The 72,089-nt window shown below is 44.7% G+C and overlaps 1 protein-coding gene across 2 annotated transcripts; it reads left to right on the plus strand.

The window, feature by feature from the left end:
- The first annotated feature begins 13,309 nt into the window (after window positions 1-13,309).
- Window positions 13,310-41,353, plus strand: PDPN (podoplanin). 2 transcript variants are annotated; one of them, XM_044913884.1, is made up of 6 exons: window positions 13,310-13,459; window positions 32,179-32,309; window positions 34,205-34,334; window positions 39,602-39,640; window positions 40,215-40,320; window positions 41,321-41,353. In XM_044913884.1, exons 1-6 carry the CDS (start codon window positions 13,396-13,398, stop codon window positions 41,325-41,327), a joined length of 477 nt encoding a protein of 158 aa, XP_044769819.1. In that variant the 5' UTR covers window positions 13,310-13,395; the 3' UTR covers window positions 41,328-41,353. The 2 variants fall into 2 exon arrangements, with proteins under 2 accessions (XP_044769819.1, XP_044769818.1); XM_044913883.1 differs by lacking the exon at window positions 41,321-41,353 and having other exon boundaries at window positions 40,215-40,330.
- Window positions 41,354-72,089: the final 30,736 nt, after the last annotated feature.

Below are 72,089 nucleotides of genomic sequence, written 5' to 3' on the forward strand. Positions count from 1 at the left end.
ACAATACAAAAATATCAGTTCTCTCCAAATTGATCTATAGAGTCAATGTAATTTCAATCGTAATCTCAACAGTTTTGTTGGTTGGCATTTGTTTGCTTGTTTGTTGACAAATTTGAGAAGCTGATTCCAAAATGTATATGAAAGAAGGGCAATGGGCTCAAAATAATCTACAGCCTTTCTCAATGGAGTTACTCCTTTAACACAGAAAATTGGTTTAGTAATTATGTTCTCAATCCTCCCAAGGATGGGGTAACCAGTTTCATCCTAGAGACCTAGGGAAGAAGTTACTTTACATACAATGAGTGTTTTAAGGCATTAGGTGAAGAAAGGCTGGCTGAAAGGTGAGGGTGGAGGAATTTGCTTAATCCGTATCAAGATGTATTATGAAATTAAAGTAATTAAGATAGTGTGATATTTATGCAATTACAGATATACTAGTCAATGCAGCAGAACAGATCCTCAATTATTTGCAAACCTGATAAAGAGGAGATATAGCAGTTCTGTGAGTCAAGGATGGATTAGGCAACAAATCCTGAGACAATTGATTATCCCTCTGGTGTGGGGGTGGGGATCCCCAACCTCACACCACCTACAAAATCAATTCCATGCGGAATGCCTGGGTGGCTCAGTCGGTTAAGCATCTGACTCTTGATTTCAGCTCAGGTCATGATCTCAGGGTCATGAGATCAAGCCCTGCATTGGGCTCTATGCTCAGTGCAGAGTCTGCTTGAGATTCTCTTTCTCCCTCTGCCCCTCCCCCACTTGCACTCTCTAAATACATACATACATACATAAATAAAATCTTTAAAAATCAATTCCACATGGATCAACAACATAAATAACATAAATGTGAAAGGCAAAAATTTGAAACTTCAGAAGAAAATATCAAAGAGTTTTTTTATGACCTTGGAATAAGGAAAAAAAATTTTTATATAAGATTTAAAAGAAAAACTTGACACAGTGAGCTATGTTAACATTATTCCTTTCTGTTCACCAAAAGACATCATAAAGAAAAAGCAAGCAGGGAGCCTGGGTGGCTCAGTCGTTAAGCGTCTGCCTTCAGCTCAGGTCATGATCCCAGGGTCCTGGGATCGAGTCCCGCATCGGGCTCCCTGCTCAGTGAGCCTGCTTCTCCCTCTCCTTCTGCTGCTTCCCCTGCTTGTGCGCTCTCTCTCTCTCTGTCAAATAAATAAATAAAATCTTAAAAAAAAATGGGCTAAAGATACAAACAGGACTTTTACAGAAGAGAAAATGTATATGGTGGATAAACATAATCAGCCTCATTAGTAATCAGGTACTAATTTGCATATAAAACCCCAATGAACTGTGTTATTTTACACCATCTAGATCTGCATTGTGCAAGAGTTAAAAGAGCACAGACTCTGGGCCAGGCTCGCTGGGCATCAGTCTGGCTCCTCCAAGCCTTGAGAAGAAAAGAACTTCTCCGTGCCTCAGTTTCCTCTATGTAAAATGGAACATTAACCCAGTAAAGCCTTATTGAAAATTGGCTCCCATCATCTACCGAGCCCTTGTTCCCATTCCACCAACCTCACAAAAATGCCATCTAATATCTTAAACAATTGTGTTTTTTGGACCTCATTTGTAGGATTATGGCAGGCTTTTACTGTAGTACCCGATACATAAGACTGTGAAAATTGCATAAATACAGAATAGTGCCTGACACATGGTATTATACAAGAATTAGGTATAGTATTGAAACATCTGACATTAACAAGTGATGGGGGGGTTGGAAACTGGCAGGATTGCTGAGGGGGGTCCAGTATCAATTAGAACATATGTATGTATATCTAAACACCAATGAATTACTTTGGAAAACAACGTGGCATTATCTTACAAAGTTAATGCCTTAGCCCTTTCTGGTTGCTATAACAAAACACCACGCACCAGGTGGCTTATAAACAATGGAAGTTTATTCCTCACAGTTCTAGAGGCTAGGAGGTCCAAGGTCAAGGCACGGGCAGGTTCGGTGTCCAGTGAGAGCCCACATCTTGGTTCATCAGTGGCTTTCTTTTCACTGTGTTCTCTCATTTTAGAAGGACAAAGCAACCCTCTGGGGTCTCTTTTATTCATGACCTATTCACCTCCCAAAGGCCCCACTACAAACACCATCACATTGGGGGAATAGGTTTCAATGTATGAATTTGGGGGACACAGAAACATTAAGTCTCTGGCCGTTAGACATGCATATGAACATGCACATTCCTTATAATCTAGCAATTTCACTCTTAGATTTATGCTAGTGGTTCTCAAATTTTAGTGGGCATGAGAATTACCTGGTTGGGGGGGTAGCTTGTTAAAACGCATATTGGTAGGTCCTACTCTCAGGTTTCCTGCTTCAATAGGTATGGAGTGGGGCCCCAAAATTTGCAGTTCTAACAGGTTCCCAGATGAATGTGATACTAGTCCAGAGCCAACGCTTTGAGAATAATTGGTTTAGAGAAATTCTCCAAAGTGGGCTCCAAGAGACTTGTACAAGAATGTTCATAGTAGCTCCGTTCACAACAGCAAAAACCCAAAAACCCAACCCAAAAGTCCATCAACAGGAAATAAAAAATAAACAATGATATTGCCATACGGTGGAATATTACATAGCACTGAAAAACAGATGACCTGTGTTATACACAACAATGGAGATGAATAGTAGCAACCTAATTTTGAATGAAAAAAGCAAGCTGCAGAAAAATACATACCTTTGGAAAACTTTTGTTTTTTGGTTCAAAAACAAACAAATTAACTAATTGTGTTTAGATTTATGTACATATGTGGTAAATCTATTTTAAGAAAATCAAGGGAAGGATAAGTACCGAATATGTGATGGTGTTAGCTCTGGAGGTTGACAGAGAGGCTTGGGGGGGAAATCCTATAGCACTGGTGGTGTTTTTGTTCTTAAATTATGCAGTTCATTTTATTATGGTGCTTTATAATTTATGTTTCTGTTATCTATTTTTGGCACATGTTAGTTATTCAATTTTTTTAAAGATTTTATTTATTTATTTGACAGAGAGAGACACAGCGAGAGAGGGAACACAAGCAGGGGGAGTGGGAGAGGGAGAAGCAGGCTTCCCGCCGAGCAGGGAGCCCGATGCGGGGCTCGATCCCAGGACCCTGGGATCATGACCTGAGGTGAAGGCAGTCACTTAACCAACTGAGCCACCCAGGTGCCCCTCAATAATTTTTATAAAGGAGAATGGAAAAGAGAATAACTTTTTCACTGCGATTCATTATTATTTAATGGAATGGAAAACACTTTATGTGAGAATAAAAAATTACACACTTCTTTTTGGGGATGTGGAGAATGAGGTATTGTTTTTTAGATGTTTTCATAGATGTCCTCACTTCGATCCCGATATTGGGTATTAGAGGAACTTAAACCCTCTCAGTATCACTCACTTGATCTCCTCTAGTTTAGAACAGTCCCCTAACATCAATTCCAAAAACAGAAATGTTTAGGGCGCCTGGGTAGCTCTGTTGGTTAAGTGTCTGACTTCTGCTTGGGTCATGGTCTCGGGGTCTTAGGATCAGCCCTCATCCAGCTCCCCACTCAGGCGGCAGTCTGCTTGTCCCTCTCCCTCCACTCGTGCGCTCTGTCTCTTTCTAGCTCAATAAATAAATAAAATCTTTAAAAAAGAGAGAGAGAGAGAAATAGAAATTCTTGGTTTTTCAGTACTTCTCTTCCTAAACGATATCTGTGTGCAGGGGAGATTTTCTCATGGGGGCAGTGGTGAAAGGCTGTAGTTATTAAATATAGTGTGACAACTCTGGCTTTGTCCTTGGGCATCTACCTTGTTTTTGGGATTGACCTCCATCCTTGCTGAATTGGCTGGTGATGTCATTGGTCCTGCCTGCTCTTAAGCCATGAGCTGGCATCTGCTATCGTTGCTGATTCTCGGCTCTGCTGTTTGCTCTGGTCTAAGGTCATTGCTGTCTGAGGTCTCCCTGTCAGGCTTCTATCAGGACCTCTGGTCCTCTTAGCATCTCTCTTTCCCCTGGAGAGGCATAAAGGACTTCCCACTGTGGGGAGCCAACTGTGCCATTTCAGGGTCACCTCTCTGGAACCTGTCTGGACACCTCCCTCCACTGTGCCACACTTCTTCCTTCTTGCCATGTTGGATAGTTCTGGAAGCAGAACATTGGTCCATGTGTTCTTGGGATGTGCCCTCAACTTGTCTGGGGTTTCTGTCTTCTTGCCATCACCCCCGACCTTGGGCAGGCAGCATCTTCTCTCCCTTTTTCCTCCTTCTGAGTGTCTTGACTCTTCCCCCCACGTCAGAAACACCCATCATGTCCTCCTAGCCTCCACTGTTTCTTTTTGTCCTCTCTTTTCATGGCTCTCCCAGAGTTCTCCCTCAGAGCCATGCATCTAGGTCAAGAGCCAAGGTACGGAAGAGGCCAGGTCATACAATCAAATTGTCATCACTCTCAATAACTGAATTCAGAATAACCCAACCTGGGTCCAAATACCCCAATTCCAAAGCTAGATTTCACATTTCACAGAAATATCCGTATGACAAAAAAGACATAAAGCTCTCCTGTGGGTTTATGGTGCTTTGCTTAAAGGAGGCTGTGCATACATCACTGTTTCGAGGCGTCACCTCTTCGCCCTTAGAGGGGCTCTACAGCCTATAGATAGTGCGCCATTGTGCAATTAAGGGTGATCAAGAGATCTGTCTTTATATAGCAAAGTGGAAGGAAAACGACGAACAGGGCAGTTGAGCCACGTTAGCCAAGAGAACACAAATGAGCTGAAAATTTGAAAATTGACGTTCTTTAAATTTTGGTGCCTGTATGTGTCACCTGAGGGTCAGCACCACTCCAGTGGTGTGCAACCTCACTCGCAAGATCGGTGCTCTGTTCCACTGACTTCTTTTACTGTTTTTTATAACCCTTCCCACAACCTCTACATACCTCATTTACTTCTGTACCTATCATCCGTCTCCCCCACAGAATGTAAGAGGCTCAGAAACGACCACCTGGTTGCCTTGGACCCTGCCATGTCCCTGGAGCCCAGGACAATGCCTGGCACACAGTCGGATGTCCCATAGACAGTTGTTGAACGAAAGAATCCATCATCTGTATTGTAACTGCCTGCTGTTGGTGCCAGTAATAAAAAGGTGATCAGGTTCCCTAGCTCTGCTAAGGAAAGCAGTTAAATCCCTCTAATAACATCTCCCAGAAACTGTCTTGTGCCTCTCACCCACCTCGGGATGCCCGGTAATATGCTACACCAATACAAGGAGAGTCCTGGCTCCGTCGGAAGGCAGTTCAGGACAGGGTGGGGGGGGCAGGGGCTCTGGATATTGGACTGCTAACATTAAAGCTGTTTTCTTCCCACTTTATTAAGTTTTAAGCCTTTTCCTGTTTTCCTATCATGGCCAAACCCACCTCTTGGCAGACACTAATGTCTGAATTTTTTGAATTAGATTCCTGAACGGTGATTAAGACACATTTGGGACCTCAACAAAAGATTTCAAAATACCGACGAAATCCAGGCTCTGCCATAGGGATGGTACCCATTGGAGGGAGGCGGTGGGGGAGGGGGAGGCTCGTCTTCTGGGCCTCTTGGTCTCATCTTTGGGCAGGGCATTAACGGTTCTGGCCAGGGAATTCCAGGTTGGGACAGTACAAGGTCTGTGGTTAGGGGTTTGCTGTCATTGCCCTTAGCATGCAAGCAGGAGCTGGTGGGACGCAGGAGGGGGTTGCTCAAGGCTTTAGCACACAATGCCTCACAGGTCAGTGATCTCACTGACACCCAGGGACCTCATCACCAACATTTGCACAAGCCCAGCTTCGGTTTCCACTCAGGGACACTGAGGGAGAGAAAGCAGGAGCTGAATGTCTTCAAGGCCACCAGCGTTCAAGAGAGCAGTAAGATAAACACCAGCCTCCCAGTCCTGTCCCTACTCGACTTCACAGCCTCCCACACTGAGACGCATTCATTCAGATTGTTTTCCAAGCAGTGCTGAGTCTCCATAATGAAGGGCTCTCTGAACACACCAGTGAAAGGAGCTTTCTGTGTGTATCGGTCAGAATTGTAAAAAACTTCGCCCTCCCTCCTCCCCGATGGTTGTCTGTCCATTAAAAACTCAGTGTTGATTAAAAAAAAAAAAAAAGACCAAATAAAACAAAACAAAACACAAAACAAACAAAAAAGCAACTATGCTCCCAACCCATAAAAGTCATCGGTGACCCTCTCCTCCCAACCATCCCAAACACCAGAATTCAAATTGACTGGTGGATTCAACCATTCTTTTCTTTGTTTGGGGCGTGGGGGGTGGGTAGTATGTAAATAAGCAATTTGTTGTGGGAAAAAAAAATTACCAGTGGCCTGAGTGAGTTCTTTCTGCATGTCTTTGGTGCCGTGGGGAAGCAGCATCAGATTTAGTCTATGAAATGGGGTGTTTCACCTCCCCGGGGAAAGGGATGTTCACACCCTTGGCCAGGGTAGAGCTCTGAGTTCTCCCAGCATCTGTGGACCTCACCCTGCAGCCAGGAGGGAAGCCCAAGGCTTCCCCAGGACGACAAAGAGCACAGAAACTTGTTGATCCACAGAGTTGAATGTTTGCCTTATTGCTTCTAGCACACGCCTGATGCTTTTAATAGACCAGTGAGAAACGGAACAACACACCTGGTTCCTTGTCCCCAGAAAGCAAAGGGTCCCACCTCAGCAGTGAAGAATCAATGCTCCCATACCAAAATGAGGGGTGAACGTGGACCTTTGGTCCTGGGGGTGCTGATGGCATGTGGTGTCTGTCGGCCAGAGGATGGCCAGCTCCAGCCAAACCCAGGAGATGTTGCAGGCGTGCCGCACCCCGTGGGTAACAACGGCAGCGCTGGGCAGGCCGTGCGCACCAGTAAGTGTTTCCTGAGTGAGTCAATGAGTTGTGTGATATGACAGCATGAGCGACAGCATGAATCCCGAGTACTGCTTGACCAAATAAAATGATGAAATGGGTAAAACGTGTCTTTAGCATCCCAAGGCTTTTTCCTTCCTGGCAAATTCCAAGAAGCCAGTCCCCTGGACGCCCAAAATCTGCTCTTGGTTTTGTCTTTGCATAGCCGGGCTGGCCTGTGGTCTATCATGTGCCATTGACTCAGTCTCTGGGCTGGGCTGGGTCGGCAGGGTGTGTGTGTGTCCTGGATGGTGAGGATCTTCCAACAGGCCAGATAAAATCTCTCCTTTTGCAACAATTTATGAAGCACAAACCAGAGGCGAGGGCTACAAAGATGAATGGATCAGTAAGCGCCTGGCTTCGGGGAGCTCAAGATAGCCTCAAAGTGGGTAGGGGGGGCACCATCGCTTAGAAGACATTGGGCTCAATCCTTTACAGCAGGATGGGTTGGGGTGGTCCTAATGCTGGGAGGAGGTCCAGCCAGGCAGAGGGACAGGGCAGGGTCTTCAAACTGGGGACACACACAGATTTCCCCAGGAGCATGCCAGCAAGGGAGGGATTTCTCAAATCCTCAACATCCATAAATGCTCCCCTAAAACTGCAAGGACAGATGAATCAGCTTCTTCACAAATAACCCCCCTCCTGTTTACAAAAGAAAGGCAGGTCCTTATGCAATCTCAAGTTTTATTATGGAGCATTTTCTGGGGTGAAAAGAAATCCACTTTAGCCCAGGGGTGGGGGGTGGGGGGTAGGGGGGCCAGGGTATACACTGGTTTTCCCTGTTTTTGCATACATCCTGTTAAGGGTGGAGCATGGGTCAGGTTGGCTTGTCCTAAACTCAGGATCAGAATGCCCTATGCGGGGTGGGGAGGGGGTGGGATCAAAGTTAACACTCGCCTGCGTTGGGAACTGCCATTCTGGGCCTCTTCCGTGAAGCTCTGAATAAACACAGGTCATTTCTGCCGTCCTCCATCCAAAATGCATCCCTAAATCTAATCACGAGGCAAGATCAGACAAACCCAGACTGAAGGACGTTCTACAAAATAACTAGCCTGTCGTCTTCAGAAAGCATCAAGCTCAAGAAAGACAAAGAAAGGCAGTGTTCCCACGTCTTCTGGGGACATGACAGCCAAGTGCAATGTGTGGCCTTGGATTTGATTCTGGAAAAAAAAGTCTGTAAAGGATACAATTGGGGCAGCTGTCAAAATTTGAATATGGACTGTGGATTGGATAATCGTGTTGTATTCATATTAAACTGTGTGCCTTGGCTAATCATACTGCAGCTACAAAAGACAAAGTCTTTGTCTTTAGGGAATTCACACCCAAGTGTTTAGGGCTAGAGGGCATAATCTCCATTACTCTCAAGTGATTCAGATCAAAACCAATATGCAAACGTCTTAGATACAGAGATAACAAAGAAGCAAATTGGGCAAAACAGAAACGAAGTGGTAATCTAGATAAATCTGAAATTATGTCAAAAGAAAAGTTGCAAACACACAAGGAAATCTGGACATACAATAAATTTTCTATTTTCCTGGTTTCCACATTTTTTTAATGAATATATATTTTTATAATGAAAAATTGATAAATGCACACCATTTAAAAAAAAAGAATATCTGGGGGTGCCTGGTTGGCTCAGTCGATAGAGCATGAGACTCTTGATCTTGGGGTTGTAAGTTCAAACCCCATGTTGGGTGTAGAGTTCACATTAAAAAAAATTTTAATAAATAAATAAAAATAATAAAAAAATAAAAAAAGAATATCTGTTAGTGATGCTGACTCTTTTAAGTGTAACTGGAAAGTTTTCCAGATCTTTTATCAAAAAATGTCAAAATGTGTGGATTAAAATTCATAGACAAAATTTCATATAATTTTTTCATGGTCAGCACTTATTCAATGTTATAGAGGTTTTTTTCCCCCATTTCAGTCAGTCTTCACCTTATTTCTTTTTATAAAGTATTTAATATGTTCTACCTCCTGCTAAGCATATACTTATTTAACTCTGTGATTAAAAGTGACTGGTACCTAGTTTCTCAAAATTCTCTTTGGGGGTCCGCAAGCAAAATTGTGTGCACCCCACTGAAATAGGGCATGGGTTTGATTCTGACCATTGGAAGGGGCAGTCAGCATTGGGGAGGCCCCTGGGAGAGCTTTGGCAAATAGAAATCCAAGCCAGCTCCCCATCATTTTAGGAATGGCAGAATCAAGCCTCCAGGTAGGGTCCTGGTGCTGAACACTAGTTCCCGGATGGAACTGGGACATAACCCGGCTTCCCAGAGGGGTCCTCATGGGACCCTGGACAGGGATCCTGGAGGGCTCTTAGAATAAGGCCCAAGGTGAGGGCTGGACCTAACAGAGGACAAGCTGATGCCAAGTCCTCACATACTGGTCCAGCTGGGTGTCCTAAGGCAGAAAGGAACCAGTTCCATTGGGCCCATGTCAAGAACCTTAGACGGAGGGGCTGGCTGAGTGTTCCAGTGGGCACAGGGGGGCACAGGTGGGCCCTGGAGGATTCAAGAGGCTGAGAACCGGGCAGGGCCTGGCCGAAACAACCATCATAGCAATCATAGCAGTTATGCTGCTGGTTCTACATAGAGCCCTCCAAAGTAGTAGTATGCCCATTTTAAAGAAGCAGAAACTGAGACTTGTATTGCCCAAGGCCACCATGGAGCTGAATTTTGATTCTAAAACACTGAAGCTCCTTCCAGCAAACCAAGCTGCTGTGAGTTCACAGTCCCACACCACTCCCCACCTGCCTTCCCCACCCCCATCCCTCATCCCCTCATTCCTGCTAAATACATTTTGGACCCAGCTTGTACACCTAAGTGCATGACTTATTCCTGAGTCGCAGAGGTGCCTTTGACATCAGATGCCATCTGAGGTGGTATCCCAGCTCTGGAGCAGTGTGTGTTGAGAAGCAAGAGAAGATGCTTGAGAAGCCTTCCCGGGCAGCGTGGGGAAGCTCTCGGACTGTGCAGGAGCCACAGAGCAGGCAGGGGGAATGAGAGATCCCGACATCCACTCTCCAGCATCCCTCAGGATGAAGGGTCTCAGGTTGGGTGTTCTGGCTCTGCATCTTCTCCTTCTGCAGCCTGGTCCCCCACCCTCAAGGGGCTTCCTGCTCCCCAAAAGCAACTTACAGACCTCTCCCTCTAGATCCTTAAGCAAGACACAGCCCTATCAACAGGCTCCAATTGTGCAATAGAGGGACAGTGGTCCCGCCACTTGCTTCAGAAGACCCTGGACTATTTGCGTTATCTCTAAACCAGTGGTTCTCCAAGGGGGACCCCGGGGCCAGCGTGTCACCTGGGAACTTGTTAGAAATGCAAATTATCGGGCCCTACTCTTGACCTACAATCAGAAGCTCAAGAGGGGGGCCCAGATCAGTGTCGTAATTAATTAATTAATTTATTTATTTATTTATTTGACAGAGAGAGAGAGAGAGAGTGCACAAGTAGGTAGAGAAGCAGGCTCCCTGGTGAGCAGAGAGCCAGATGCGGGATCCCAGAACCCGGGATCATGACCCGAGCCGAAGGCAGACGCTCAAGCGACTGAGCCAGCCAGGCGCCCCAGTGTCGTAATTTAAAAAAAAAAAAAATTTTTTTTCTTTAAGAAGCTCTATGCCCACTGTAGGACTCGAACTCAGGACCCTGAGATCAAGAGTCTCATGCTCCACTGAATGAACCAGCCAGGAGCCCCCCGGGGTCTTAATTCTAACCAGCCAGTCCTCCACAAATTTGGTACACACTTGCTTTGGAAACCACTTAGGGAACCTGTTTCCTTAATATACAAAATGGGTTTTATCAGTGTTCTTACCCCAAGGATTATTTTGAAGTTTCAATGAGATAGTGCTAGAGTTACCGGTGAACAGGATAGATGTCATTATTACCTTACCAGTCACTGTTTTGGGGGCCCAAACTATTTCAAAGAATGGAGGAATCTTCTGGCATGTACTCTACTTGTTTCCTTCTTCCCCTCATGTGGGCTGGTCTCAGGCTTCCAAATCCATTACGCTTTACCGAATCGTCTTTAGCCTAACCTTGAGTCACTCAGATGCACCCCGGCTCCTACCCCTATGCCCAAGACCAGCATCACCTCTCTCTCCTCTGCTGTTTGCATTGCTGAGGAAGGTCCCTCCACTGGGTTCCCCCAGCCACTCTCCCATTACTTGAACCAACAGCATCTGGACCATGTCCATAGATTCCCTTGGTCCTGACGCTCTCCCCTTCCCCAGGATGGTCTCCAACAGGATGCAACTCCCTATTCCCTCCCCCTCCTCGATCCTCTACCAGAAAGGTCAAGTAATCAACCTTGTGGAATCTAGACTCATCCCTTGGCGGGTGCATGGCTATGGGGATGGGGAGAAGGGCATATCCTTGAGTAACAACCTAGCCCCAAGCACCACTCCAAATTAGCTGATTGTAACCTGTTCTCTCCCACTCAAGCTTCATTTCATCCCTGTTTCCAAATGAAGATGGTCTTTTTCTTTCTTTTATTCAATCTTTTGTTTTGTTTTTTTACTTTAGGGTGGATTTGCATCTTTTCTCCATCTAACAGGCTGGGCAGATGACATGTATCATTCAGTCTATAAACAAACATTCCTGATAAATGCAGTAATAATAAGCTACTAAAATATGGGGGAGGCAGTCTGATTATCTTCTCTATCTCTCTTATCTTTACACTTTCAACCCTTTAACCCTAGGTTCCCTTTCCTCTCTCTAGGTCAGGTATCAACTCCTACCTTGTAGCCCCAGGATAAGACATTGTCCAGCTCTTTAGAAATGAGGAATCTCCCCACCCCAGACCCACAGAAGCCCACCTGCATTTAACTACACTGCAGTGTTTCACACACTGTTTGAGAAGCGAGGCCGGAGGACGTGGTTTATTAAATACCCCTGTGGACAAGTTCTCCTGCAACAGTGGCTTAATATGTAAATTTCCACAGGGCCTGATTTAAGGAGTTGGGGGTGGAGCCCAGTAATCTGAGCTTTTAAAGCAACCAATCCCTTGTGATTCTAATGACAAAATCGATTCGGAATCAGGGTCTGGGATGAGGATCTGAAAATAACCAGTTTTCATGCCAGTCAGGAGCTTTGGGGCATCTGCAGTTTCTTTCTGTTGAACGGAATTTGTGGCATCTTGGAAGAGGCAGAGGCCATGTCCCCATCTCCTCTTCTTAAAAAATTTTCTCTTTGGGGCCCCTGGGTTAAGTGTCTGCCTTCGGTTCAGGTTATGATCCGGAGCTCCTGGAATCAAGCACCCCACCATCGGGCTCCCTGCTCAGCGGGGAGCCTTCTTCTCCCTCTCCCTCTGCCGCTCCCCCAGCTTGTGCGCTCTCGTTCTCTGTCAAAGAAATAAGTAAAATCTTTAAAAAAATGTTTCTTTTTAAGAAAATCCCAACAGTTCAGAAGGAAAGTAAAAAACCCGCAAGTTTGCCTGTTGCTAACACCCAGTACCTGAGATCAGGGCAAGATTGCTTAAACCAGTAAAGTGGGGATTATGGGCCACATTCCAGGATTAAAAGAGATGAGAGCCCTTGGAAGTGAACATAGGTTTGGTGACGGTGGGGGGGGGTGTCCTTGGACATTCTTGGGCTGCAGCACCTCACTGGGCGCGGCCATCCGTCTGTTTGTCCGTCCAGCACTACAGCGCTGCATCCAAAGTGAGGAGAAGCAGATCTCCAACAGCCTTTTTTTCTAAAACTGCCAGAACCAGGGAGTCCTCCAGACTACCCGCCCCCCAGCTCTCTAGGCAACACCCCCTCCAGAGCCTGCCTGCTCGGGTCCTCCAGACAAGGGAACAATTTACCAGCCAGATCCGCCCCTGGCCCACCCAGATGAGGACGGCCACTTTTTTAAAAAAAAGACATCAAATTCAATATTTACAAGAATAATCCCACGCTCCGTTCTAAAATTACTGGCTACAGAAGGAAGAGTTTACTTCTAACAAATAAATAAATAAAATAAAATAAAATAAAATAGGCTTGTGCCTTACTCTTTAAGAAACCCAGAATCATAAAGTAAAATACTTTAAAAAATAATAAATTGCTCACTGCATGCTCCCCCTTCCCCTCCTGTTGGGGCTCAGGGCTCTCCAGACGTCCCGGGGGCAGCCCTGCAGCTGTGGCCCTGTAACTTTAAACCTGGCCTGAGGTCATCATTTTAGCGCTAGCCAAACAGAGGCAGAGGGCGGTCCTAGTGAGCCCCGGACTGAGACCACCTTAGGACCAGCGGCTCCCCGCCCTCGTCGGGAGAGATAAATGCTGACTCCTCGCAAAGTTTCCTACTGCAAAGTTTGCTCCTCAGCCTCCGCGGGAGAAGGAAGTTTGGGGATCTCTCCTACGCTGGGGCTTTTTTGCTCCCTGAATTCCAGCCCCTGTTCTCTGGCTCCACTGGGCAAGGGCCTCTGGCTGCAGAGCTTTTTCATCTTCCCCCAGCACAGAAACCAGTTGCTCGGCCCCAAAGAAAACAAGTCAACCGAGAAGATGTGGAAGGTGCCAGTTCTGCTCTTGGTTTTGGGAAGCGCGTGGCTCTGGGACCCGGCAGGAGGTAAGACCCAGCAGAATGGCCGCCTGCCACCACTGCTGGTGGGGACTAGCGAGCTCAGACTTGCTGGAATGCCTGGGCCTGGTATTTGAAGTTGCCCGGGAAAGCCGAGGGGAGCTTGGCGTGTGTGCGAGCCCACGAGTCCGGAGGACCCGGAGAAGGGGAGACAGTGGCTTAGCTAGTGACGCGTCCCAAAGCAATGGCTGAGCAGGGTGGGAGGAGGAGCCCCCCCCTCCATCGGATCCACAGGCAGCAAAGGTGGGGAGCAGAGGGGGCCTCCCTCCGGAGCAGCCCACCTCCTGCAACCCTCTGCTCAGCTCATGAGAGAGAGGGTAGAAGGATAGAAGCAAGGAGCCTTCCACTGGCTGGACTGGGCTTTCCTATGGGGCTGTGTATTGGAGGAATGCAGTTGGCCTCAGAAGAAGTTGGCCCCATATATGGGGGGGGCATTCAGCAGTGCTGGGGTGGGGAGGACTCCCCTATGCAGCAGCGACACCCTCAGGGCCCTATCAATGGGATGGCCTGGAAGAGGCCTCCGTTATCCTCCCTGGAGGCCTCCCTGTCCCTTTCCCCCTCCTGCCCCCTACCCCCCTTTCCCATCCTGCTTCCTTCTGCTGTCTGCTGTGCCATGCAGATAGCATCCATGTACATCTGTCAGCATTTGATTTTTCTTGGGCTTTTATTTTTATCTGTTTCCCCAATAGAATATAAGCTCCCAAGAACAGAGCTCTGTCTTAGCCTTGATCCCCAGGGCCCCCAAAAAATCTGGCGCATAGTACTTGCTCACTAAATATGGATCGCAGGAACTGTAAGCCCCCTAGTGATCTTTGGAGTTGGAGGTTGCTGAAAGGGAAACTCCTGCATTTTCCAAATTGAGGATAGAGGTGGGTCGAGTACCAGAAAAATCCTCCTTGGAGGGAGTGATTTGCGGGAGGGGTAGACCTGACCCAGGCATCTGTAATTCCACATGCAGACAATAATATCCAGCCCTGGGGAAATTATACAGGGTGTACGAGTCTCTGCCCGGCTGTGGGCTTCAGAGGGACTTGAGCAACTATCTTTACGGGGACATGGGCTATTCGTGGCAGTCCTATCTTTGGAACTTCTCTTTCCACTGGAATCCACACAGCTCTGCACTTCACTTACATTTCCCTTTTGGCGAGACAGTATGCAGATGACACCATTCTGTGCTGCCCAGGGCAAGGTGTGGGAGACCCCCAAACGGAGCCACATCCCAGTTCAGCTAAGGAAAGGCAGAAGCAGCTGGGCAGCATCCTCTGTTTCCTCCTCAGAAAGGGTTGGCTGTAATTATCTTTAAGCCAAAGTTTTTGAAAGTCAGAGGTACCCTAAACCGAGTGGTTGGCGGGAGGGGTGAAACTGACTTAAGCATCTATAAATCTGGTCTGAAAAAAAAAAAAATCACCAGCCATTAGTTGGTACTAGAAACTGCCCTGCCTAAAGAGAGAAGCAGCCCCCCTTCCCCACTCCACCTCCCCAGGCTGTGTGGGGGGCTGGCTGCGTGTGGATGCTGAGTTGCTGGGCTGCCGGCAAGCAGCTGAGGCCCAGGAAGGGTTTTGTCTGAGGATAATGACTGAAGCGCAGGGAATATGGATGAATAACTTCATTGAGCTGAGCTATTGTGGCCTCTGAGGCTGGGGGTAATTATGGTGGTGAATTTTATTATCCTTCTCACAGGATTCTGCTCCCCACTGGCTTTCCCTCATCTAATGTATAATCTGGTTCAGTTTTGTAATCTGGTCCCATGTGTCGTCTCTTTGGCACTGAGTGGATTCAAAGGCGCTCTGTTGTCCACACATCTGGCATTTTCCTCAATTGTCAGGCGCCGCCCTCGCTCTGAACTTCCATCCAAAACACGGACTTCGGGGCCTCTCCGTTAGTTGGTTTGTTTTGTAAAATTCTGCATGCTGCTGCTTGCTGCAAACCCGCATGTGATTTTCCGGGACCGGTCCACCCAGGATTAATCATGCGGTGAACAAATTTCCCTGTGATTTCCCCGAAACTCTTGGCAGTCAGTTTCGGAGGCCCTGAGGTTCTCAGGAGTTGCTAAGGGTTTTTGTTGCACCGAGCATTTGATAAACACCAGGTCCGTTAAGAGTCTTTGTGAGGGAGGTCTATCCATTACACTGGTGTATGAGATCCAAAATAGCATTTAACGGAGAAAAAGCACATTTTTAAGAAGTATCCAAGCGTGAGAAGGCGAAGTCGGGACATGGTGAATAAGGCAGAACGCTGGCTGAGCAGAGGGAGGCAGCCCCTTCTCTTTCTCTGGCCTCTGACATGCGTGGTCCATGAATCACTCTAGACCAGAGAATTATAAAGACCCCAAACCTTGGCATGACGGTGAGTGGTCTGGCCAAGTAGGGAGGACACCCCTCGCTCCCATTTCCATCCCCACCATGTGCTAGGAAGTCACAGTTCCCTCATTTAATCATTACAGCTCCTTAAATTTTACATCATTATCTTCAGAATATGCCAGAACTGGGATTCAAAAACTGGGCCTAACTAATTCCAAACCCCAAGCTCTTTTTAGTACATTACAAAGCCGCATAAAAACTAAAGGTTGCACTTGAAATTAAAAATCAGTGTCACTTTAGGCTCCTTACACATGAACACAAAAAAATTGGGGTGCCTGGGTGGCTCAATCAGTTGAGCGTCTATCTTCAGCTCGGGTTGTGATCTCAGGGTCCTGGGATTGAGCCCTGTGTCAGGCTCCCTGCTTGGCAAGGAGGCTGCTCTCCCTCTCCTCCCCACTTGTGCTCTCTCTCTCTATCTCTGTCTCTCTCTCCCTCAAATAAATGAATAAATTCTTTAAAAAATATATTTTAAGGGTATAAAAAGTCCTTTATGTTACATACCTGCCATAATATTCCTATAAGAATGAAGATGTCACAGTACATTAAAATAGGATTCATTAATCCATTCCCCAAATGGTAATCCAGCACCTCCTGAATGCTTGGTACAGAGCCAGGTGCAGGATTTGAGCTGTGTGCACTTTGGAGAGAGGCACGCCTAATTTACAAAGCATTCCCCAGAGTCTTCGCCAGCGGAGCAACAGACCTGTGCTTTAAATTCCATTGCCTTATCTGAATATTTGTCATATTTCTGGCTCTAAGAACAGGCATGCCAGGTTACAACTTGAAACGGTTCAGGAGAGGACGTAGAGAGACAGAAGACTCAGATACCTAGCAGTACCCTGTGGAACTCATGGGAGCAATCTCAGTAAGATCCTGCAAGGCTCTCCAAGGAAGCCATGCCATTCCTGCCCCCCTGAAACCCCTCAAGGAAATATCCAGCAGGAGCGATTTGTTGGAAGAGAATCAAATGTTTGGGGGGACGGGGTGGGGCGCACTTCCAAGCACTAGCCAAGTCAGCAGTTACGGAGATAAGTCTTAGGATACCCAGAGGGGTGGGCAAGAGATAAAGCAGCTCTGGATTGAAATTTTGAATCCTTTCCTTGTTGATTTCTTCAAACTTTTTTGCTCAGCGTGGGGAAAGGAAAGATACCAGGCATTTTCTTCCAGGGCTATGAGATGGAGTCGGGTTAGGGTTAGGGAACAACGGGAGTTCTGTCAACTTCATCCAGGTGGGGAAAACAAGGCGGCTGCTTCTGTCCTTGCTGCACGCCAGAGCCCACCAGGCCAAGGCAAGCATTCCCTTGAGCTTCAAAGATAGGGGTGAGCGGGCTCTCCCTTCTTTTTGTCTAGCCGGGTGCCTTTGCCTGCAGAACTGCTCAGAGGAGGTGGGTTTGTCCTTTGAGGGGAATCTCACTAAGTCTAGAGGGAAACGTACAGACCTGACCGCCTCATTAGTTGTCTGAGGAGCTGCAAACTGAAATTGTTTAGGGCAATGCTCAATTTCATGCAGGGAGAAAAAAACAAAACAAAACAAAAATCAACAAACCTATCAAAGGATAATCACCTTTCCAGAGGAAGATGGGCCCTCCTCCACCTCTATCCAGGGGGATAGAGTTACCAGTGCCCCAGACAGTGGAGAAGTAGCTCTGCGCACATGGGGTCATAATTGACATTGTTAATGTTTGCAGCGTGCAGGGGGATGTCAGTTACATAGAATACAGATGAGAAGCAGGGGAGGGGCGCTAGAAGATAAGTAAACACATTATTGACGAGCATGCAGTATTTCCTGCAGTTCGTTACAATGTCTCCATCCAAAAGAATAAAACACAACTGACATAAAAAGCTGTTATCCAATGAATAGTATCCTGCCTGAGGAAGAAAGGTGTCAGTTTGCCTAGAATCTAGAAAGGGAGAGAAAAGGGATGAGGATTTGATGACGGTAAACCTGCCCTGCCCAAGGAAGTCATTTATTTAGCAGGTACATTCTGAATGACTGTTTGGTGAGTCAGTCAGGCAAGGCACACGTTATCCCAGCTTACAGCTAGTACGCAAGATGTCCTATAGGGTGGCCTTGGGTGTTCTGATCTCAGTTACAGTGACTGTTCTATGATGAATCAGGGACCCCTGTTCCATCACAGTCTGGAAATGTATTCCACCCAAGAGCCCCACCCTTTGCTTTTGTTGTATGTACACCAGGTATTTCACTCTTGAGAAGGGCGCATAGCAAATGTGTACAGCACTGGAAAACTGTCTCCTGATGTAAATAAACTATTTGGTTTCCTGGCCTCTTGTAAGTCTGGCTAATGTGAAACAGCGTCATCTGAGTTGGATCACCCCATAATAAGATTAAATTTCTGAATCTATAAAGCTAAGGGAACTAGATTCTGCATGGGTGGTGTTAATAGTAGTAACTATGTAATAACACCTACTGGGTGCTTAGCACATTTCAAGCACTTTACAAGCCCTAGTTCATTTAATCTGTGCAACAGACCTACAAAGTAGGAACTATTTGTATTTTACAGATCTTGAAGAGGCTCAGAGAGGTTCAGTAACTTAACACGCAGACGCAGGTAGTAAATAGCAATGGTGAGTCTCTTGAATCCAGGCAGCCCAACCCCAGAGCCCACGCTCCTCACCACTCATCATGACAGCCACCTCTGCGTGGGGTCAAGGCTTCCAAGGACACCCAGAAAAGTCAGCCTATTGATTTCTTCAAGTACCTCTTATAGCAGCACCACCACTTGTTTGTTAGATGCATATTTCAGATTGAAGAATGAGGTTGGAACTAGGACATGGTCCTGCCCTCTTAAGCACTTACAGGGCATACATGTTATTAAGAACTTTAAGAGTTAGAGAAGAAGCATAAAGTGGGATCGCAGCTCACAGAGAGAGGGAAGACAGGTGTGTGTGGTGTACATGTAAAAAGAACATACGAGACAACATAAAATGGCATGTCCTGAGCAGCAAACACCATTATCAGCCGCTCAGTTTGGAGATGAGATTCTTTGGCCATTGATAGCTGGAAAAAAAAGCTTAGGGGGGCAGATGGGGCTTGATCTTGGTTGTGAAAAATGGTAGGATTGGTTGGACAAGGTGGCAGGGAAAGGCAATCCAGGCAGGAGAGATTGCTTGAGCAAATGCACGGAAGTTAGAACAATCTGGAGTTTGTATGGGAAGATTCATGAAGGCTCGCTGGTGTTGGAGTGGGGGTAAATCGGGGAAAGGATGAGCCCCTACTAAGTGGGAGAGCTGAACCTTTTTCTGCAGGCAATAGGCAATAATAGTAAATGAGAGTAAGGTGAACCATGAATAGCAGTTGTCAGGGGAAAAAAATGATGACAAGAACCATATGGGATTGAATCTAGTTTATGGGACCACTGGGGTGGGGGTCATGAGATGAGAGACTAAGTGTGGTGACCACAGAATGGAGGATGAGATCAGATTTGGGGAATAGGAGCCAGCATGACTTACAGCTCAGAATTTCCTGATTTCTTATTCTTCCCTTATTTCCTGAGTTCTTACTATTCACCTCTTAAAACATAACATTATTAAAATTTTTTTTGATAGTTAATTCGCAGATCATAAAATTAATCCTTTGAAATTGAACAGTCAGGGACACCTGGCTGGCTCACTCAGAAGAACACATGACTCTTGATCTCGGGGTTGTGAGTTTGAGCCCCACGTTGGGTGTAAGAATGACTTAAAAATAAAATCTTAAATGAAGAAATAAATTGAATAGTTAAACCACTAGAAGTTGTTGCCATTTTCACTCTCCCCCCGTTTCCTGGCGACCACTGATCTGCTTTTTGCCTGTTCTAGGTATTTCATATAAATGGAATCAGACAATATGTGGCCTTCTGTGCCTGGGTTCTTTCACCCAGCATGATTTCAAGGTTCATTCCTGTGGTAGTGTGTGTGTCAGAATTTTATTAATTTTTAATGGCCGAATAATACTCCATTATTTATCCATTCACCACCAATTGATGGACATTTGGCTTGCTTCTGCTCTGGGGCTATATGAATAATGTGGCTATGAACATTCGTGTGGCTATGAACAAATCTTTATGTGGATGTATGTCTTCATTTCTCTCAGGTATATACCTAGGAGTATAATTGCCCGGTCATATGGTAACTCTATGTTTAACTTTTTGAGGAAACTGCCAAACTGCTGCATCATTTTACATTCCTACCAACGATGGAGAAGGGTTCCAATTTCTCCACATCCTTGCCAACACTTGTTATTTTTGTGTTGTTTTGTTTCATTTCATTTTTTGATTGTAACAATCCTAATGGGTATGAAGTGGTATCTCATTGTGATTTTTGACTAGTATTTCCCTAATGACTAATGATGCTCAGCATCTTTTCATGTACTTTTTGGCCATTTACATATCTTCTTTTTTTTTTAATATTTTATTTTTAAGTACTCTCTACACCCAGTGTGGGGCTTGAACTCACAACCCCGAGATCAAGAGTCACACACTCCACCAATGGAGCCAGCCAGGTTCCCCCATATCTTCTTTGGAGCAATGTCTATTCAAATCATTTTCCCATTTTAAAATTGTTTTGTCTTTTTGTTGTTGAATTCTTTATATATTCTGGATACCAAACCTTTATTAGACATAGGAATTGCAAATATCCTTCCCATTCAATTTCTTGATGGTGTCCACTGAAGCACAAATTTAAAAATTTTTGAAGTCCCATATATCTATTTTTTTCTTTTATTGCCTGTATTGTTGGTGTCATATCTAAGAACCCATTGCCTCAGCCAAGGTCACAAAGGTTTACTCTTGTGTTTACTTCCAACAGTTGCGTAGTTTTATTTTTATTTTTATTTTTTAAAAGATTTTATTTATTTATTTGAGACAGAGAGAATGAGAGACAGAGAGCACGAGAGGGAGGAGGGTCAGAGGGAGAAGCAGACTCCCTGCCGAGCAGGGAGCCCGATGCGGGACTCGATCCTGGGACTCCAGGATCATGACCTGAGCTGAAGGCAGTCGCTTAACCAACTGAGCCACCCAGGTGCCCAGTTTTATTATTTTTTAAAAGATTTTATTTATTTATTTGACAGAGAGAGAGAGAGCACAAGCAGGGGGAGTGGCAGAGGAAGAGGGAGAAGGAGAAGCAGGCTTCCTCCTGAGCAGGGAGCCTGACACAGGGCTCGATCCCAGGATCCTGGGATCATGACCCGAGCTGAAGGCAGACACTTAACCAACTGAGCTACCCAGGAGCCCCAAACAGTTCTGTAGTTTTAGATCTTACATTTAGGTCTTTGACTCATTTGGGGTTATTTCTTATATGTGATATGAAGTAGAGGACCCATTCCATCCTGTTGCATGGGGCTCTCTGGATGTCCCAGAATCATTAGTTGAAAAGGTAATTCTTTCCCATCAAGTTATCTTGGCACCTTTGTCAAAAATCACTTGCCAATAAATGGATGGGCTTATTTCTGGACCTCAATTCTATTCCATTTTTCTATACATCTATCCCTATGCCAACGCCACACAGTCTTGATTACTGTAGTTTTGTAGTAAGTTTTGAAGTTGGGAAGTTTAAGTCCTCCTACTTTGTTCTTTTTCAAGATTACTTTGACTATTCTTATCACTGTATTTTAGTTATTTGTATACATCTCTTGCCCGTTAGAGAGCAGGACCCATGTCTTACTCAGCACTTAAAAGAACACACGATTGGTACCTTGTAAACATTCGTCAGGAGGAAGAGGGAGGAAACACAGTGATCCAAGTCTCTGGGCAGAAATGACAAAGAGGCAGGTGACAGAATTTTAAAAATCAGGTTGGAGGGATGATAGGTTTGGAACCAATGTTATAAGGAGGAGTTCAAGTTTGTGCACTCTGTTTTAGACACAGGGACTTGGAGGTAATAACAGGACATCCAATTGGATGTATTTGACGGGTACCTGGAAAGATAATCAAAATGACATCACAGGTACACCCTAGAGACACAGTTTGCTGCCTGAACTCCTCCCCATTCATCGGAACAGGGGAGAAAGATGGCAAGAAGGGTCAGAAGAGATTCCCCCTAGCTAAGAACAATTCTTTTTAAAAATCTACCGAAGCACACTTCAAACTCCCCAACCAGGCTCAGGATCAAGGCCAAGGGCAGCTAATGGAAACACAGCCACATTCTGCACATTCCTCTAAGGCCTCATCCTCCTTGGTGCACAGCTGGGCTGTCTGTGAGCTACATGGGTGGATGGTGAGGTCAGAGCCAAAGGGGCTTCTCTTTTCACTCTTGCAAAATCAGGGCCTGCTCAGCTGACAGCCCTGAGTGAATCAGAAGCTCAGTTTCCGAGCAGATGGTGAGTGTTTTCCCACTCTGCCACCCTGTTGAGATGCTCAGTTCCGGGGCAGGACTTCTAAAACAGGTTTTAGTCATTTGATTTTTCAGGTACTAAGTAGTCCTCTCTATGAAGTGGCCTTTCCAACGGGCCACTGGACCCAGCCAGTTCCAGAGAAGTTATAACAGAGGTGTTGATTCCAGTTTACAAAGCTGAACTCATTTCCTCTTTTACTGAGAACATTCTGCTCTTGGTCAACAGAGAAAACCTCTCCCCAGGTTGAGTAATCTCGGTCGAAGTTGTAATCAACAGCCTCTAGTTTTAACACTTGAGAAGTTCCGAGCCCCAGTCGTGTTTGGGGGTGAGCAGGTAAGTTGATCTGTGAAGGCTGAAAAGTGTGAATATTCATGTACTCATTCATTCAGCTTTCAGAGGCCATGCCAGCGGCTGGGCCATAAACTTACAGTGGAATGGGATGCTACTCCCAGGAAGCTTATAGATGCTAGCAGAGAAAAAGTAGTCAGTGTTGGTGTTATCAAGCCTTGTTCTAGTTTAGAGGAATTACTTTCTCTTGGCACCCTGGGAAGGCTCTGGGGGAAGAAGCATCTCACTTGGGCCAGGTAGATGAGTAGGTAGGGTTTAGATGGACAGTGAAGTTGGAAGGATGAAACTGCAGGTGCCCTTGGCATCTGGAAGCCCACAAAGCAGCTTTGGTGCCACCCCAGCCCTTGCCACATGGAGTCGAGGGAACATGAGGGGAGCTGCAGAGAAATGACCAGTATATATGAAGCCCGTGTGACACGGTGGTTCGAGCGGGGTTTGGCATCTAACAGACCCGATGTGTAATTCCTGTGTCACCACTTGCTAGCTACATGGGCAGTTTACGCTCAGCCTCACCATCCCCAGCTTCAAAATGAGAATGACATTAGTTTGTAAGGCGTTTGTAAAGATCAGGAGAGGGTACCTGGCACCATGTTTTGGACATTCTCCAATAAATTCAAAATAGCAGCCATTATTATAATACCTACCTCCTTAGAAAAGCAAACTGGTGCAGCCACTGTGGAAAACAGTGCGGAGGTTCCTCAAAAAATTAGAAGTAGAACTACAGGGGCAGCTGGGTAGCTCAGTTGGTTAAGCGTCTGACTCTTGATTTCTGCTCAGGTCACCTGCCGGTGACTTGCTGGGAGGTTTTGCTAAGGACATGAAAGCTGATCTCAGAGTCCTGAGATCAAGCCCCAAGTGGGGCTCTATGCTAGGCATGGAACCTGCTTGGGATTCTCTCTCTCCCTCTCTCTATGCCCCTCCCCCTCCCTGCTTGCATTCTCTCTCGCTCAAAAAAAAAAAAAATAGAACTACCATATGATCCAGGAATTCCACAACTGGGTGTTTATCCAAAGAAAATGAAAACGCTGATTTGAAAAGATATATGCTGTTTACTGCAGCATTATTTACAATAGCCAAGATACGGATGCAACCCAAGTGTCCATCCATAGATGAATGGATAGAGAAGATGTGGTAGATATGGACAATGGAATATTACTCAGCCATAAAAGGAACAAAACCTTGCCATTTGCAACCACATGGAGCTTTGGAGTATAACACTAAGTAAAATAAGTCAGAGAAAGACAAATACTATATGATTTCACTCCTATGTGGAATTTAAGAAACAAAACTAAGAAAAAAAGAGACAAACCAAAAAACAGACTCCTAACTATACAGAACAAACTGGCGGTTGCCAGAGGGAAGGTGGGTGTGGGGGGGATGGGGGAAATAGGTGAAGGGGATTAAGGGTGTCCTTATTGTAATAAGCACTAATGTGACCAACGTGTAGAATTATGAATCACTATATTGTATACCTAAAGCTAATATGACACTGTATGTTAATTATACTGGACTTTAAAATAAAATAAAATACCTACTTGTTGGATGGTCATGGAAAATAACCTTGAGGATTTGTGAAGGGCACACAGTGGGCCTCTGCTGCTTCTCCCCCATCAGGGAAGAAAGAATGCAGGTGGCTGGGAAGTCTGGTGTCATGTTTAAAGGACTGCATGTCCTGGTCCCTCCACCTGCCAGTGACTTGCTGGGAGGTCTTGCTAGGGACATGAAAGCTGAGTCCCCAGCCACATGGGCCCCTCTCCTTTCTTGACTGCTCGTGTTCAGCTGCAGAGACCTTCAGAATGCTACCTCTTTGGGGCATTGTGCATAATGTCCCCTCTCTGAAGTCAGGGAACGCTGCTCCAAATCTTATAGCATTTCTTCTGATTTCTCCAGAGGAACTGGTGACGCTTGTCTGATCTCAGCCTTGACACGTCTCTCTTGAATTTCACGAGAGAGGCACATGTCCCTGGTGCTGACAGTGGGTGATCACAGCTCGGCATTGGTTGGGCCTGCAGGGGCTGCCAGGATGGGACACAGCGAGTGGACAGGCTTCTGCTCACGACACATTGGACAGCAAAGCCACAGAGCTCATCCTCAGAGGTGGATTGTCCTATTCTCAGCCATGTTCAGGGGAAGCTATTTAACAACTCTTGAGTGAAGCCCAGTAGACAGTAGCAAGAATATCATAACATAAGGGTTAATTCAAAAGAAATGTCCTACTTGGGCATCGGTGTGTTCTTTTAGTCAGTTGTTCAAAAAAACGATCTGCTGAATACTTACCGTGGTGCCAAACACTGGGAATATGGGGCAGTGTGGGCTTTGGGGGTGGGGGTGGGGGTAGCACTGTGCATCCTGGAGGAAAATTATGGATACTGTGGGATACTGAGTGGTTGGACCAAGCCTTCAAGGAGCCGCCTCGATTTTCCATGGCCACACTTTTGATCCGGTAAGCAATTTACCAGGAGCCACAGAAAGGGTGGGAATTGAGAGGAACCCACTGGCCACATCAGTGATTATACTGACCCCAGCCCAGCATCTGCCAGGAGTTGAAGGCCAGCATACAGCTCTGGGTCAGCAAGTGATTTTCAATATTCCAAGGACAGGCTCCTTCACAAGGTCAGAGGATGGGCCAGCCTATAGGACGAGAGGATTGATTCGAAAGAGGTGGTAAATAAAAGCAAAGTCCTAACACCTTTCTTCTGGTTGCAGAAGCCTACTTGGTGGTAACTAAGGGAGCGCATCAAACAGCTAAATTTGGGCCATTTGAATTGAGATGAAGGACCCTACGAAGATCTGAGTATCAACATGGGTGGTCTGCAGGGCGCTAGGTAATGTTGGAGGTTGGCACCTTTCCACAGCTCTAGGTGTGTTTATTTTCAGGCTTCTGAGGGCAGTATTGAGACATGGGGTGATAGGCACAAGCCTGTGTTTGGGCAAAGGAATAAAAACAGGTATTTTTGCTTATGTTTTCCAAATAGATGTTTCAACCTCTCTCCAAAAACATTGCTTCATCCCAAATGTAATTGGGAAGCGGCGGGGGGGTGGGGGGGTGGAAATGCTAAGAGTCATTATTTATTAATTATCCGACAGTTACTCCTACAGGGGAAAACCAGAACTTCCTAGGATGTCGTAAGAAAAAAAAAAAAGAGCATTCTCTTTCTCAACGGCCACAAAACCCATTCCACAGCCACGTAACGTGGTCATTCATCTTCAAAGCTTATTTGTGCAGTGAGATGCTGGGGCAGCTCAAGATGCTAGGAAACCTCAGGCAACACGAAAGATTGCCTCAATCTGTTGGCTGACGCTGCAGGTTTTCTTTGAAAACCCCGAGGATAGCTCAGCTTGTGACTTCTTTATTTTTAAAATCAACTTTCATAAGATGAAAGCAGAGAGGGAGGCAAACCCTAAGAGACTCTTAACTCTATAGGAAACAAACTGAGGGTTGCTGGAGGGGAGGGGGTAACTGGGGGATGGGCAGTAAGGAGGGCACGTGATGTCAGGAGCACGGGGTGTTATATGCAACTGATGAACCACTAAACTCTACCCCTGAAACTAATAATACACTATATGTTCATTGATTTTAAATTTTAAAGAATGTTAAAGTATAGCTAAAAAAATAAAAGTATAGTTAAAAGTGTATTACCTGAAAAACTACAGTTAATTTAGAAATGAATATCTAAAAGTAAAACATAAAAAAAAATCAACGTTCCTCTTTTAAGATAAAATGCTATGGAAGCTGCTTCTCCGGCTGTCTGATTTTTGAGGCTTCAAGTCAGCAGAAAGAGGACTGCAGGGAGCTTCTCCCTCACGTGGACATGGAAACAGCAGAGGCTCTTAAACTTAGGGAGAGGACTTTTGTGACTCTCTTGATAAAACAAGGGGGAAGTCCAGTAAAGGACTCAGGCTCATATACTCAGTACATCCATTCATACTCTGAATGTTGTTTCTCCACGGAGCTGTAACAGGTGGGAAAATGAATTCTTGGCTCCAAGGTTTGGTATTTATTTCTGACTGTTGGTGGGTGAGGACTCTAGACACGTCCTGGCCATTACCTGTCTGGGTTTTTTCCCTTGCCACCTCACTGTCCTGGTGCAAGCATCAGCCACTCCTGCCAGGACAGCGGGATAGGCCGAGGGGTCTCCCTGCACCATCCCCGATACACACACCCCATTCACATGGCACTCCAACTCAGGTGATGTCATCTCCTGCCTTCCCTTTGCAGTCCGGTTGAAAGGAGAACCCCACCAGACTGGCCCTCCACGCCTCCTCTATTCGTTTCTTCCATCCAGCCCCACTGACCACTCTCTGTTTCTTGAGTGTGCACTGCCCCAAACTCATTCTGGGCTTCCAGGTTAGACCATCTCTTCCCATCTGGAGTTTACTTGCTCATTCAACAGATACTTACTGAGTGTCTCTTATGTGACCGGTATTCTAGGCCGGGGGGGAGGGGGGGGCATTGAGGTGGACACCCTTTACTGAGTTTATGTTCTCGTGGGACAGCCAGGTAGTGAAGATCCAGCTTGATGAGTGGTTGAGCATGTGTGTGAGGGTGCGGGGAGGGTGGGGGAAGCCCTCCCCAAGAAAGTGCCCTTTGAGGACAGATCTAAGGGGGTGAAAGAGTGCTATCTTGAGATTTTCCTTGTTTGCTTGTTGTGAGTCCCCTCCCCGCCCCCACAACAGTACCCAAAATCATGAGAGATCTCACTTTGTTCAATCCTCCGTCTCTAGTACCCAGAATGGAGCCCAGCACTTAGTAGGTGAACAGGGAATATTTGGGGATATAGAGGTGGGCCTTGGGAAGTTTCCAGTCTTGACCGTTGCTGCTGCCTTAATTTTCAGAGCAAGTAGAGCTCTTACACTGTTGTAAAGCAGGTCACACCTGCCTCCTATAATCTACCACTTCAGAAAGCTTAGTCCTAGAAGGGACTCATTTGAGGAAACTGAGATTCTGGTTCCTAAATAATGGAAGATTCTAATCAGATGGGATTTCATAAAAGGATATATGATGCAAGAGGAAGTGGTTGCTTCTGACAACCAGGATTATAATTTATGAAAGGATGGGGGGGTGTGGATGAAGAGGAAGGATGTCAGAACCCAGGGAGGGGCCGGGGGGCTTTCTGGCCCATGGTAGCACAAAGATGTCTTTTGTTGTGTTGCTGAGTACATGGATGAGCTATTAAAACACTTGGCTTTGTGTCCGTCCACCGACCAGGTGAACTAGGCAAATCATTTAATTTCCAATGTTAGACAATTATTCTGACACTTGTTAAGACAGTTGGAAGAATTTATTCAAGACTACTGCAATAGGGGAGAGAGATAGGGGTTCAATTCTAAATACAGCAAAGATAGCTGGGGATTTATAACCAAGGAGCAGAGTATGGGGGGTGGGGAATGGAAAAGTATGGAGAGAACACATCAAGGGTAGGGGGTGGTTCTTGCTAAACTGGCTCAACAGGATTCTTGCTAAAGGCAGGCCTACCACTTGGACATCAAAGGTGGGGGATGGGGAACTCGGTCAGGCGGGAGCATTCTCTCTCAACGGACTTAGCAGGGTTCTTGCTGAAACTAGACCCTTGCAAGGATGGACAGAGAAGCCCAATTAGAATTTGGTCAAGGAGAGATCTTTGTCGGCCTCACTTTCCTAATCTGATAAAGGGGACAGTGATGCCAGTGTAACCCACCCATGGGACAATTTTGGAATGAAGTCAGTCAAAAGGTAATAAACAAATAAACCCTATGTGGTGGTGGTGGGGGTGGGTGGGTGTTGTTATAAAGCTGGGCCTCCCACGTTAAGTAGAAGCTACAACTTGGAAGGACCTCAATGCACTTCTGTTCAAGTAGCCTACTCTTCCTCCTCACTCTCTACACCCCTACACCCGTAGTACTGAATTCACTCAGCAGTGGATAGTGGACTTGAAGAGGAAGGGGGAGTGGGTGGTGAGGAGAGCACAGATTTAGGAGTGGGTTCTGGAATGGAAGTGAGGGCAGAAGGCAGTGCCAAGCCATTTGACCTGGGCCTTGTGCTGAAAGTTTACTCCCAGGACTGCGACATGGTATTTGAAAGAAGACATTTGTCTCAATGAGAGCTAGTTTTGAAGCAGTGGGGGAAAGAGGGTTTATTGGGACCAACTGGTCAATCTTTTGGGGGGAAATCAAATTATATCCCCATTTTGCATCACACTTCAAAAGAAACACAAGACAAATAGAAATCAGTGTAAGAACAAAACCATAAGGACAATCTAGGTGAATATTCACATAAGCTTGAGGAAGGGTTTGTAGGTATGATATCAAAGGGAAAAACAAGCTTAATGTTTGATTAGCAAATGAGCTCAGGACTTCCAAAAGAAAGATGCAAATGCCAGCTCATCAAAAAAAAAAAAAAAAAAAAGTGTTGGCGGCAGCTCTTACAAAGAATGTATTCCTAAGGTATAAAGAACACATACAAAACAATAAAAAAGATGAATACCATAAGAGAAAAATGGTCACAGAAGAAGAAGACATTTTTAATGGCCAAAAAATAAATGGAACAACTCATCACCATTTATCAGGAATGTAAATAAAACCAGAAGATTGCAAACACTTATTTAATACACTTTTATCAAGATCTTGGGACTATTAGTATTACAGTAACAGTTCTAAATTCTAAAATATTTTAAAAGAAAGGGATCCCATAAAAATACATAAACTGGAATAATTTCTTTAGAGAAATCAGTCTTCAGTGCGAAGAAGAAAGTGGTTCCTAATTAGCACTTTCAAACCGATAAACATCCCTTCAGTTCTTGCTTGTTCTTAAACTTGAGAAAACCCGAAGGTAAAATTGATTTATCACATCTTCTCGTGGTTAATATGAAGTTTGGCCTACTCTTGAAAGAATAACACCTACACACAAATTCCAAAGCAGATGGATGGGTTGCTACCGTATTTGGAAACTTCCATTGGTTCTGACCGCCCCCGCCCCCACCCCCGCCCGGCCCCGCCACACCCCACCGCTGGGTGAGGCTGGGTGAGACAGGAAAAGGTGTTCCCGTGAGCATGAGGGTATCGGGGGCACAAGGACACTGTTATTGCAGGTTCATCACTGTGCTTATAAAAACAGCTGTGTGCGTTGCCTGTGCACACACGTGTCTTCGGAGGAAAAAAGAATCGGAAGATGGAGGCATCCATACAGGATTTGAATTTCACCGGTCAAGGGAAAAGGGCGTTAATTGCTGGCTGGAGACTCAGGTGGCTGGGCTGGTAGGAACTCTTCACCCAGGAAAACCTTCAACCAAAATAATAAGAGGGACAATTGAAGATCTCTTGTTAGAGATCAACTTTCCCATGGAGCGAAAAGAATACCAGGGCAGTGAGACAAAAGCTATGCATCTTAATCATGAATGTCATTCATAAAACACCCTTTGTCTATTCAGGGTGATTTTAGTACTTGGCTCTGTGGGCCAAGTACAAGAAGGAATTTTTATCAAGTTACGCTTTCAATGAGCTGAACTTTCTATGAAAGAATTCGAACCAACTTCATTCAGCACTTGATTTTTTCTTTTTAAAAGCAAGGGTGTTTTGTTTTGTAAAGTTGGAGGATGCCATATAATAAATGGTTTTGCTGAGCAGCCTCCAGAAAAGATTGCTAAAATTGATGATTTGTTAACTGTTCAAACCAGGAGGGAAAGAAAAGAAAATGGGATGTAGGTTTTGTGTGTGTGTGTTTGTGTGTATTTAATAAGGACTACTTGCCTGACAAAGGGATATTTCCCCCTTGAGCTTAATAAATACATTCAACATTTGCCTAACACCACAGTCATAAATCCTGATGGGAACCCAACGCTGCCCACCCACACCCCAGCGAGCCGCCAGGAGGGGAGGCAAACTATTTGCATGCACTGAGGTATTCAGTTATTGCTAACTGGTGAAAGCCATTCCCCGCCGCCCCCCCCCAGATGAAAAAAATAAATGCATATGCTTAGGGAGCTCATCCAAAGCCATTGATCGGCAGCACTGGATTAGGACTCCAGATGCAAAGAGAAGGCTCACAGAACCAGTGAATTTACTCTTGAGACTTTCTCCCTCCATGCATCAGCAAAGAAGTTATGATCAAATATTTATTAGCTGTTCCTTTGGCTGGGCTTTCTTTTTTTTTTTTTTTTAAAGATTTTCTTTATTTATTTGAGAGAGCGAGAATGAGAGAGAGAGAGAGCATATGAGAGGGAGGAGGGTCAGAGGGAGAAGCAGATTCCCCGCTGAGCAGGAAGCCCGATGCGGGACTCGATCCCGGGACTCGATCCCGGGACTCCAGGATCATGACCTGAGCCAAAGGCAGTCGCTTAACCAACTGAGCCACCCAGGCGCCCTGGCTGGGCTTTCTAAGCATAGGGAGAAATAAGGTATCTTTAAAATTTTTTTTTTAAGATTTTATTTATTTATTTGAGACAGAGAGAATGAGATAGAGAGAGCATGAGAGGGAGGAGGGTCAGAGGGAGAAGCAGACTCCCTACCGAGCAGGGAGCCCGATGTGGGACTCGATCCCGGGACTCCAGGATCATAACCTGAGCCGAAGGCAGTCGCTTAACCGACTGAGCCACCCAGGCGCCCCAGAAATAAGGTATCTTAAGGCAAGGACTGGATTGCTGACTTGAGCACTGCCTGGATACAAACATCTACTCTTTAATTACACAACGAAGTCTCCAAGCACCCCCTCCCTCTCGCTCCTGGGATGTGTATGCTTGCTTAGTTTGCAACTGTGTTTAGCCATAGTTTCCAGAGCCACTCAGTATGGGGAGGGAGCCCATGACCAATGACTCAGATTTTTAACTTGTGAAAAGGGTTATTTGCTGAGCTAATACCCCTGCTTGGTCGTGCTTCATTTGGATCAGCGCGACAGAGGTTCAAGAAAAGGCCACTGTTGCTATCTGTCCCGCTCCCCGCACTCCACCTTTGTGTGGAATTCAACTTGCTATCCCACTCCACCCATCCCCTGCTCCTCTGGAAACCTTTCTCATGGGTACAACAGGGTCATTCATTCTGTTAACGCAGAACAGCCCCGGCCAGGGGCACTGAGGTCCCTCGTTAGCATAGCTCTCGGTGCACTAAGATTTCTGTTGGGTATCTCGGCACCGTTATGTACATTACTGACTCTCCCCCACAGACAGTAACCTCAGAGCCCTCATCATTCAAGGAGACATCGGTCTCAAAATTAAATGGAAAGCAAGCTTAATTTTTAAGAGATGGGATCCGCTTTTGGACATTCTGATTTGGTATGTTTAAGATAGAGCCTGCAAATTGGAATTGTTAGAAATCTTTCCAGGTGACTCTAATTTAGAATGTTTCCAGGTCTAAATGATACTCTTTTTTTTTTAAGATTTTATTTATTTATTTTTGTGAGAGAGGGAGCGAGCACGGGGTGGGGGGGGTACTGGGGAGGGGCAGAGGGAGAAGCAGACTCCCTGCTGAGCAGGGAGCCCCATGCAGGACTCAATCCCGGGACCCTGGGATCATGACCTGAGCTGAAGGCAGACGCTTAACCAACTGAGCCACCCAGGCACCCTTAAATGATATTCTATTAACCTGAATGCACTATTGTATGTATTATATGAAATGGCAAAGAAAATAATCTGATTGTAGCCGGTCAGTTAGGTCACGCAATTTCTACCTTAAGCCCTGACCCAGTCTTTCTTTTTTAGCCAGCACAGTCCGGCCAGAAGATGACATAACACCAGGTGTAGAAGATAGCGTGGTGACCCTAGGTGCAGAAGATAACGTGATGACCCCAGGCACCAGTGAAGAGCCTTATGAGTCTGGCTTAACAGCCCTGGTGAGTGTTCCAGAAGAGTGGAGTTTGCTCCGTAGGCATGCGATCATATGCAAGGATATTTTATGACTGTCTTATTTCACTTAGCATAATATCCTTATGGTTTATCCATGCTGTAGCACATGTGACAATGTCCTTCCTTTTTTTTTTTTTTTAAAGATTTTATTTATTTATTTGACAGAGAGAGACAGAGTGAGAGAGGGAACACAAGCAAGGGGAGTGGGAGAGGGAGAAGCAGGCTTCCTGGTGAGGAGGGAGCCCAATGCGGGGCTCGATCTCAGGACCCTGGGATCATGACCTGAGCCGAAGGCAGACGCTTAACGACTAAGCCACCCAGGCGCCCCAATATCCTTCCTTTTTAAGGCTGATTATTCCATCGTATGTACCACATTTTGTGTATCTGTTCATCAGTCAGTAGACGTTTGGGTTGCTTCCAACTCTGGGCTATTGTGAATAGTGCTACTATAAAAATGGCTGTGCAAATACCTCTTCCAGACCTTGCTTTCAATCGGGTATATGCCCACAACTAGGATTGATGGGTCATATGGTAGTTCTATTTTTAATTATTTTGAGGAAACTCCATCTTGTTTTCCATAGTGGTTGCACCATTTTACAATCCCACAGTGCACAATGGTTTCAGTTTCTCTACCTTCTTGCCAATGTTATTTTCTGTTCTTTTGAGAGTAGCCATCCTAACAGGTACAAGGTGATAATCTCATTGTGGTTTAATTTGTATTTCTCTGGTGACTAGGGATACTGAGCATCTTTCATATGCTTACTGACCATTGTATATCGTCTTTGGGGAAAGGTCTATGCAAGTCCTTTTGCCCATTTTTGTTTGTTTGGTTTTGGTTTTGGTTTTGGTTTTATTTTTTGGGGGGGTGGTGCACGCATACAAGCAGGGGGGAGGGGCAGAGGGAGAGAGAGAATCTTAAGCAGGCTCCACTCTCAGCATGGAGCCTGATGCAGGCCTGGATCTCATGACCCAGAGATCATGACCTGAGCTGAAATCAAGAGTCAGACGCTTAACCAACTGAGTCATCCAGGCGCCCCCTTTTTGCCCGTTTTTGAATCAAGCTATTTGATTCTTTGTTGTCAAGTTGTAGGAGTTCTTCTTACCCTTATCAGATATATGATTGGCAAATATTATCTCCCATTCCATAGGTTGCTTTTTTACTCTGCTGATTGTGTCCTGTGATGCACAAAATTTTTAAGTTTAACGTGGTCCCACTCATCCTATTTTGCTTTTGTTGCCTGGGCTCACTGGCGTATTTGTTGAATGCTATATTGGCATGAACTTTGGAGTCACAGGATCACGTCCAAGTCTTCTTGCTTGTTGGCTATGTGAGTTTGGGCATGTCGTCTAATCCCTCTAGGCCTCATTCAGACTATAGGACTAATAATAGGATTTTCTTTACAGTGTTGTTTATGGAGTAAATGAGAAGGTCTTTAAAGGGCCTTGCACAGTAAGCTCTCAATAAAAGCCAGTTATTCCTTTAATTGGGGAAGGGAAGGCATTGAAAGATGGTACAACATAATATGTACCAAATAAATATTACAGGGAAAAAAAATGCCATTCAAGTTCAAGGGAGAGAAAGAATTAAAGCCTAGTGACCTGGTATTTTTTGAAGAATTAAGACCCTAGGAAGACAATTTGTTAGATTAGTCAATTTAGTCATGCTAAATATTTGATATTTATTTCCAGAGTACATTTGGTGTCATTCCAGCCCAAACTCTGTCATTTCTGTTTGTTTGTTTTCTTGTTTCCACTTTAAATTGATGTCATCATATATTTTATATTTTTTTGCCGCTTTAAATCCTTTTCTGTTATAAGGTTGAGTGTATATTTTAAAACATTAGATTTTATTTCTCTTTTGCCTCATTTCCTTCTCTAATAGGTGCCAATAAATACAGAGAGTGTGACAGACTTTCACTTAGAGGATGGGCCGACTCAAGAAAGCACAGTCCATGCCAAAGAAGAAAGTCAGAGCACCACAGCCTTGAATGTAGTGACTAGTCACTCCATAGGTAAGAAAACCAGTTGCCCCCAATAGGTGTCGATCTTCTTTTATAATCAGTACATTACAAATATCCACAAACAAATCTAATGATTAGTAGGGCACGTTTTGGAATGCTAAGAGTGAGTTCTGAACCAATCTTACGTGCTAGGTTCAGAATTCGGTTTATAGGGTTGCTAAATTGAATTCGATTTATTGGGTTGCTGAACACAGCTCTCCCCTTTGAATGACAACTAGTGATAATGTCCCCACGAGGGCAAGTTAGCTACTAGTGTCATGTTGCTGATGGTAAGCTGATCCAATGTTACACTAAGAACCTTGTGTTGATAGCCAAGAGCGGAAACCTTGACCAACCTATGTAAGTTGTAATAGATTCTATACTAATATTTACCGTCTCACACTGAGTTCATGTCTGTACACATGGAACAAGAATCTATCCTAAACCAGTCTTGCCAGGATTGGGGGCTGCATTTTGATTTATAGTTGGCACCTGCAGCTGTGTAAAAGGACCACTGCCTTGGGTCTTTGTCATTATTTGAGGTGTAGACCATCACCGAAAATGAAGAGAAATCATTGCCATTACAACTTAACAATGGAAAGAGATAGCCTCTGGTTTCTAGAGCTTTCTTAAGAGAAATGCAGTTGTTTGGGATTTTTATTTTAAAATTGCCTTATGTTGTAGTAAATGGGATGGGAGAGGGAAAAAAACTAATCCTCCGATAACTGCAATGAATGCTTGCTAATGAGAAATTTTAAAGATTTTATTTATTTATTTGAGAGAGAGAGAGAGAGCTAGAAAGAGCATGAGTAGGGGGGGGAGAGGGAGAAGCAGACTCCCCACTGAGCGGGGAACCCGAAGTGGCGCTTGATCCCAGGACTCTGAGATCACGACCTGAGCCAAAGGCAGACACTTAACCAACTGAGCCACCCAGGTGCCCTGCTAATGAGCAATTTTATATAAATTATTTTATCTAGATAGGTGTTTCCATCTTTAAATGAAAGTAAACATAAAGACCTTGCCTAAATCGATGGTTCCTCAAATCAGTGGCACATCTGAACACCTAGAAAGCTACGTTATTGTTCAATATACGTTTCTTTTTTTTTTTTTAAGATTTCATTTATTTATTTGACAGAGAGAGACACAGCGAGAGAGGAAACACAAGCAGGGGGAGCGGGAGAGGGAGAAGCAGGCTTCCCTCTGAGCAGGGAGCCCAATGCAGGGCTCGATCCCAGGACCCTGGGATCATGACCTGAGCCGAAGGCAGACCCTTAACGACTGAGCCACCCAGGCACCCCTCAATATACATTTCTAGACCCAATCACCACTCTGGTTTTACAAACTCTATAGCACTTTTGAGGGTTTTTAAAAAATTGCTTTATATTTGGGCTGCTTGGCTGGATCAGTTGGTGGAGCATGTGACTCTTGATCTCAAGGTTGTGAGTTCAAGTCCCACACTGGGCGTGGAGCCTATTTTTTTTTTTTTTATTTTGACCTCTTTATTTAAAAAAAAATCTGGGTCGCCTGGGTGGCTCAGTTGGTTAAGCCTTCGGCTTAGGTCATGATCCTGGAGTCCCGGGATCGAGTCCCGCATCGGGCTCCCTGCTCGGCAGGGAGTCTGCTTCTCCCTCTGACCCTCCTCCCTCTCATGCTCTCTGTCTCTCATTCTCTCTCTCTCAAATAAATAAATAAAATCTTTAAAAAAAAAAATCTGAAATACATAGGCATAATGTGAACAATTTTCTTTAATTAACATACAATATATTATTTGTTTCAGGGGTACAGGTCTGTGAATCATCAGTCTTACACAATTCATAGCACTCACCATAGCACATACCCTCCCCAATACCCATCACCCAGCTACCGCATCCCTCCCATCCCCCTCCCCTCCAGCAACCCTCAGTTTGTTTCCTGAGATTAAGAGTCTGTTATGGTTTGTCTCCCTCTCTGGTTTCGTCTTGTTTCATTTTTCCCTCACTTCCCCTATGATCCTCTGTCTTGCTTCTCAAATTCCTCATATCAGTGAGATCATATGATACTTGTCTTTCTCTGATTGACTTATTTCGCTTAGCATAATACCCTCTAGTTCCATCCACGTCGTTGCAAATGGCAAGATTTCATTTTTTTGATGGCTGAGTAGTATTCCATTGTATATATAGACCACATCTTCTTTATCCATTCATCTGTTGATGGACATCTAGGCTCTTTCCATAGTTGGGCTATTGTGGACATTGCTGCTATAAACATTGGGGTGCATGTGCCCCTTCAGATCACTACATTTGTATCTTTGGGGTAAATACCCCGTAGTGCAATTGCTGAGTCGTAGTGTAGCTCTATTTTCAACTTTTTGAGGAACCTCCATACTGTTTTCCAGAGTGGCTGCACCAGCTTGCATTCCCACCAACAGTGTAGGAGGGTTCCCCTTTTGTGGAGCTTATTTAAAAAAATTTTTTTTAATTACATTATATTTGTACACACAGTGTCCATAGCAGCATTATTCATAATAGCTAAAACATGAGAGCAACTCAAATGTCCGTCAACAGATAAATGAATAAACAAAATGTGGTGTATACATTAATGGACTGTTATTCAGCCCTTAAACACATTCTGGCACCTCCTACAATATGGATGAATCTTTTTTTTTAAAGATTTTATTTATTTATTTGAGAGAGAGAGACAGATAGTGACAGAGCTAGCGAGAGAGAGCACAAGCCGGGAGGAGAGGGAGAGGCAGGCTCCCCCCGAGCAGGGAGCCCGATGCGGGGCTCGATCCCAGGATCCTGGGATCACGACCTGAGCCGAAGGCAGACGCTTAACCGACTGAGCCACCCAGGTGCCCCAATATGGATGAATCTTGAGGACATTATGCTAAGTGGAATAAACCAGTCACCCAAAGAAAACTACTGTATAATTCCACTTACATGAGTCAAATTCATAGAGACAGAAAGTAGGATGGTGGGTGCTAGGGGCTGGGGGGAGATGGGGGTGGGGATGGTTGCACAAGAGTGAATGTACTTCATGCCACTGAACTATTTAAAAATGGTGAGGACAGTAAGTTTTATGTTATGTGTATTTTACCACAATGGGGGGGAAAGCTTTATGAAGTGCTTTGAAAATAAAGTCGAAAGGTCACTCTGAAATGCTGAAGAAATGGTGAACAATTAAACACCAGATAGAACAAAATAGGGCTAAGCAAAGAAAGAATCATCAGTATAATTGGTCACTGGAAAACATTTCAAAATTTTGGAGAAGAATCGATCATTTGTGAAATGAGTTGACAGCACATTTAGCTGCCGACAATGCAGTGTCCCAAGTTGAGTATTCTTCCCATCAGACTAGCATACCTCTCTTATTCCTTTAAAACAAAATTCTCAATTCTCTGGAAAATATTCATGATTCCTCTCCTGTCCAGTCTCCTGCCCTACCCCGCCACAACAAGTGTGACTTATGGCACGTTTCCACATAATACATCAGTGTCCCAAGAAATTTTCACATGTGAGTTAAAATGTAATTATAAGCACTTGGTTTTTTAAGAGGTGATTTTTATTAGGGCAGCAGATGTCTTTCCCATGAAACACCCAAGTACGATGATGTTCACTCTCATGACTACAGTCAGTATAATTGGGCTGGAGCTAGGGAGGATAGAACTAATAAGCTCTAATTTGGTAACGAATCTTCCACATTTTTTGGTAATATGTTTTCTGACCAGTGGTGTCACAGATGGTGAGAATGATGTGTCATAAGTCTGGAAATCAGCAGCCGCCATGTTAAGACATGATAAACAAACGATTGACTTTTTTCTACTGGTAGTTGGCAGCCAAGGGGATGACCTTTTAGGAGCAATTCCATGATACGTTTGTTCCGGGCTGGCCTCAGACCCACCAGTCTTTGAACCATTTTTTTTTTTTATGGTGGGATAGCACCATCAACTTGAGCTCCATGTAAATGCCCCAGAGCCATGGCTTCAGCTCATGCTGGCAGAGCTGTGTTCAGGGACCCTTATCCTAGGGCCATCTTGAAAAGGTGCCTATTTTTGAAGAGAGTCTTGGTACAAAGACTTCTTTCAAATCCACGCATTAGACAGGCGCCTGGGCGGCTCAGTTGGTTAAGTGACTGCCTTCGGCTCAAGTCATGATCCTGGAGTCCTGGGATCGAGTCCCGCATCGGGCTCCCTGCTCAGTGGGGAGTCTGCTTCTCTCTCCTGCTCCCCCCTCTTGTGCTCTCTCTCTCTCTCTCAAATAAATAAATAAAATCTTTAAAAAAATCCACGCATTAGAAAAATAAGCATCTTGTAGATGATGCTTTCACCTTTGATTTGAAAAGCTCTCGGTTACATGTAGTATTTGCAAGTTGTGAACTATAGTTCTAGGGTGGGACCTGATTGATTGACTACCTCTGTTGTCTCATTAAATGAAAGCCTCTTGACTTTTCCCCCATCTGCAAACCAGGTAAAGGACCACCACCCGAAGGAGTTAAAGACTTGGTATGCAAAGAAGGTGATGGGAAAAACCAAACCAACCAAAAACGTTTACTTTTAAATAGGCATTATGTAAAATTATCTGAAAGAAACTCACAACTTTATTGTTTACTTACTGTAAGTTAATAACTGAAACCCATGTGATAGGTAAATGAGAATATTCACATTGTAACTATTGGACTAGGTTTGGCTGCAGAGAGAAATCCTAATATAACAGTGACATAAACACAAAGAGTATATTCCGTCATTAAACTTAGCTGGGCATATCGCTGCCCTGTAAGATATGAATTTTACTACTAAAGATAAAGCAAGGAATTGGTATCACAAGACAAATCACAGTCTGGGCCCCATCTTCCAGAACTAGAGTATATTGCTCTCAGAATACAATTCTTCAAAATAAACCTTATCACAGTGGATGAGTTTTCTATGGTCTTGATATTGGACCAAGAATCAACAGCCTTGGTTTCTTTTGTTACCCAAACCTCTGAGACTTTTTGACCATTTCTGTGGGTCAATTTCCCTGACTTGCTCTCTAAAGTAGATGAGAAAAAAGTAAGTTTCACCAAAGTACTATGGATGCATAGGTATGAAGAAGCACTCGTAAGTTCAGTAATAATAGTTTTGAAGACAGGATCGTGTCAGAGCTTGCTTAAAAATCCTCTGATCCAATTTATTTAAGAAATTATATTCTTTGCTTGTGTCTTGCTACCTTCCACTTAGGGTAAATTCATCTTTTGCCATTTGTTAAATTATAGTTATTATATCCTAATAATTCTGTATCATTATATCTCTTTCTTTACAGAGAAAGTAGGTGAAGACACAGAGACAACAGTTGAGAAAGGTAGGCGAGATTTTGTTATCAAGTATTTTTATGGGAGTTTTTAAAAAAAAGTTTCTTTGAAGCTTATCTTGTGATGAATTACATTCTTTCCTGGATTGTAGTCAACAAAAGCGAAATACAGAACCCTCTGAGAAGAGGTTTCAAACCTCTTTTAAGAGAAAAAAGGAAATTGCCTGTACTTGAAAATACGCAAACCACAAATGAGTCTAGTCACTTAATGACAGCCATGGAGAATGGTGTCGTATCACAATTTATTGTTATGAAGGATGAAAGTAGGGGCTCATTTAATCCAGCACACAGACGTTACCTAATAATTAACAGTGAAGCCACCCAATATGAATGGTATGCTTGATAGATCCTGAGACCCAGGAATCTTTCCATTCATATGAGGAGATGAGAGTAGCCCAAAGTTTCATCTCTTTTAGGTCAACTCCCACTGAATAAGCAGAAGCAAATTAGAACATGATTTGCTATCTTCAGTGGGGCAGTGGTATTGTTTATAAATGACACATTTTATCACAGGGATATCATTTATCTGGGGCTCATGCTTTTTTTTTTCCCCATCCTCATTCAGATGGCCTGGCAACAGTGACCCTGGTTGGAATTATAGTTGGAGTCTTACTAGCCATTGGATTCATTGGTGGGATCATCATTGTGGTTGCTCGAAAAATGTCAGGAAGGTACTCGTAAGTAAATAACTTACACCCGTGTGGTAGGTAAATGAGAGCAGTCATATCTAGAACTCCAACCTTTGAGCTAATTGAAACCTCTAAATAAAGATCATGTTCAGGGATGTCTGGCTGCCTCAGTGGGAGGAGCATGCAACTCTTGATCTCAGGGTCGTGAGTTTGAGCCCCATGTTGGGTGTAGAGTTTACTTTTTAAAAAAGTCATTTTCAGAAGCCCCTTACATCTGTGAGGACTACATCTGAAGTATACCCAGAAGAACAGGTATCTACTTGGCCCTTCTAAGTCTCCAAAAAAGAAAGTTAGAGCCAGAGATGGCTTTTGAGTTGCCTCAAAAGTTGAGATCTAATCAAATTTGGCCTCTTGTCCTAATTTTTCAACTAACTGAACTTGAAAGAAAACCCAAACCAAGTTTCAACTTGTTACCTAATTGCCCTGCTCGCAATCATCAGAGGGAGGGAGGGGGCCTTCAGCAGAGCATCCATTGCAGAGCCTGGGCACCATTCTGATGAGAATTCTTCTGGTGGTGGGGTCCGCTCCCTCTACTCCTGCCCTGCACGTACCCACACGCATGGTAGTGAACTCCTAGTAGTGATTATTGATGAAGGGAAGGAGCTCTTTCTCTTTATGAAAATTCCTTAAGAATTCAGAAGATCCAAACTCATAACCAGAGGAAGACTTTTTCTTATTTCTGTTGGGGAGATGATATATAATGGGGGGCAGGGAGTGGCAGAGAGGACAAGTGCTATATAACTGGGGGCTGAGGGACACAGCTCTCAATACAGTCGCAGATTTATGTGCTTCGAAAAGCCTGGGAACCTGCCCCTGGCTGTGTGAGGGCCAGGCATGCAGGAGGAGTGAGCGGGGAGAGAAGAGCTCCAGGTTCCAGAACTACCAGATTTATACGAAAGGACAATAGGACCATGACTCACAGGATTACTATTTACAGTGCCAGTAAGAGAAGTGACAGTCACCTTTTTCTTTGTTTTCACAGGCCCTAAAGAGATGAAGAACTGTGCCCTTCTACCAACACTTTTTTAAAAGAGTTTCCGACTTCCCCATCCCTGAGCACGTGGGAGAAGATGACCCATGGAAATCGCTTGGCAATCCCACTCCAAATCCATGGTGATCCCTCCGCTTGCCAAACGTAACCCAGGGAAAGACAATTCACGAGACTTGCTCCTCTAGGCATTTTGTCTTTTGAAAATATTTTTAAATATACATTTTGTAAAAGATGATTTAAAAGACAAAATGCATAGAAAATGGAGCAAAGTGATGTAAACTGATTTGTAACTAAGACAATATAATTTAATTGATGCTGGAAATTATAATCCTGTCTCCGTTCTGACCATTTGCTGTTATTGTTAAAATGCAATCAAGTCTGGAAATATTATATCAATGGAGTCCCTGAGTTTAGTACCATGTTCGTGAGTGGCATACGCATTGTGCAATCTCCGCTCTGTTGAAATGTACATATTCCAATCTAGTCTGGTCTGTTGTGAAAGCCTAATTTCATGTCAATAATCAAGTAGAAAATCTAAACTTGTATAATATGTAATGAGCAACTGCCTTTCACTGGCCCAGATAAATCATTTCAAAGGCCCCCATGTTAGAGTACAAACAGGAAGTCTATGGTTTGGAGAAGGGATTTTGTTTCTCACAATAAGGTCATCGGGCAGGCTCTAGGCTGGCTTATTGCCTTCTCCAGCGATGACTTGGTGACTTACAGATTTGCTCCCACCTGCTGCCTCCTCTTCCCTCAGATGATGAGCCAGAGCTCCTGGAGCAGCCTTTTCTCTTCCCAGGACCTAAGCCCTTCAGATTGGCTGTTTTGTTCTGGAATATGGAAGTCTTAGCCCTGGATGCCAGGGAGACTGCTGGATGCCCAAGGGTGCCCGAGGCTCAGATGTTCCAGAAACCAAGAACTATGGTATTCCCCAGACAGAAGGAAACCCTGTGTGTCCCTCTGGCCTGATTACTTTCTGCCTCAGAGGAAACATCCGGGACACAAAAATAATCCTGTAAGATAGTAATTTTAAGAAAGCAGGTGGAATTTAAAGACTGGACGTAAAAAATCAAAGAAATTCTCAGTCTCCGTGACACATCCCACACACTTCCATGGGGTCATCATTGAAAAGATCATCAGAGTAAAGGACCCCACGCTACCATATGGGGCGGGCTCCATCCAGCTCAGCATTTTCTGTAGTTCAGCTGCCTTCTTTTTCCCAAACACAAAGTTTTCATACTGAGCAGGTGCTCTGTCACGATTGTGGTTGTGCAGGTCTGATATCCTCTCAACTCGTACAAAAAAGTAAACTATCCTTTGGAAAAAGCACCGCCCATTCCTCTCTTTCTTGCAGTAACGCGGGGATGTTATGTTAAACAGCGTGCCCTTCTGTTACCCAAGTCTGGCTGGTCCACCAACCCGGGGTCTGTATTTGAACATCCGCTGATTGAGAGCAGGGGCTTTAGAAGGGCTTTGTGTGCTTACGTACCCTTCTGTTTCATCGCTCAGATTCCTGAACGGGAGTTTGGGACAAAGTCTGTTTTGTCTTGCGTGTCCTTTCTTTTTTTTCTCTCACTGTGAACAATAACTTTCTGCCCCAAGTCATACACTGGACCCGCCACCTGCTGGGACAGGACTGTGGGTTTCTTGGTCACATCTGTGTTGGTGCTCAATGCAGTGTAGATGTGTTTTAAAATAAAAAACAGATGATTGCGTATAACAATGAGTCAGACCTTTGATTGGAAAGATCCCATCTGGGTCACACTTTAGAACAGCTCCAGATAAGATTATCAGTTATGGAAACATCTGCCTCTAAACTTGATCGGAAGCGAATTATAGGTGGTTACAGGAAATACATCCACTGGAAAGAAATACAACTATGCCTTTCACGTAGGGCTCTGCCAAAGTGGAGAGGTGAAGGTCAAGCTGAGGAATGGGATGAGACAGGTGGCACCTTGGGACTTCTTTTGCCCTCTGGTCACAAAGGGTTAACAAGGTTTTGCCTGGCTCCTGATTGCCCTGCACTGGACAGGAGCCGGGTCCGGGAGCCATTACACCTGCTCCTGCCAGTCTTGGGCAGCCTGTCCCTCCGGAATTCCTGCTCCTGGGACATCTCACTGCTCCATGGCCCTTGGCTGCAAGCACTCTGCCTGGTCTAACAGAAAACTAGCCGTGTCCACCTAGCCCCAGAGACAGAGAAAGAGAACAGGGCTCTCAGCTAGGTCAAGTGCGCAGTCACAGTCCCTTACCCGCTCATGGAGCTGCTGGGGCTGCTGAAAGTTCAAGGGAACTTTCTCCCATCAGAGGCTCCCGGGAGCAGGCATGCTTAAGGTAACCTTGCCAGATGAAAGCCTCGTTTTACCCCCTGCCCCGCCCCCTTCTTTGTTTCAACCCGGGAGAGCCAGTTGAAAACCCAGGACTTAGTTCTGCCCTCATGTGGCACCTCAACGACCCGGGAAAGAACAAGCTGAATTCCTTGCTGAGTCTATCGGCTTTTTCATTCCTATTTACTTAGTATTCAGGGCATGGGACTGCTTGGGACAAATGCTTCTATGGGGAAAATTGTGTATTTGGACCTTAAACGTTTTTTTTTTTTTACTAACTAAAAGTCCAGTGAAAGTGGGGGAAGCAGTTCCCCAAAACGCGGCTGCGTTGGGCACCTACTTGGAACACACAGTTGTCCACTTGTATGTCAGAGGACTTGCCTTCCCTAAGAGCCAGCACTTCTCTGTCCTCTTCCTGAAGCTTGACATCGGGTTAGAATGTGTCGTAGATCCTGGATTCTTAAATTCAATAAATGTAAATGATGTGGACACAGTTAATAGGCAACGATGCAGAATAAATTTGAAATCTCGAAGTTGGGGGCATCTGGGTGGCGTAGTCGGTTAAGCGACTTACTCTTGATTTTGGCTCAGATCATGACCTTGGGGTCCTGGGATCGAGCCCCACGTTGGGCTCCACACTCAGCACGGGGTCTGCTGGAGATTCTCTCTCCCTCTACTCTGCCCCTCCCGCTCATGCTCGCACTCGCTCTCTCTCTAAAATAAATAAAGTCTTTTTAAAAAAATAAAAAATGAAATTAAATCTCGGAGTTGAAGCATGAACCCACTGCTGTGTAGAACATGGGATTTTTTTGGCTGGTGGGCCAGCCTGGATTCCCCCCAAATTATTCCTCATCATTTCTGCTCTCTCAGGGGGTCATCTTACCAGACACTGATGCGAAGCACCATGTGTTCTATCTCGGCACCCAAGGGCTCCTGGCCATGATCCGACAACGTACAGGCCATCCTGGACACGATCCTGAGACCTTGTTTCTCCCAGCTGTTTCTTTCCTGTTCCTGCAAATCTTTCAGAAGAAAAGTCACATGCCAGCCCAGGCGGTTGTTTCTGAAGTGACAGCTACCCCCCCAACCAGAGGCTACTGAAGACATCTGCAATATGTGTTTGAACAAATAAAACCACGTGTGGCTTTAAGAGCGGTAGGAATTTTCTGGCTAAAGTGACTGGATGAACCCTCTTTTTGCTCCCCCCACACCCACGCTGTAGATGTGTCTGGGGCTGTGGATGGCACAGGGCCAGTTGGAAAGGGAATGTATGGTGTCTACAAGGTCTTCCAGGCTGCTGGAGAGAAAGAGATTCTCTTGTAGGAGGAGAATAATCTGTTCATTCATTCATTCATTCGTTCAACAGACATTTGTTCTCAGACCCTGTTCTAGGTGCTGGGAACACAATGAATGGAACTGACCAAAGTTCCTGCCCACGTGGAGCTTATAGCCTAGCGTGGGAGACAGGCTATACCCCAAATTAGTAAGTCCCAGAGTACGGGGAAACTTCACGGGTGGTAGGGGCATCGGAGAGACACAGGGGAAGGGAGTGAAAGTGGAGGAGTGGAGCATGGAACTGAGGGTGGGGAAGGCATCACCAAGATTTGGGGAATGCAGGGAAGCTCAGGAGGCTGGAACAGATTGGACCCGGCGGAGAATGGAAGGTGACAAAGCCAGAGGGGGTGAGGGTGCTCGTAAATGTGGAGGCTTTGGAAGGCTTTGAGGTAGGTGTGTCCTTTCAGATAAACATCTGAAATATTAAAAAAAAAAAATCACTCTCGGGGCTCCTGGGTGGCGCCGCTGGTTAAGCTCAAGACTCTTGGTTTTGGTTCAGGTCGTGCTCGCAGGGTCCTGGGATAAAGCCCTTTGTCCGGCTCTATGCTCAGTGTGGAGTCTGCTTGAGATTCTCTCTCTCCCTCTCCCTCTGCCCCTCCTCCCTGCTCGTGCTCTCTCTCTCTCTCAAATAAATAAATAAAATTTTAAAAAAATAGTAAGAAATAAAAAAACATCACTCTCACTTCTGGTTGGGAACTGGCCAAGTAAAAAGCCAGTGTGATGGGGCGCCTGGTTGGTTCAGCTGGTGGAAGGTATAACTCTTGATCTCAGGGTTGTGGACTCAAGCCCCACCTTGGGTGTGGAGATTACTTAAAAATAAAATCTTTTTTTATTTTTAAATAAAAAATAATCCAGTCTCAGGATGCTGGTGGCTCAGACCGGATGGCTATGGTGGAAGCGGCATGAGGTCGTCCAGTTCTGGTTGTAATTTGAATAAAGTCAACAGAATTATCTGACGTGTTGGACATGGGATATGAAAAAAGCAGAGAAGTCAAAATGACTCTAAGGACTTTGCCCTGAGCAACTGGAAAGTGGAGTTGCCATCGAGTCACCGGGGAAGGCTGTGGGTGTTGTAGGTTTGAAAGGAAAGAACTGGACTTCTGTACCTAACATCTAGAATTTCCCCCCGTAGTTCCTACTCATCACTGGCCAACACCACCTTGCTTCCTGGCCTCTGCTGATATATAACTTCCACAAAATCCCAACTTGAATCACATATGGGCCAGTGTTGTCCCCTAGACACGTCCACCCTGCCGAAGCAGCCTCTCTCGACTTGTGTTTCTGCCACCATTGGACTCTGCATTTCCAAGACCTCACTGCCCATTCCCTCTCGGCAGGGGTTGGTTCTGGAGGGAGGAGCATGGGAAAACTGTCTGCCTCTGAGCCTTGCTATTTTTTTTACATGAAAAACTAAAACCCATAGAAAAGAATACCTACCTCATAGAGTTGTTGTCAGCCTTAAAATAATGAATGTTTACTGCCTGTTCGAAAATACAGTAACTGCTCAGTCATTAGCAGCAATTATTACAACAACCCCTTCTTGCTCCAGTTATTATAGCCTCATTTACTCTCACTACCTCCCTGTGAAGTAGGCAAGAGAGATTACCCCCATTTTACAGATGAAGATATTGAGGTTCAAACAGGTGCCTAAAATTATAGAGTTACGATGTGCCTGAAGCATAATCAGGGTGCAGGTATCTTGATTCATTCTCTGGACCTTCTTTGTTGGGTCCACATGTCTTTTATCTTTCTTTCTTTCTTTTTTTTTTTAAGTAATCTCTGCACCCAACTTGGGGCTCAAACTCACCACTCTGAGATCAAGAGTCACTCACTCCACCAACAAGTCAGCCAGGAGCCCCCCACGTAGCATCTTTCAAAATCAATTGTTTCCCTATCAGCTCAACGGTAGTGCATTTTGAAGACACAGTTTCCTCAGCCAGTGGAAAATAGGGAACCCATTTTTTAAATCATGAAATATTTTATTTTATTTATTATTTTTTTTAAAGATTTTATTTATGTATTTGACAGAGAGACAGCGAGAGAGGGAACACAAGCAGGGGAAGTGGGAGAGGGAGAAGCAGGCTTCCCGCTGAGCAGGGAGCCCGATGTGGGGCTCGATCCCAGGGCTCCGGGATCATGACCTGAGCCGAAGGCAGACACTTAACGACTGAGCCACCCAGGCGCCCCCATGAAATATTTTAAATATACAGAAAAATACAGGGAGTAATAACAAAGCCCCACATGCCCACCATTCCACTCTAGCAAACCCTAATATTTTCTATATTTTTTTTTTTCGAGAAATACAAACCTGCACATACTGTCCCTTGGGTACCCTCCTGACATCAGTTCCTTCCTGCTCCCTTTCCCAGATGGACCATCCTCCTGAATCGGGTGCATTGCATTTGGAAACATGTCTATTTTTTCTACTACTCTTCTTATCTTACATGTAGATATCCGGAATCAAGACATAGCACTGTTGCGCATGTTTTCAACTTTTAACTGCATGGAATCCTTCTCTGCATCTTGCTTTCCCCCTCCACATTGTGAGATGCATCCTCACTAAGCACAGGGCTCCAGTCACCTCTGTAGCTGGTGTGAAGCACGGGATCACGGCTAGATCAGCATTTACTTACTCTTTTCCTGAGGATGGATATTTAGGATGTCTCTAAATATTTGAATGCAAACCATGCTCTGACTAATGGGGTCATAATAAAAGAATTTCCATGTTCCTAGAGACTAGAATTTTTGTCCCCTAGGGACAATAAAAGTAAAAGTGAGTTCATATTTTGGATATTTAACTATCCAGATTTGACTAGGAATTGCTTGGGCATCTCCTATAAGTGTGATGCTCAGAGGAAGAAGGACTAAGTTAACTGGATTTAAATGGCTACTAAGTTCAAAATGATCTTTTGTCCCTATCCATCTATTCTCCTTCCGATGACCTCCTGGTCTTTTTTTTTTCCCTATAGGAAAACATTTTAATAAAATACATTTATTGTTTCTTTTCAAAATGATAGAAATGTCTCATCCACCTTCTATGACAACATTTTTGGAGCTAGTCTATTATTTCTAGTAAAAATAGAACTTAGTGAATTTAAAAGTCAGCATTTTTTTAAGTGCAATTTGATATATCAGATGTTGGAAGAGATTTTCTAACATGTAACAGAAAAGGAATTTAAAGTTGTGGAATTGGCTCCTGAGAAAAATCCTTCTGGGGATCCAGAGTCCAAAATCTTTCTGGGGAGGTTGTCAAAAATGGAAAGATTTCGTGATAGTCACCTTCTCCGAAATGAAAAAGAAATTTCTAGGCACACAAAATTAAATTGCACATTTTCCTCATTTAAAACAGGTGCCTAAAATTATAGAGTTATGATGTGCCTGAAGCATAATCAGGGTGCAGGTATCTTGATTCATTCTCTGGACCTTCTTTGTTGGGTCCACATGTCTTTTATCTTTCTTTCTTTCTCTTTTTCATCAGAAAAGATAGAAATCATGGCAGTCCACAGTCCAAGGAGTATGTCTGGTACCAACTGGGAAATTCTCCACAATTGTTTTATCAGCGTCACCTTCAGAAAGCAACTGGAGCCAACCCCACCCGGAGTGGGTTGAATTGTGGTCCCCAAGATGGGAAGTCCAAGTCCTGACCCCCAGTCCCTGTGAAGCCAACCTTATCTGGAAAAAGGGTCTTTGCAGATGTAAGTAAGTTAAGGACCATAAGATGAGATCATCCTGGATTAACCAGCTGAACTCTAAATCCCATAACAAGGGTTTTTGTAAGAAGAGAAGACACAGAAGAGGAGAAACATGGGGGGAAAGGCCATGGGAAGACACAGGCAGGTCAGAGTGATGGTGCCACATGCCAAGGAACCTCCCCTGAACCACCAGAAGCTGAAAGAGGCTGGAGGTATCCCCTAGAGCCTTCAGAGGGAGACGTGCCTGCAACGCCTTGATTTCAGATTTGTGGCCTCCAGAACTGTAAGAAAATAAATTTCTGTTGTTCTAAGCCACCCAGTTTGCAGCAATTTGTTGCAACTACACTAGGAAATTAACACACCCCCTGAGTAACTCATCTGGGGAGGCAGCTCCCCACTGCCCATCCAGCCCATCCCAGATGGAAAGCAACACTGACCTCTTCGACTCTGACCTTGAGCCATTCCCTCGATTCTTCCAAACAATGGGTTGGCAGCTATCACGCTTCCTTTGTGACAGACAGATGTTACTAGACCTTCCCATACTGTCATTCCAATTTTTCACTCATGTTGGAGGAATCCATGGTGAAAGAAATATGTGGCCTAGAACAATAGGCAAAGTCAACGCTTGCCTGATGAGCGGAATACAAAGGCAGAGCCAGCTGCACTGATTTTCTCCACCCTTCATGGTGACTAACCCTACAATGTCCCCCTCACTCAACACTCGCCCTGCATGATCAGAGACACTTTTTTTTTTAAGATTTTATTTATTTATTTGAGAGAGAGAGAGAGAGCACATGAGACGGGGGGAGGGTCAGAGGGAGAAGCAGACTCCCTGCTGAGCAGGGAGCCCGATGCGGGACTCGATCCCGGGACTCCAGGATCATGACCTGAGCCGAAGGCAGTCGCTTAACCAACTGAGCCACCCAGGCGCCCGATCAGAGACACTTTAATGAAAATAAAATACCCACAGCGACCGAGTGAGCATTCAACAAATATCCATGGCGCACTTTCCTGCGAGTCAGTCACTACCATAAGTGTTAACAGTGAGGAGAATTATTCTAACAATTCATAAAGAGTGCCAATAAAAATATCCCCCTTTGTCTGTGGCTAAAGGAAAAATGGTTTGTTTGGGGTCTGAGGAGCATTCTTCATTCATAGATCTCCAACGGGATTAACTTTCAATGACCAAGGTGTTCATGGAATTGCTTCAGACAGCCGAGCACACAGCACCGCAATTTCAAAGATGGTCGAGGCAACATTAGGAACTTCTTTGGTGTCCTCCCACCTCCCCTTTGTTCAGTCCTCTCCCCTAGGCTCCTAGTCCACGCTCCGTTGTCACTGAGCCACTGACAGGGGCTGAAAGAAACCACTGGGGAGAAGGAGTCGGAATACCTGGCTTGCAGTTCACATACAGCACATCACCTGTCTGTTTCTTCATCAGAAAAGATAGAAATCATGGCAGTCCACAGGCTTGTTTGCATCTGGAACACATCTCTAGTGCACGTGGAAGTGTTTTATAAATGCAAAGCAGTGGGGACACCTGGCTGGCTTGGTCGGCGGAGCGCGCAACTCTCGATCTCAGGGTCATGAGTTCAAGCCCCACGTTGGGTGTAGAGATTATTTAAAAATAAAATCTTAAAAAAAATTACAAAGGAATATTCAACAGCAATAGGAGTTGCTGTTTATTTGGAGACCACCACATCCTGGCACACGCTAGACTCTCTACATGCATCGTGACAACTCGTAAATGTGGGTATTGTTATTGCTCTTTTTTAGGTGAGAAGGCCCAAAGTTGGAGTGGTTGACTCAAGCAAGACCACCCAATAGTAGGGGAAGGAGCTGCTGTCCCAAATCCACAGCTCTTTCCCTGTGTCACTGTGCCCCCAATTTAAGGCACCGTACCTGCAACAGGCTCACTCAGATGAATGTTTATGTCTCATCTAGAGAAGTAAATTATTTGAAAAATCTAAGATACAAGATATTTAACTCCCTCTCTCTTCTGGAAAACTTTATCTCGCCGCCTAGATAGCAATTAGATTTGTTTTCCTTGTATCGTGGTCCCTCACCTTCTTTAAGGGACTAAGGGCATTGGGAACAGAACCTGCACCTGGGTGTAGTGGGTTCCACGGTGGTGCCCAGAAAGATCGGTCCACGTCCAAGTTCCCAGAACCTGTGAGTGGGACCTAATTTGGAAAAAGGGTCTTTGCAAATGTAGTTAATTTAAGGATTTTTAGATGAGCTCATCCTGGATTTAGGGCGCAACCAGGGGGCCCTAAATCCAATGTGTCCCTATAAGACAGAGAAAAGGAGAAGTCACAGGGAGAAGAGGAGGAGGCGGTGTGACCCCAGAGGCAGAGGCTGGAGTGACCTGGGCATTAGGCAAGAAATGCCGGCAGCCACCAGAAGTTGGAGGAGGCAAAGAACAGATGTTCCCCTGAAGCCTCTGGAGATAATATGGTCTTGCAACACCGTGGCTTGGGACTTCTGGTCTCCAGAACTGTGAGGGAATAAATTTCCATCGTTTTAAACCACCATGCTTGTGGTACCTTGCGATGGCAGCCACAGGAAACCAACACACTAACCAAATGTCCTCCAGCCCCCTGGACTGAGTGTCTCTGCCATGACTGTGAGAATGCAAAAACAGTGAGGGGAAAAGACCCATCTTTGAATGGCCCCGAAACCATCCCCTGGGGGGCCCTCCAAATGCGATCATCAAGCCTCTGACGGAAGCCTGCTGCTTCTCTTCCCCTGTGTCCTGCACAGAGAACATGGCTATTTATCCGGGAAAGCTTGGCTCATGGGGATCAGGCCGTCCTCAGTGGCCAAGCCCAGAAATCAGGCCCCCAGCTAACCCCGGGTCATCAACCTGTGGGTTCTGAAGGGCTGCCACAGTGAGCAACAAGATGGGGAGCATGCAGCCTTGGGGGCCACCCAGAAGAGGTGTGACAAGCATCTGAGTCACAGATTTGTGCTGTCCTCCGGCCGTAGCCCAAGCCCACTCAGTAAATAAACCCCGAATCGCACCAGCTATGGGTCTCTCTGTCTGTGTCTGTGGCTCTAGGCATCGGACCATACCCACAGACCCTCTGGTAACAGACAGTTGGGTCAAAGTACAAAGATCTCCATTCAACCTCCTTGCTTGGTAATCTCTCCGTGCTGAGGAGAGCAATACTTAAAATCTCGCGCAAATCAAATCCGAGGGCATTTGAATAGGCCAGGCTCTTTCTAGGTCATACGTTTTCTGGTGTAAGTATTCATAATCAGAGGGTGGGCTCACTCATTTTTATCAAAAGCCATCTTCGGGGCGCCTGGTGGACTTTGTCAGTAGAGCATGTGACTCTCGATCTCGGGGTTGTAAGTTCGAGTCCCATGTTGGGTGTAGAGGCTACTTAAAAAAATAAAATCTAAAAAAAAAAGAAAAAAGCCATCTGCAGGGGGAAAGCAATTGTGTGACAGGTTTCCTGAAGTTCTTAGTAGGCCACGGGAGATTAAGTCTCTCTTCCACAAGCACATGCTCACGCCTATCACACTCCCAGGCCCTGGACAAGCACAGGTACCCATAGGAGTGTGACAGAGCCCTGGGCCCCAGCGTCTTTCCCCAACCTGTCTCCAAGTCCCACCCCTCACCTCCTCCCTGGCCCGCTCTATCTAGCCAGCTTTGCTGGTTCACCCTGCAGGCCTCAACCCCAGTGGGATAATAATAGCAAATATGCTTCCAGCCGTTGTTCCGGGCTGGACATTGTTCTATGTGCTTTACATATCCTCAACAACCCAGGAAGTGCATGTTTTATTATTTCTGTTTCACAGCAGGGAAACTAAGGCATGGAGAGGTCAAATGGCCTGAAGGCACTCAGGGCTACATGGCAAAGTTGGGATCTGAGGTCTTAGCCTCTGGCTCTACTGCCTCTCGGTGTCCCCACATCCCATCCCCAGACTAGGCCAGGCCCTTCCACAGGTCGGTCATCGGTGCACCCTCCTTCATATAGTCATCGCTGCTGTGCACCATAACGATCTCCATGATTAGTCTTTAATGTCCGTCTCCTCTGCTGGGCTGGAAACTCCCATGCTAGTTCCCTTGGGCTGATGGAACAGATCACCCAGCCTGGAGGATAGAAGGCCAAGATCAAGTTTGCATCGGGCCCCAACCCCCACCCACCCAGAAGCTTCAGGGAAGAGTCTTGCCTGTTCCTTGCCTCTTGCAGCTTCTGGTGGCTGTCAGCATTCCTTGGCTTATGGCTGCCTTTCTCCAACTTCTGCCTCCATGTTCACTGGCCTCTCCTCTGTGTGTATCTCTCCTCTGTGTGTCCATCCCCAAACTCCCTCTGCCTCTTTCTTATTCGATTGCACTCAGGGTCCACCTGGCCAGTCGAGGATAAACCCCTCCTCTCAAGATCCTTTACTTAATCACATCTGTGGGCAGATAAGGTATCGTCACAGGCTCCAGGGATTAGGACATGGACCTATATATAGGTGGTGGGGAGGCGCTACCCTTTCGTGGACGCACTATGATTCTTAAAGAGCAGGAAGTACGCACCTCATTCCCAGCTGTACCCCAGCGAGGATAGGCCTCCTTTAGGATTCTGAGTCCTCCAGCACATTTCTATAAGCCTGGCAGAAGCCCCAGCTCTCTGTGTAAGGGAAAGTTAGGGCTGCAGTGTGTACAAATTCTTTTTTCTCTCTTTGGCGGTGTTATCATTGCCCGCCCCGGGCTGAATCTGCCGTAGCTATTCCTACAGGAAAGGAAAGTAGAAAATCTCTCTTCTCCAGGACTCACTTCTTGCTGAACTCCATCAATCAATGTGTATCTGTGAAGGTCACCCAGGTCCCCAGGAGGGGTGTCTGGAGAGTGAATTGGTTCAGAACTGCATGTTTCCCAGACTCACTGGCCAACATCACAGGGAGTGAGTAAGGCCGGTGTGTTTTCTGAAGCACAAGTTTTTCAGGGACAGTGTGGTAGGTATGCCCTGGTGTGGCTGAGCTACCGGCTCCAAGACTTCATGTGTAGTGGGGAAGATCGGGATCTCTGTGCCTGGTGGATACGGAGTCCTTTGGAGATGTGGGCTTGCCCCTCCCCCATTGCTCCTCCCTTCCAAGAGCACACAAGCCCCCTCAGCTCAACCCCAGCTCCCTTCAAAGGAACTTTCCAGGCCAATCGACTCCCTTCTTTAAAGCTTGAATATGTCTTGTTTCCTGAGGAATTCACTGTGAAGACTTGTCATGGAAACTCAAGATCCCAGACTGCGCCCCAAGGGGAGACAGTACTTGGGTTTCTGAAGGTTCTGAGCACTCCAGAATAGAGAAGCAAGAAGCAGAACATTGAGCATCCCCAAGGCAAGGTGGCAGCTGCAAGAATGAATAAAGAATCTGTTCACTGCTTTGTGGATTTCAGGCAGGAGGCCCCACACAAAGAGCTCCTTAGCTCGCTTCGTGTGAACGGTGAGTTCCGCGAGGATGAACGCCATCCAGTTCTAACTCATGGATGGCAGAAAGTCAATAAAAGCCAATGATTACAAGATAGAGAGTGGACACTTTGATGGCTTCAAAGAGACTGAAAATTATGTTTAAAATATGGTACATGTAGCACAATCTCATTTTAAATAGCAGCTTGAGAGAATACAACTTTGCATCCAAATACAATAGTCCAAGGAGGTGTCTCAAAGTCTCTCTCTCTCTCTCTTTTTTTAGAGAGAGAGAGAGAGCACGCATGTGAGCAGGAGGAGGGGCAAAGGGAGAGGGAGAGAGAGAATCTCAAGCAGACTCCACACCCAGCGTGGAGCCCCACCCAAGGCTCGATCCCACATCCCTAAGATCATGGCCAGAGCCAAAATCTGGAGTCGGATGCTCAACCAAATGAGCCACCCAGGCTCCCCTCAAAGTCTCTTTTGATGGCACATAATATATTCTGGCACATCATTGAAACCTGGACTTTGTTTTCTGAACTCTCCAGCTATGATGCTTTTACACGAGGGTTCTACCACCTCATTATTTGAGAAGAAAAATAAAGTCTTGACCTGAACCTTGAAAGTCAGTGCTTTGCATTGAAGAGTCTTGCAGAGCACAAACTTTTATGTAAAGATGAAAGCTCAGGGCACTCATTTTATTTAAAATGAAGCAAGTGATACCATGTTTTCAGAATTTATCAGTCGCCATTTATCTTGAAAAGCTACAGTTGCTTTTAAATAATTTTTCAAGGGAAGAAATGCAATCTGAAATTTGTATGCATTGGGATGGTAGTTGACAGACTAACTTTAAGATGCCGTCCATTTTAGCATGGTCCCACTGTCGATGACTAGTTGGCAGCACGTGCCACACCAGATAAGTTCACCACCACCAATGTGGTCTACAGTAGTGACTTTCTACTTGCTTCAACAGGATTGGCCCCTGGTTGGGGAGCTTGGATGTCACAGCAAGTCAAATTTGCCATAAAATGTTCTCAGTGTTTGCTCTCAATTTCTGAACTTTCTGGCCATGAACCAGTACCAGCTCTCAGACCAGCACCAATCTGCTCACCAATCTAGTTCAATTCCCCTCTTGGTCCAGATTTATTAATTTGTTCGTTCATTTGTTGAGCAAATAGCAGTTGAGCATCAAGCAGGTACCAGGCACTGGAGCCAAAATAGGGAATATTTCAGAGACAGTCCCACCCTCATGGCACTTATACTGTTGTGGGGGAGACTAATCACAAACACAAATATGTGATATAATTTTAGGTTGTGACAGATGCTATTCAGAAACACGAAGCAAAGGAAAGGGGGAGAGAGTGAAGGGGTGGAGAGGGTCATGGAAGCTTCTTTGAGGTGGAAGAGGTAGACATCTGAGCCAAGAAATGAGATGAAGCACGGGAGGGAGCCATACGACGTTCTGGGAGAGGATGTTTCCAGATAAAACAGCAAAGGCAAAGGCCCTGGGAGGGGAGGAGCTTGGTGGTTTTTTGGAAAGGGAAGAAGGCCAGTTGGCTGGGAAGGAGTGAGTGCAAGAGAGAGGGGTTAGGTGGTGAAGGTCGAGAGGTGGGTAGGAGCTAGATCACACAGAGCTGTGGGGTCAGAAGTTTGGTAAGGACTGTACATTTCATGTTATGGGAGACAGATGGTGGGTTTTGAGCCGAATGAGTTTGATGTGCAAAAACGGGGGTGGCGGCATCCAGTTAAAGTTGAATAAGACTACAGCAATGGCTCCCAATGACCCTCACCTTGTGGTATTCACACCCTTATGCAGACCCCTTCAACATTAACTAGGTCTGACCTGTGTAACTAATAGAATATTGCAGAAATGGAAGAGGTCAGCTCACGAAAGGCAGTATGGCTTCCTCCTTGCTTTCACTCTCAGATCACTTGCCTGGCAGAAGTTGGCGGCCATGTTGTCAGGGTACTCACATTTCTCCCTATGGAGAAGTCCGTGTGATGAAGAACTGAGTCTTCCTAACAAAAACCACACTGACTAGTCAGTCATGTGAGCAAGCTGTCTTAGAAGTGGATCGTCCAGCTCCAGTCAATGCTTCAGCTGACCGCAGGCTAGCCCACCATTTTGACTACAACCTCGAAAAAGACCCTGAACCAGAACCATCCAGCTGAGCAGCTCCCAAATTCCCCATCCACGGAAACTGTGAGATAGTAAGTATTGATGGTTCTTCGAAGATGCTAACCTTTGGAGTAATTTGTTATGCAGCAATAGATAGCTAATACAGGGAACGTTTTTGGAATCCTGGAGACTAGTTTATCAATGCAGTTTGCAGGACAATGAGGGGATCCTACAAGGGAAGTTTTCTGGTACATGAAGGTGAAGAGTGTTTGGAAATGAGTGTAAACCCCAACCCATGTCAGCGAGAATTCCAGAAAGTAGGATGAAAGCTGCATCCCAGGAGGTGGAGAAGAATATACACTTGGGCTGTCATATGAAACACTTGGCACAGCTCAGTGTGGATCCATTTCCTCTGATTCATTTTTGTGTCCCACATCCATGTGGGACATCCGCCATGTCCTAAAATGAGAAGACTGTTGGTTGATGATGGTAGAAGCTAGCGCCCGGAGGACGCTCATTTGCCTCTGCTTGCAGATCAGTGTGTGCTCTGAATTACCAACGCCACAGCTCCTCCAGAAATAACACTGTGAGAAGTCTGGGAGAAGCAATCTGTGGTGGGGCGGGATTGCTCTGGCTTTGAGCTTTGGATGAGATTCAGTACATCAATCATTATTCCAAAGAGGCTCCTTTAGAATGAGTGTCTCCAGCCTTGCATTGAGCCCTGAAAACCCAAACAAATATTTGCATGTATTAGCTCTCCTAAATTAGTCAAATGACTTTTAGTACAACCCATGATTGATGCTAATTTTTCTTCAAAGCAAACACAGTTTTCTTGACTCTGAATGTGCATTCAGGAAGTGGAAACCTGATCATTCCTTCAACCGAACTGGTGTTCTGGAAAATTACAACCTCTCATGCTGTTGTGGGGCTAGTCAACAGCTATAGATTTGCATGCCGAAGGAATGACATTAAGAAATCAATTAAAGTTATATTAAGAGGACTTTGATAACGCCAGCGATTGTCAAAGTGCCACGCCCGGCTGTCCAAGAAGGCCCAGGGACACAGAGGCTACACTATAGGGCCCCCGGGGGCTGTTGCATCTGGCTCCCAGCTCCTCGGTGTTCCAGACCCTGAGAGTTAATACCATGGGCTGAGCATTGTTGTAACCCCTGGGAATGGTCTGATCCATAATGAGATTCTGCACTTTTCTCTCGCCATTTCACTGTATGGACTTGTCATTTATAAAGAGAATGGACAATCTGTGGTTGACACCCCAACATCTATTATCCCTAAGCAAGCCGTCTAAATCAATCATGGATCTCATTCTCCTTTTCAGTGATTGATTAAGAACCAGCAAGGGTATTATTTCTGACTTCTAAGCAGACAGGGGAAGTCGGCTGGGGATGGCAGCCTCCCGACAAGGTGCTTTACCCCTGAGACTCTGTTCTTCATCTGTGTTTTCCTTCAAGAGCTCTTGCAAAGATTAAAATTAATCCTTATTAAGAAGAGGCTAGAAGTAAAATGAGGTCAGATTTTTCTAGAACAGCGGTTCTTAAGCTTTTGGATCCTGGGATTTCTTTACACTCAAATATGGTGTAGGACCACAAAGAGTTTTTGTTTATGTGACGTATCTACCAATATTTACCATATTAAAAATTAAAACTGGGAAAATTTAAGAATATATATTTACCTATTTATTTAAAATACAGTCAGAAGCCCATGTCTACATTACCCTAAATAGCACATTTTTAGTGAAAAATAACTACGTATTCTAAAACAAAACCCGTGTCCTGAGAAGAGTGGCATTGTTTTACAGTCTTGCAAACCTCCTTCATGTCTGGCGTAACGAAGGACAGCTGGGTTCCCGTACCTGCTTCTGCATCCCGTCAGTTGGGCTTTGGTTAAAGTATATGAAGAAAATCCTGCCTCACGCAGACAGGTTGACAAAGGGAGGCCCGCTGGAAAGGGCTAGCAGGATCCCTCAGGAATTCTTGCACCATACTTGCTAGGGTGTACCAGAATCACTGTCTAGAAAACCAAATATGGACCAGCGTATCCAGAAACAAGCTACTGTGTTTCATCGAAGACAGGCTCTCCAGGCAGAGGGAAGGTGGCTGATCCACTCCCAGAACAGGAGTCTGGAGCTTCTTTTATTTATCTGTGAACACACTTCCATGAGAGCCTTTGGCTTAAAACTTACATTTGAGGGGCACCTGGGTGGTTCAGTCGTTGTGTCTGCCTTCGGCTCAGGTCATGATCCCAGGGTCCTGGGATCGAGCCCCGCATCGGGTTCCCTGCTCGGCGGGAAGCCTGCTTCTCCCTCTCCCACTCCTCCTGCTTGTGTTCTTGCTCTCGCTATCTCTCTCTCTGTGTCAAATAAATAAATAAAATCTTAAAAAAAAAAATAACATTTGACATTCTGATGGGCAGAATGTGCATGTGCTAAAACTGACAAAGGATCCAAGCATCCCAGGATCTCAGAGTCAGAAGGGAGCTTGAGATCATCTTTGGGCTCCCTGTTCTGTCTCCTGTTTGGTTCATGCCGCACCTGCGAGCAGACACTCACTACCTCGGGAGACTGCGTGTTCACAGAAGCACGGAACTGGGGATCCCCTGGCCGCTATCTTACACACCATTAAGCCACTTACTAACGACCCTACAGTTCATTACCAGCACAACCTGGCTCTTCTTAGTCCCGATCCAGTGTGTTTCTTTACTTCCTTACGTTAACTTTTTTTGAGTTCGGGTCATAAAAACATTTGTCCTTTCATGTGCCTATCCTGAAGAAGTACCCCCTCCTGGGAATGAATAAACCACATCATTTGTTTTACACAGTGTATGTTTCGGACCTGTGGGACACTTTTTGCTAAATGAACTGTCTGAATCAGCCGGATCAGTCAAAGGAAAGGAAGGTTTCAAAGTAAAATGTTTCTTTAGGGTACAGTGAAGACAGAGCAGCTCACGTGGCCTCTTGGAGCACCTCCCGCTCCCATCTTTGCATTTCTTCTTCGGCCTACCTAGGGAGGTCGCTTGTCAGCACCCATGTGCAGGAAACTTACAGACCAGGTCTACCCTAGGGGATATGCTGATCATCTCAAATCTTTTTGGCAAAGTGTGCAACAATTGTTTTGTCTTTTACGTTTTATTGCGAACATTTTTATGGCAAAAGTGCAGCAAATAGGATAATTAACCCATTTCTCTGAATTAGCACTTTCAACATTTTTATTTTGTCACACTGGCTTTAAGTAGCCAGTCCTTACCCCTCTCCTTCCCTTCCTTCCCTCCTGTCTTTTTTTTTTTTCCATCAATAACTTAAAGCGTATCCTTAACACCATGTCATTTCACCTTGAAATGCTTCTGCAGCTATTTCTTTTTTGTTTTTTTTAAAGATTTTATTTATTTATTTGAGAGAGAGAGAATGAGAGACAGAGAGCATGAGAGGGAGGAGGGTCAGAGGGAGAAGCAGACTCCCTGCCGAGCAGGGAGCCCGATGCGGGACTCGATCCTGGGACTCCAGGATCATGACCTGAGCCGAAGGCAGTCGCTTAACCAACTGAGCCACCCAGGCGCCCTCTGCAGCTATTTCTAAAATATAAGGGCATTATGCACAATAGCATTATCTCATTTAACTTAGATTAAAAAATCTTGGGGTGCCTGGGTTGCTCAGTTGGTTAAGCGTCCTACTCTTTGTTTTGGCTCAGGTCATGAGAGATTGTGAGATCAGGGTTGTGAGATGGAGCCCTGCATTGGGCTTGGTGCTCAGTGTGGAGTCTGCTTGGGATTCTCTCTCTCCCTCCCCCTCTGCCCCTCTCTCCTCACTCTCTCAAATAAATAAATAAATAAATAAATTAATTAATTAAATAAAATATTTTTAAAATAAAATAAAATAAAAAATAAAAATTCCTTAGTAAGAATGATTAGTCAGTTTATACTCTAATTTCCCACTCATTACATTTGATGATTATTATGGCTCTTTTTTATCATCATCCTCCTGCCCCTTCCACCCTATTTTCCTTATACCCTTGACTTGTTTTGGAAACTGAATCTGTTTCCTACGAGATGTGCCACATTTTGCATGTGTTTGGTGACTTTCTTCCGGAGTCATTTAACTTGCTGATTTGTCCCTTGTTTGTTCCGTAAACTAAAAGTGAGGTTTATTTATCCTTAGTTTCAGATGTAGAGTTCAATAATTCATCAGGTTCATATACCACCCAGGGCTCATCACATTAAAAGTGAGGTTTAAAGGCTTGATTAGATTCTTTGGCAAGAATACATCACGGTGGTGCTTTCTGTTGGACTCCATTTATAGGTATACGTACCATGGCATCTCATCAATAGGCATGTAGTCTGGTTGTTCTACCTGTAGAAATGCTGAGACGGGCCAGTGGGTTCAAGCGGTGGACAGTCTGGTCCCTCCTTGTAGACGTCCCTGCCAACCAATGTCCATTAGGTTTTGCATCAGTTTAATCCCTGGACCAAAGATTTAATCTGGAGTTGAAAATGGTGCATGGTGATTTTTCTCCCGTTTTTATTCCATTTATCAGCTGGAATTTCTAAATTTATTAGCTGGAATTTTCTTGCAAAAAAGAACTTTTCCTCTTCAACTAGAACTATTTAGTCACCTAGAAATACAGTTCACATGGAACAAGCAGGATGAATGCTTAATTCTTTCCCTTCAATCACCAATTCTCAGAGTAAAGAGTCAGTCTTAGCTGAGGCTGCCGTAGCAAGATACCGCATACTGGGTACCTTCAACAATTCTTTTGGCTGGGGAGTCCAAGATCAAGGTGCCAGCAGATTCAGGGTCTGGTGAGAGCCTCCACCTCCCCCACCTCCCCCGCCCCTGGCTTGGAGACCGCCACCATCCTGCTGTGTCCTCATGGGGTGGAGAGACAGAGAGAGAGCCCCAAAGGCCCCACCTCTGACTATCTTCACACTGCAGAGCCGGGGTTTCAGCATTTGAATTTGGAGGGGATACAAACATTCCGTCCACAGCAGAGTTGGTGCTCTAGCTTCCAACAGTTCCTTCGATAGTGCCCAGTGGACTTTTTGAGCTACTGCTGCCATTCCTCTCTCTTCTTCCTGTTCTCACTCTGATTATCATTGTGAACTCATGATCTTACGTATTTGTGATGTGTTGATCAGTTATAGTCATTACTCTTGTTGATGCTCAAACTGTCCCATCGTAGGCCATGGTGGTCAGACATGTTGGCTTTTTGACATGACCCCATTAATCTTTGCTTCCTTGCTTTCTGGCCCAACAGGAGCCCTCCAGATCAACTCATGCATTTCCTGCCTCCAATTTAGACTTTGCTATTTCTCTAAAAAGCTTTGTTTGTTTTAGTGGGGGAATGGTGTAGTCATCACTACTGAGTTGTTACTGCTTCTGTTAACTTAATTTAGAAAACACACATTTTTCTAAAGCAAAAACCTAAAGTATTCATAATTAGTAGTGATATCCCCACTTCAAATTTAACATCATTGGGTTTAAATTCTTCAATTTTATGCTTGCGTGTCTTTTCTGTTACACTAAAAATCTTGATTTCTAACAATAATTGTATTGCTGTAATGACTTATTAACCTATAATACACATACAGTAATTTCAAAATGCGGATATTGGTACTCACAAAAGACTATTGAATGAAGTTCGAATTTTCTTTACAGTTCTTTTCCATCTTAGAATATTCTACTAATGATGTGCAGTCCAAATCCTGCATCCCCGAGTCACTTGAAATAACTCTTTTATCCTTGTGGTACGACATCAGTTTGATATATAATTTAGTACTTGTTTGGATTTGTTTTTGAATTTTAAGGAATGCTTACCACCGCCCCCCCACCGGCCTTTTGATTTAATTTTCTTTTTGGAATACGTAAAATATTTCCTGATGCCAAAGTCAAAGCTTTATAGCAAGATTTATTCAGAGAAATCTCATTTCTATTTCTGCTTTGCCTCACAATCTCTCCCTCTTCATCCCAATATTTTTCCCACTGGTTTATCCTTCTTGTGTTTCCTTTTGGAAATGTGAGCAAGTGTGTGTGTGTGTGTGTGTGCATGTGTGTGTGTGTGTGTATTACTATTCCCTCACCTCCTTTACTCAAAAGGTTGTGCACCATATGCAGTGTTTTGTGGGTGGTCTTTGCTTTTACCAATATATCCGGCATATCACTCCATTTAAGAACATGGAGATAGGGGTGCCTGGGTGGCTCGGTCGTTAAGCGTCTGCCTTCGGCTCAGGTCATGATCCCAGGGTCCTGGGATCCAGCCCCGCGTCGGGCTCCCTGCTCAGCGGGAAGCCTGCTTCTCCCTCTCCCACTCCCCCTGCTTGTGTTCCCTCTCTCGCTGTGTCTCTCTCTGTCAAATAAATAAAATCTTTAAAAAAAAAAAAAAGAACATGGAGATATTCCACATTCCTTTTTACGACACACTGTGCTCCGTTGTGTGGATTTTTCATACGTTATTCAACCATTTCCCTACTGATGGCTGTTTGGTCTGTTTCCGGTGTTTTATCATTACAAGTAACGTTGCCATGAGTAACTGAATATGTATGAGTAAATGAATATGTCCTTCTGTGTTTTGCTTGTTTGTTTGCAGATGTATCACTGGGATGGGATAGTTTCCTAGAAATGGGATTGCTGCATGGAAGGATAAATGCATATGGGATTTGGCTAGATATTGCCAAATTCTCCTTACGTTATTTTGTATTCCTACTAACAAAGGATGCGAATTCCGATTTCCTCCCCACCCTCACGGATGGCTTTTGGGGTCAAAGTTTTGAATGTTACCTTGATAGGTGAGAAATAGTATTTGAATGCAGTTTTCCCATTTCCCCTATTACAAGTGAGGTTGAGCATCTTTTCTTATCTTTAAAAACCATTTGCTTCTCATTTTCCAGGAACTGTTTTAGCTGTCATCCATTAAAAAAAACAATACTCTTTTTCTTCTTGACTTTTAGAGGTGTTGTCTATAAATTCCTTCTCTATGATATAAGTTGCAAGTACGTTTCCCTCTTTACTATTTGTCTTTTGCCTTTGCGTATAGTAGTTTCACCATTTAAAAGGCCTTTGATGTGTTTTGCTTTATTATTTATTTATTTATTTTTCAGATTTTATTTTTAAGTCATCTCTACACCCACCATGGGGTTCAAACCCACAATCCCGAGACCAGGAATCGCACACTCCAGCAACTGAGCCAGCCAGGAGTCCCTGTTTTGTTTTATTTTGGGGAGTTGAATTTATAATCTTTTTTCCTATTGCTTCTGGATTTCAAGTCATAATTACTAAGGCTTTTCTCCACTCCTACATTACAGAGGAATTTACCCACTTTTTTTCTGGTACTTATATAATATCATTTATAAAATTTAGATCTTTGGTCCATTTGGAAATCACCCTTTTTTTCTCCTTCTTTTTCTTTTAAGTAACCTCTACACCCAATGTGGGGCTCGAACTCATGACCCCGAGATCAAGAGTCACATGCTCTACCGCCTGAGCCAGGCAGGCACCCCTGGAAATCATCTTGACATACTGTGTAAGGGACAGATTTATTTCCAGATGGAATTGTGATTGATTGTGGTTTTGACACAGTTAGTTGAAATGACTGTTGTGCTGGTTCATTGGCTAGCCTTAAAGTAAGACAGTATCTCTCTCAGATTTTCAGCACCTTGTCACTCATAGGCTAAAACTCAAGACTACTTTAAAAGTTACAAGTCGATATTATAGGAATAGCTGTTACCTTCATTCCGCCCGTTGTTTTATGTTTTACACTTTCTAACTACCCTACTCATATTCTTGTCTCAACAATGGTGCAACTCACGATGTTACACAGGAAGCCAGGAAGAGTAAACTCTTCTTGCTGGCCAAGCTGTCCACTTCCTCTCAATTTCCGACGTGATACTGTATACCAGATGTAACTGGGGAGAGGAGACTTTCACATTTGCTGTTGACAAACACATGCTGTTAGCTCACGTGTATCACAAGACATTGCCCATGAGAACACTTTCCATCCTGGATCCCCGTTAGCGGGGAGCCCCTCTAAGTAACCTTCGGAAATGCCAGAGCTGACACTTCAGATGTATTAATTCAGAGAATTGCAAATAATGATATTTCAATGGCTTTTAGAGTTGTTTTTTTTTTTAAGTTATCTCTACACCCTAGATGGGGCTTGAACTCACAACCCCAAGATCAAGGGTCACATGCTCTTCTGACTGAGCCAGCCAGAAGCCCCTATTTCAATGACTTTTAAAAGCAGAATTTATAATGATGATAGTATAATAAAACGAAACTCAATTTGTGAAAATTTCTTGAATATTTTGAAAGGTGATACATATATCGAACTTAAGCAGAAATTTAAAAATAATAAAAAAATAATAAATAAATAAATAAGCAGAAATAGAATCATCAGCATATTTTTATCAACAGATGAAACTTTTCTTCTGTGTTTTTTCTTTCTTTATTTTGTCATAAAATCTGCTATTCTTCACTTGTTGACAATAACAGAAGCAACCAGCAGATAGCAGGATGTGAACTTCTGTATTGTTTTTCCAGTAATGTGAAAGACCCCACATTTGCAGAGAGGCTTTCAGACCTCTGGAAAGCAGAGTGTTTCACCATATATATAAAGAATCCAGCATAATATTGTAAAATAAAAAGAGAGTTCTGGCTAGCTATCTAGTTCTGTTACTTCCTTGAAGGAGGACTTTAACAACCCAATTTTGGGGATTTGTATTTTTATTAGGATGCCTCTGTCTTTAAAATCTCTGGCCCCCAGATGCACCATATATATGATGAGATTCTAGAATAATCCAAATAACTTTACATGTTGGAAGTGACAATAAAACCAGAAAATCCTGGTGTTGAAAGAGACTTTATTTTTTTTTTAATTTTTATTTATTTATTTACTTTTGCAAGAGAGAGAAAGAGAGTGAACGAGAGTGAGCACAAGTTGGGGGGGCAGAGGGAGAAGCAGACTCCCTGCTGAGCAGGGAGCCTGATGCAAGACTCGATCCCAGGACCCTGAGATCATGACCTGAGCCCAAGGCAGACGCTTAACCGACTGAGCCACCCAGGCACCCAAAAGAGACTTTAAAGCTTGTCTCATTCAAAAGGAAATCTCTTCGATGTTTGTAAGTGCAGCTGTGGGGTGGCAAGATTGGGGAGCTGCTTTCCTCCTTGTTGATAAACAAGAGAGTGGAAATGACATAAGGGCATGCCATCCAACAAAGAGGAATGACCCACTTAGGGTGACTAATCGTGGCGGGGTCAATGTAATTGCATGCTTACTAGTGATATCCTAGCACCAGCTAGTGGCAAGAATTAATGAAGACATTATATGCCATTTACATTAAGGACATCGTACATCTCAATTTCTCAACCACTTTTTAGGCACCTTCCACAGTACATAGTTTCTCTCCTCTTGACTACACAATACAGACATCTTTATTTAAAATGCCAAAGGGTGATGTTCGGCTGGAAGAGCTGATGAGCAGCTTGCCTGATACGGTTGTCAGAATCCTAGGAGGAGGGTCCAGGATGGGGTTAGGAAAGAAGGGAATAGAAAATCTTTGTGCTTGGAAAAAACCATCCTTGAATATGTACAGCTTTCCCAGAGCTTGTATGTAGCAATTTCTTGGTAGTTCACTGTAATTCAGCCTGAAGGATACTCTAGCTGTCCTTGAGAGCAATTATTAACCATCAGACCCCAGCCTATTGATCACATCCAACACCCTGTGATGGAAACTGGAATTTCAAGCAGACTCACCAATCACATTCTGAGTGAGCTCTGACAATGTCTTGTTGGGTCCATATAGACAAACAGAGAATTAAGGACCTTCTATGGCAAATGTGATTTGGTAGCTACCTTGATTTGCCACTCTCAGTGAAGCCCACTTTTGTTACTGTTTACACATCCAAAAAATCAAGGGAGTCCACACAAGTACATGTAGCATTAATTCATGATGATCACGAGGTGATTAAATTGGATGCAATAGCTACCTTCTGTGGCTATGGAGAAAAACCTGGGAAATACACCCTTGTTATCCAAGGAAAGTTCCTTCAGGATTCAAATCACAGGAATAAATATTATCTTGTTGAAGTTAAAACACATTTGGAAAGATCATAATCAAAGAATAAAAACTTTACTGGTAGAGCCTATGGTGGTCCTAGGATCTCACATATATTTCTAAAAACAGACACACAAACCCAGTGGGTAATTCGTTTATATTAAGAAATTGTATATGTGTTTATCTATGGATATATTTATAACATCCAAACACAATGGAGTTCTTATTGGTGTGCTTTTAGCTGCTGAAAGGTAATTGGCTCAAAGTATATTGCATTCCTTCCCGAACAATGTCCTTTTTTTTTTTTTTTAAGTAAACTCTACCCGAAACGTAGGGTTCTAACTCACAACCCCAAGATCAAGAGTTGGCTCTACCAGCTAAGCCAGGGGGCACCCCATAAAATGTCCTTTGATGACTGTGGCTTCTATGCCCTACAAACGTATGCCCTGCTTCTTGTCGGGTTCCTTTGTGACAGTAAGCTCTTCCCAGCTCACCTGGCTACTCACAGGCGGAAAGAAGCGGCTCACAGACTCTGCATCTCCAAAAGTCAGATTGGTGGGACCTCGGGAACCTGCATGCCTCCCTCCAAGACAGACATAGTCAAGGGAATTACCAAATACGGTCAGACCCAAAGTCTGAGGGTCTTACACCAGCAGCTGCTTCCCACCCGCCCCGTTCCTACTGCTCCAAACCAGAACTCCCAGTCCATAGACACCGTGCGTGGTCTGCAGTGGGTAAAGCCACAGTTCTGAACATGTCCACACATCCCTTCATTCACTGGCTTGCACGTTTGTGCAACCCAGGCTTATTTGAAACCACTATGTAATAGATGCTGATGTTTCAGTGATGAAGGACCCAGTCCCTGCCCTTACAGACCTCACATTTTAGTGGAAAGAAGGAGATGCCAACTGACAAATAATACAGAAGAGGAAATAAGAGTTCTTAAATTCCTAAATTGTGCTAGCACCATGCTAAGAGACTAACAGGAATTAGCTCATGTAATCCTCACACAACAATGAGGTGGATACCCTTACTGTCGTCATTTTACTTATGCAAAAAAAATAAAAAATAAAAATGAGGCTTTGGAGGGACGAGCAATTTGTCCATGATGACTACACTGGAATAAGAGGAAGACACTCTTGTCTCCAGGGTCTAGAAGCTAGCACATCTCTAATAGGCGTCTTCAAAAAATAAAGCAAAAGAGCTTTCTTATCTTCCAACCCAGAATAGATTTATTTATTCTCCCCCATTTATTTATATTATTATGGACTCACGGATAGTCATTTTATACTTTGGTTTACAACCCAATACTATCTTATTTTATTGTTCGGATTGTTCCAGTGATGACCATTGGGAGGAGCTCTTGCAGCTGACTCACCTGTCCCTTTGACTTGTCTCCATCGTATTTTTCGTCTATTTGAGCATTTTCTTATTTTCTGGCACTACACGATGCTTCAGACTTGTAAATTTCCCTGTTGGCTAGGCAGAAAAACGAAATTAATGCTATCCGTTTGACCAGGCAAACTATCAGCCAATATGCATAAATGAGCACATATCTGTGGCGACACACTGCGTTTCCACAATACTGTAGCTTTGTATTTCTACCTTTCTTTTGGATGGCATTGGCAGTCCTCTGGGTTTGACCACAAACCTATGATCCTGGCTTTGAACCCTCGACCTATAGTCCCTGAGTCGTACTGATTTACAAAAATAGAGTTAGCTCCGTTGTTTCCCATGTGCTCGGTAAATGGATGAAATTTATCAGCCTCTTCACATTATGCTATTATTCTCTATTCTGCTTTTGTTGAACGTTTCTGGGAAAGTGTGGAGGCCATTCCATGGCAGCAACACGAACATAAAAACCAGCTGTTTCTCCTCTGGTTGGAGAAAAAGGGAAGCAGAAGAGCCTTCTCCACCTTGGTGTTACTGACATCTGGGGCTGCCTTCTTCCTCGTCCTTGGCGGCTTCCTGAACTTGCAGGTTTTTTAGCAGCATCCTGTCCCCGCCTGCTAGATGCTAGTACTTCTCACCAAGTTGTGACAGCCACACCAGTCTCCAGACATTGTCAAATGCCTCCCCTGGGGGAGAAGGGAAGCGCGAAATTACTCCCAGTTGAAAACCACCATTGTGTAACAACAAACTGCAAGGGTTCTCTGAGCAGCATTAGGACAGAAAGCGGACTGGAGTAAAACACCCTGGCCCTTTTCCCCTGCCATCAGATTCACTGGGCAGGACTGACCTGGGCAAATCTTTGCAAAGGCAACCTCCAAGGACCAACAAGGGTGGAATTTGGGTAATTTGATAAGTGACTTGAAAGGTCAGAAGGTCGCTCTTGTTCATTCACTGGAACGTGAATGCCTAAATGGTGAGTTAACTGTGCCTAAATGGTGAGTTAATTGTGTGGTCCTGGCCCGTTTCCAGTCCAGGTGATTGCAGGTTACCTTCTGTAGTGTTCCTTCCAATTTCCGGGGCGCATGGTGCCTTTCTTTGCTTCTGTGCAACACGGCATGACTAAGCCATAATTACGCTCTTAGTTTCTAGAGATTAGTTAGGGGATATTGATTTGTGATTTGTTTGTAATGTTTAAGTTGCCAAAGCACTGGTGGATGAAAAGGACAATTTGAAGTTTCTCATTTTAGCTCTGTGGGATATAATAATGGAGAGAGAAACCTCCCTTAAGCTATCTTGCCAAAAGAAAAAAATTACCCAATAGTTCATAAATCTGCAAAAGGCTTTCTTCGATGAAGACCAGTCCTAGAGAAACTAGAGACAAAGCCCGATCACACTGTCATGCACTTTGCTGTGTAGACACAGTTGAAGGACCTCTGTCTTTGTGTGTAACTTCCCCCAACCTGCCCCTCCCCGGCCTCCAGTCTCTGATCTGATGTCCTACTTACACCTGACCTTTAGGGAAATTGTGCCATCCTCCAGACTTCTCTCAATCCTTGTTCCCATTTAAACCACCAGCCCTGGGCACCTGGGTGGCTCAGTAGGTTAGGCGTCTGCCTTGGGCTCAGGTCATGATCCCAGGGTTCTGGGATGGAGCCCCACGTCCTGGTCCTTCCTCAGCAGGGAGCCTGCTTCTCCCTCTCCCTTTGCCCCTCCCCCTGCTCGTGATCTCTCTCTGTCAAATAAATAAATAAATAAGCTTTTTAGAAATGTTAAAAAAGAAAAAAATAAACCACCAGCCCTGTAAATTAACCCCAGCAGAGGCCTGGTCTCAGCAACAGAGCCAGCAAGTTAAACCTGGAGGGGGGGCGGGGGCGCCTGGGTGGCTCAGTTGGTTAAGCGACTGCCTTCAGCTCAGGTCATGATCCTGGACTCCCAGGATCGAGTCCCACATCCGGCTCCCTGCTCAGCGGGGGGGAGGGGGGGGTCTGCCTCCCCCTCGGCCCTCTTCCCTCTCGTGCTCTCTGTCTCTCATTCTCTCTCTCTCAAATAAATAAATAAAATCTTTAAAAAAAAAAAAACAAAAAACAAAAAACAAAAAACAAAAAACAAAAAACCTGGGGGGGGCGGGGTGCTGGGGCGGGGAGCAACGTGTCCTGGTTTGTCCAGGAGTTGCTAAAATAGAGGAAGTCCACGTCCCAGGCTACCCTTCAGTCCTGGGCAACCCAACAGTTGGTTACCCTAACTCCTCGACGGCAACCTCCAGAGTTCATCTCCTCTAACCTCACCCCGTCCTAACACAACTCCCCGCGCCTGGGTCAGTAAATGATTTTACATCTTTAAAAAAGTGCTGGAGCGAGAGAGCCGGAAATTAACCGCAACTCTCTGATCGGCCACGAGGGGGCGGGTTTCCCACATATTGTGCAGTCCAGCCTGGCAAAGGGAGAAGGAACCATCCCGGGTTAGGAAGGACCAAGTTAAGCTCTCCTGACAATCAGTGACCGTCCAAAGGGATAGAAATAAAAACGGACAGTCCAGTCAGTGTCATTTCTGCCCTTAACACACACACACACACACACACAAGTGCTTATGAAATTAACCTTCCGTTCCGAGTACCACCACGTTCCAGGAGCCTTATATCCCTTATTCTCAACCCTCACCATGACCTTGCAAAATGGGAACTGCGGTTAACTAGTCTAAAGTCACAATATTGGGGGAAACTTCAAAGATCATCATCTTTTCGCTACACCACATCACCATTTAAGAACCATGAAATGGGAGAGTTACAAACTGTCTCCTTGCCTTAGGGTAGAGGGTGGGGCACAGGTGGGGGGGGAGGGAAGGCCATGTGGATGATGCCTAATAGAGACCTTGATCCATGCCCATCATGGGGAACAAGGGTGGGGCAGGGCACAGGTTCACCCATATGGACACCAAAAGGAGTCTGGGTGGGAAATGGGAACACACCAGCCCCAGAGTGATGGGGAGGCAGGGACTCTCGGCCTTAGTTCTTTTCATTTCCAAGACAACTGAAAGCAGGGACTATTACTGCTGCACCACATTAGGGAGCTCTGAGGGCGAAGCAAATGTTCCTTAGGCACCGTGTAGTGGTCACTCGCCATGAGTACTAACTGGAAAGTCCTTCATAGAAACCTGGGCTGGGCTGGGGGGGCCGGAACGTGCCCCAGGCACCAAGCCACCTGAGAACGCTGCCTGTCAAAAGGAGCTGATGAAGCCAACCCAAACTAAATTCAGATCTGAAATTCCGAGAATACCCGTGGAAGAAAAGCATCTGGCATGCATCGTGAAAGCAAAGGAAAAGGAAGAGCTTGGCAATTCTACCAAGGAATTGTCAGAAGTCTTAACCCTGGGGTTGGTGCAAAAGACACTCAATGTTCTAGAAAAGGGTTAAGGTGGCTGAGTAGGGTTGGGGGAGACTCTTTTAGGTGCTATACAAAAACAATGAATCATGGATCACTACATCACAAACGAATGATGTATTGTATGGTGACTATCGTAACACAATAAAATAAAATAAAATTTTAAAAAAAGAAGAGAAATCTTCAAATTTGGTTTAATTTATATTCCTCTGCTGCTTTTCACACTTTACAGATATGCTCAGGAGTCCTGGGGTTCACTTGTACTTTTCTCTTTCTTTTTTAATGAAAAACCTCAGCAATACGTTTCATAGAATTGATTTTTTTTTTTTTTTTTTGGTCAGTGTCTATCATTTTGACAATCATAGCTTGGGAGACCTGCTGAGCTGTCAGGAAAAGGACTCATTTTCACATTACTTTAACCAAAACAGTTATGGTTTTTAAAACTATAAATTAGATTACTATATCTGTCCCAACTTCTGCCACCAAATGAACCAGGCTAACATTCCTGAATTGCAAATAATCCTTTCCCCATGGATATATTTTTATCCAGGGCAATATCCCTCTAATTCAAGGCTTGAAAAATGAAGCCCACGTGATTTCAAGAAGATGAGCTCTTTTAACTTGTGAAGCATGTTGTAGCTTAAAAAAGAAAAAAACATAGCCTTCCAAGAGAATCATCTCTCCAGTAACCAAAAAAAACCCAAACAACAACAACAACAAAAAACAACCTTGATGGACAGCTCTTTTCAAGTGCAAATGAGAGAACAGCAAGAAGAGGTTTGAAATCCTTATTCAGTTGGATGGTACGTTTGCTCTTTTAATGTAAATATTGATACATAATCTGGTTTTCCCCGTCGAAAATCACTCATGCATACAGATATGCTCAGAATTTAATACACATGTTCTGTGTTCCTTTCCTAAATCCTGTATTCTTTTCTTTATAACACCCTTCCCAGAGGAGCAGAGAGCGTGTGCTTTATGGCCAATTTTTAAGATGGCAGTTCTGAAGAGCACCCCAAAAATCTGCCCATAGACCAGCGAAGGAGCCAGTATGTTTACATCA

Source organism: Neomonachus schauinslandi, chromosome 4, assembly GCF_002201575.2.
Source record: "Neomonachus schauinslandi chromosome 4, ASM220157v2, whole genome shotgun sequence".
Taxonomy (NCBI): domain Eukaryota; kingdom Metazoa; phylum Chordata; class Mammalia; order Carnivora; family Phocidae; genus Neomonachus; species Neomonachus schauinslandi.

What these genes read in the sequence shown, in the direction of transcription:
- PDPN (XM_044913883.1), top strand. Translation starts at nt 13,396, where the DNA reads ATGTGGAAGGTGCCAGTTCTGCTCTTGGTTTTGGGAAGCGCGTGGCTC. An exon ending in AGTCTGGCTTAACAGCCCTG is followed by an intron (nt 32,310 to 34,204) that starts GTGAGTGTTCCA and finishes CTTCTCTAATAG; the next exon opens with GTGCCAATAAATACAGAGAG. An exon ending in AGTGACTAGTCACTCCATAG is followed by an intron (nt 34,335 to 39,601) that starts GTAAGAAAACCA and finishes CTTTCTTTACAG; the next exon opens with AGAAAGTAGGTGAAGACACA.